This window comes from Leptosomus discolor, chromosome 25 (assembly GCF_034619465.1).
Source record: "Leptosomus discolor isolate bLepDis1 chromosome 25, bLepDis1.hap2, whole genome shotgun sequence".
Taxonomy (NCBI): Eukaryota; Metazoa; Chordata; class Aves; order Leptosomiformes; family Leptosomidae; genus Leptosomus; species Leptosomus discolor.
In genome coordinates, this window is record NC_141415.1 from 5,517,242 (window position 1) to 5,578,189 (window position 60,948).

The following is a 60,948-nucleotide window of genomic DNA, read 5'->3' on the forward strand; positions in this document are numbered from 1 at the left end:
AAGAGCTGAACAGGTACCAGCTTCGGCTGAAACGTAAAGCCACCGAACTTCCCCGCTCAGACCAGTTGGTAGGTCAGAGCGGGTGACGGTGGCTGACAAGCACACAGGTCCTTTGACCTCCCACACGGTCTCCTCCTACACTTGTTGCCATGGCTGTTGTTGTGTTAAAGGCTGATCTCAGTTATAAGCCCTGACTCAGACTCCTCATTAATCTCCACCTAAAAACACTACCTATCACCTACCCGAGCACCAGGGGAATCGAACACAAAGAAAACGAAAGTCATTGTCGTTTCCCTCTGTTCAGACAACTCCCTTTTAACCACCCCCACTGAACTGAGCAGTGCTAAAGCATATCTGCTTCTAAAGGTTGCCAGTTGTGTGGTGCCTTATATAGCTCAGCATGTTCATTCTTTTACGGATTACTTTCTACAAATAACAGAACAGCTCCTCTAGCTCCTGAAGCCTGTCTTTTTTTTACTTCCTACTACTAATAGACGATGTAGGATTGTTGTAATTTGTGGATCGTGCAGATACGTGTACAAAGTAGGCACAGATGAAGTACTTTACCCCTGTTCAGCACATGAGTTAATTGTGGCACTGGAGAAACAAGTCCCGTTGAACAGCTCTCTTTGAATTTGAAATCTTTTACTGCAGAAAACTCGCAAGAGCCTCTCAGAGCCATTCGCTTCCTGGGGATGTTTTCTTTTCCTTTTGTTTTCTCCCTTTTTGCGACACCTCTGCTGTCATCCCAGACTCAGGTCTGGGTGTTTTCTTGTGGTGTGTGGGCAGGAGCCCAGGGGAGGGGGGAAAAAGCAGCCCTAATTACAGGGGATGCTCTCAAAAATAGAGTTGCTTTTCCCCTTGTCTGTGAGCTGGTGTGAGAGGTAGGTGTTCTAGTTCTTTCCATAGTTTTGGAACAACAGGAGGGCGGAGTTACTGGCAGATGGACTGTCTTACATGGGTTTAAACTAAGCTGAAGAGTTACACAGCCATCACAATAGAAACAACTGAAGTAATTTTACATATTTAGCTTCCTTTCCTTCCTGCTTCCCTGCTGTTTCTTTCCCTCTAGTGTTCTTTATAGGAATATCAACCACCTATTCCTTCCCTGCAGATCCTCGGTGTGGCCACAACATGACCACATCCTGCCCCAAACAATTACATCAAAAAGGAAAAGCCAGCAGAACTGCCAGCGCTCAGCCGGGGAAAAGGAACAGCAGCGACAGACCCGTTCCTGGAGATGCCTGCACAAGAGCTGCTCGGCAAAGAAAAAGCAGCACCAGCTTGCCTCGTCGCGGCGAAAACTCTTATTGTACCAATATTGCAGGATTCTGGCAAAAAAACCAAAACCTGTGAGAAGGAGGGGCCTTGTGGTTTGCCAAGTGAAATGGTCCAGGGGCAGAACGAGTGAAAGACGGAGGGTTTGGAGCACGTCAGAGCCTCGGTTCAGCGCGGCCCCCGAGCACACCGGAGTGGTACAACGGAGGGCAGCGCGAGGAAGCGCGGGACTAAGACTAAGCAGCTGGTGGCGAGCGAATCCCTGTGCCCGTTGCGTTTGTCTCAGTTTTCCACACTGCAAAACGCAAGTTCACGCAACAGCAGGCCCCGAAGGACCCGGAGAGCTCGCCGGCTCAGTGCCAAAAACTGGATCTTCAAAGCCCAAAGAGGGCGATGGGTAAATGAGACCGTTGCCCCTACAAGGCCGTACGCATGTCCTAGGTTGTCATACCCATCTGAAATTTGCATTTGGGGGGTTTAACTGTAAAAACCTGCCTTGCCCTGGGCAGAAGTTCAACTCGGAAAGCTTCCACGCTAGAAGCTTTACCTTCCCTCTATTGAAGAAATTCAGAGGAAAAAATAATTTAGCCACATCCAAGGTGAAAAGAGCATTTTCCAGTGGCAGATTCTGAGAAAGTCCCGGCCTCGCTCACGCTTGGCTGGAGCAGCAGTTGAAGTGTGTGTGACTGGTCCTGGGGAAGCCCTTTGCAGGGCTTGTTCTCTGTTAGGGTCAGCACATCCGAGGTCTCCATATCCATTGTGCTTCCAGTCTGAATCCAAGGATGAGGCTGGGGAGAGGCTGAGGTATTGTGTGTTTTAACTGTTCTCTGTTTCCCAAGGCTGATGGAAGTTTTGGGACAGCACAGTATTAATGCAGCCCCGAGGCTGCTCTGATATACACTGGGGTGAGCAGAGGACAGAGCAGGGCCCTGGATGGCTTCAGAATGCACCGGTAAACCATAATTGAACACTTGAGGAGGACACATAATTTATAGAGATGCGTTTCTTTAAATAGGTACGGACATATAATTAATGATGACATACATTGCTGAGGCAGTCATTAACCTTGAACATTAACCTCTGACTCCTGTCAGAGACATTATTGGGTTCAACTGATCTTAGATTTGATCAGACAAGCAGTTCCTACACTAGTTGGCACAAGAGCTAAGAATCCCTCTTGCTATGAAATCTTAAAGTACTTGGAGAAACTTGGAGTGGTTTTGGTGGCTTCTTAACTACACAAGTTGTTCACTCACTCTATTAATTAACCTCTCTTCAGTTCAGCTTCGTAAAGCTGAAACAACTGTGAGCCCAGCTCAAGAGCCGATGGTACATCCATGCTGGTTGGCCACGTCCAGCCTGAAATGCAGTAACTGTGTGTCCTGAACAGCAGGGCATGATGCAAAGCAGAGGAGCGTGGGTGAAATCCTCTGGAAAGCACATGGCCACGTTAGACTTGTCTGCAGTTTGTGCTATCACACCTGTATTTTAATACAGAGACTAAAATAGAAAGTGAAGTTGTTTTAACGGTGACATCCGGAAAGCCAGAAACAGCAAAATAAACAGGGAAAAAGATGCAGACTGGGGGGACAGTCAGTGAAACGGCTACGGGGTAGCTAGAGTTTAAGCAAAGGGGCAGAAGTCACGGAAAGTTCTCTGGGAAACAGAACTGTTACAGGAGTAGGTGCACGGGCTACTGCTGCGCCCGTAAAGCCTTCAGAGGGCTGCTGCTCACCTGCTGACAGCAGAGACACAAGGGGTTTGGGCTCTGCTGAATTACAATCTTTTTCGAAAATATTTATGAGAAGTGCGCGAGGCGACACCCAAACCAAACAAACTTCATTGTTGGCGCACGGAAAGAAGGATGAGTTTGACGCTAAAGCACCGGGACTGAGCATTGGAAGGCCTGGTTTTGCCTCGTTCTTTGGTAGGGTACCTCTGACGTGGGGAACAGCCTGGGGCTTCCGAAAAGAGCCAGTTCCTTACGAGGGTGCATCTGCTCCAACTGTTCACCTTTACTGGCATTTCAAATCTTATCAGATTTACGTGACTTTCAGTTCCACAGTCAGTTCTGGGAGGCAGAGGGGAGGTGGTTGGGCTCTCAACTTCTCATCCAGTCTTGCACTGAATTTGTGTTTCTTTGGGTCTCTCACAGCGAACTCTGCAGGGTTACCAGTGGGCTTAGAACCACATACACTATCTATTCCTATGTTAGGTCAAGGCTAAATGCAAATGGGTTTTGGGTTGGTTTTTTTTATTATAAAAGAGCTAAGAAGGGGGCAAGAAAGCATCAATCTAGGAAAACTTACTGAAAGCACCGGCTGCTTTTTGGTAGCATCGTCATTTTTAGGTGGGCTTCAAACTGCCCGTACAGAACATCTGCGAGTTGGCAGCTGCTATGAATAAACTGTGGGTGAAACTGTGAGCATGTCTCATCCTTCGGTTACCCAGAGACGTTTATGGCTATCTGGATGAGTCATTACTTAATTAGTGTTTGCATTACCAAAGCACCCAGAGGTCTCAGCCAGGCGTGGGACCCCATCGCGTGAAGAACCTTACACATACAGAGAGGCAGTCGCTGCCTCAGAGAAGTCACAACATAAACAGACTTGACAGAATAAGGACTGGAGGGAAACAAAAGCTTAGAGAGGGGCTGGCTGGCACACCACAGAGCAGTGTGGGGGATAAACCCCTTATCCTCTTGTCTCTCTGTCCAGTTATCTACAAAGGAAATCACACTGCATCTCTCTGCACTTGTAAGAAAAACAAAACAAGGCAAAAAAAGGCAAGTGCTATTGTACAAAACTGTGCTCAAACAAGTAAAAGCAACACTCCCAAATCAAATGCTTAAAAAACTGTCTTATTAAGGAAAAGTAAACAGAATTAGGAAGAGCAAACCAGCAGCATTGTTCAGGAAAGCGTCCTGATTTTCACCTTAATCAGAACAAGACTATCGGGGTATTCCACCTCCGTTAAGTCTGCTCTCTTTCTTCGTAAGCTGAGCATCCCCAGTCCCAGGCCACCGCCACCACCACGTCAGCCTGACTCTTCACAGCACCCTGGCCTCTCTGCAGCTTAGAGCTCTGAGTCCAACAACACTCCCTGCTCTTTTTTAGCTCCCATTGAGTTACACAGAAAAGCAGAATCTCTGGAAGGAGCTGGAGCAGCTATGTTTAATTAATCATTTTATATTAGAGATTATATCAAAGACTCAAATGTTTGAGACGTGCTGAACTTCACTGGTTTTTGAAGGTCAGAGACTTCACTGCCCCAAGTCCTCCCACAGTACAAGAAGGTCTGGTCACAGAAGCCCAGAAGGAAAGGCTAAAAATCTAGGGGCATCACTTTTAGGATAATTCCTTCCTTCTTCAGTGAACTTCGGGTTGACAGATGCTATCCCAGTTATGCATGAGGTACTGGAGTCACCAGTATCTGGCAACATCCACACATTCCTCTCGGTAGCCTCCCGTGCACAGTAAGCTCTAGAGGGAACACCCAGTCCAGGCTATTTCCAAAAGGTTCAACCTAAAGGCCGCTCTCCTCACAAGCCTTAGCAGACGAGGCACAAGGACGGGTTCAGAATTAGTCCCCTGCAACACAAAGCAGCAGCTTCAGGTAACTGGAGATACAAACCAGCACCTGACTTAAAAAAAAAAAAAAAAATAAAAAGAAGGCACAAACTTGAGCAGAGAACATGCTTTATTGAGAAGTAGATACAAGAATAGCACATTCTACCACATCATGGGAACAGGGTTTAGCTTCTGCACAAGAATGGCCTTCTTCCCTACTCCACAAGAGATCTACTTGGTTGGATAGTTTCATGAGTATCTGTAGTTAGTTACAATACAGGAGCAAAGGGCGTGAGACAGCAAAACTCAGTAATGCCCACAAGGTACACACCATGTACTGATGATCTTGTTTCTTTTTTTAAGGAGGCAGAGAAAGGCAGACAACCATCAGAAGAGCAGCAGAGAACTTTTCCACATTAGGATGGGTCAGTGGTTAACAAGAAACGGCTCCTACCTACTGGTACGTTGCAAGTGCTTCATTTCAGACACCATTCCATGAGGAAGCATTGGAAGGTTTAAGTGAAATCAGCACTATATGATGCTGCCATCGTCTACCCCAAGATTGTCCCCCCTTTTAATTACACTGGAGCCATGTAGGAAACTTGTGGCACAAGGACAGTGGTTATACTTGAAAGCCATTGTACGATAGTTTCTTCCGGTGGTGCTGATGGGAGAGAGGAAGTAAAAGCTGGTTTGTTTTACAAAGACAAACAAGAATGCACTGTCAGAGAAGCAAACCATCCACACAGCTACCTGGAGCTGCCGCTGATGCACAGAACGTACACTGTAGGCAATCCAACACCTGACGATATTTGCATTGTAGAGTTTCTGTGGCTGTTTGGACAAGGCTAGCAAAAATCTGTCTAAAGTTTTTATTTCTTCAGTCTCAAGGGAAAAAATCCTCTCCAATACAGAGAGACCTACAATTCAAGGAAGACTGCTCTGGGAAAAACATCTCCAGCGAAATACACCGAACAGGCTGCTTCTGTGTAAAGGAACCCACTAACTCCAAGAGATAAACCAGGAAAAACCAGTAACTTATAATCAAAGAGGTCTCTCCAGCAGATGTGGTACTGTAGCAGCGCCAGGAGCGCAGACCAAGAGCAACTCTACGGAACATCTCAGACCATGATGTTCTCGCCTTGACTCCTCCAGGGTCACCCTGACGATCACACCCCACAGCTACGAGACAGGCAAGCTCCTGACTGCACAGCCCCAGCTACGTGAAGAGCTGCTATATCCTGCCGAAACCACCGCTGAAAGAGGCGGCGTGTTATCTTACTAAAACTATTGGAGACACGGAACAGTCCTTCAGGCAGGACTAGTTAAAAATGCTGAAGTCAGTGTAACTGCAGCTTGCTGGAAAACCAGACTTTCCCCAAACAAGCATTATTAGACCTTGTTCAAAAGCCACAGAAGTTATCTCCATTACTTCGAACGCAAGGAACCTGAAGGAAGAAACAACCAGATTATAGGACACAACACAACCTCATCGGAATAAGAACATGAGGGTAAGACCAGTGACTGGACAGGTACAGTACCAGATATCAGAACTCCTTGGGCCAGCGCTGCTAGGAGCTTCGTTTGGGTCCTATACAGATCCAATCCTTGCAACCTCATTGAGGCCGAAACATAAAGTTCCTCAGAACTAGCGTCTGTGGTGTGCACAAAAGATCTGGGCCAGAACAGTACCAAGGGGAACTGATCTTTCGGGAGGGTACTGTACCAGCCAATCACAACAGCAACAGATACGACAGAGATCCCTAGGGTACTTCCTACTGCTGGGGTTCACTGGCTTCAGGAGTGATAGACAGTTAAGTTCCCTTAGGAGGGGTCCATTTCAAACAGCTGGGATCCATTATCTTATTGCTGTTGGATCTTTTTGCCTCTTTGGCTATCCATTCATCAATCAGATCCTAAGGAAAAGAGCATGAAAGGGCAGGTTAAAACAAACAATCCACGGTGGAGAATCATCCATGGTACACCACCACACATCTAAGACCACAAATCTGAAGACGACCAGCCTTAGCACGACAAAAGTAACATTTCCTTCAGGGCGCTGTCTAGAAGCCCTTCCAACCACACTGATAAGGCTGCTTTTAGCTACAAAGTGAAGTCTCGGGGAGGGAAAAACAACAGAGAGAAGCTGTCACATTTGGGGATTTATAAACCACTGCTCTTATATCTAACGAGGGCACAAACAAGACTCATCGGTTCACCTCTGTGTCATCCATTTGCCCAATAAAGGGCAGGCAGGACGAGGATCATGATGGGAACGTCGAGCCACTGCTCCCCTAAAAAAGCCACTTACAATGAGCAATGTTATTCCACACATCAGAAAAGGAAGGTCCATACAGCACGCTTCTACCCGACTGAAGAATCACGTTGGGTGCCCACGTCGTATTTTATCAGTTACTGCCTTTGAAAATCACAGTGCCCCCCTACTAGAATGAAAAGGCTGGAAAACCCAACACAGTGCAAAGGAAATGCTGATTTCAGCAAGTTTATATAAATCTAACAGCTAAATACGACGAAATAAAAACACAGAAATAGCCATCACGAATCTTACCTGTCTTTTTAGGACCAGGTGTTTTCCCTTCCAGTACTTGAGCATCTGAAGCGCCTGCAACGTGCTAACAATGTCGACAGGATTTACTGCGGTCTCCTGGCTGATTTCTGCAAACCAGTATCATCTTCTATTAGAATGGGAACAAATCCCTCCGCAACAGCCTATAACTATAAAGTTTTCAACTCCCGAGTTTTATGCAACTCCTTTTGAAGCAACACACACAAAACGCCCCACCCATACTAAGGAGGTACACGCAGTATTAGTGTTGCTGCTGGACCTGTACCCGCTGACCACCCGGGTTACCTGTAGCACTGCTACACAACGCGCCTCAGCTTACTGGGGACCGACTGAGCGCAGAAAGGCTGAAGAATCATTGAACCATTTAGGCTGGAAAACACCTCTAAGATCATCCAGTCCAACCATTAACCTAACACTGCCAAGCCCACCACTAGACCATGTCACTAAGCGCCTCATCTGCACGTCTTTTAAATCCCTCCAGGGATGGGGACTCCACCACTGCCCTGGGCAGCCTGTTCCAGTGCTGGACAACCCTGTCAGTTAAGAAATTTTTCCTAATGTCCAACCTAAACCTGCCCTGGTGCAAGCGAAGGCCGTTTCCTCTCCTCCTCCTACTCGATACTTGGGAGAAGCACCACCGGCTACGGACACAAGCCATGGACAGAACCAGCCCTGCTCACACCTGAACTGAAAGCCAGCCCAGACATCACAATGATTTAGCGATACTAGTTTTAGGATCCAAGTTAGTAAGGTGTAATCCTCTGAAAGAAGACGCAGGCACTTCTTCAGAACTACCTTGATACCTCTACGAAATGCCACAGACTCCAAGGTGCCGTAAAGATCAAATTGCTATTAAAAGAAGTCCAAATAGTTTAAGTATTTTTCCAAAACCTCTCAGTGGAGCCATTTTTTTTTTTAAATTAACATTCCCATCTACTGATGGATAAAACCCCTTGCTGGATCCTTTTAAGCAAATGTATTTTTTCAAAGCAGCAGCCAGTACATACTGTCAAAACCCTGCAAGGGGGCTTAGCTCCAACGGCGGCAGGACGGGAAAGGAGCCATACCCAAGCACAGGAATATTTCACGAACTGTGCTGCTGCACAAACACCTGTATTAATGAGTCACGCGTGACCTGCCTCGTTTTTGAGGAAAACGAGTGAGATGCACAGGTATGTTCCTGAACCAATTCACTACAAGCTTATTCAGCTTCAAAACACACCTTTTATAGAGATCTCCTTTCCTTGGAAATTATGCAGGTAACGAAGGAGAACTTCCTTCCAGTAACTACGGTAGCTGATGAGACCTAAATCAGACAGAGGGCGTTCCGGAGAGCCAACTTTTTCTTCTACTTTAGAAAGCAAATAGCCTGTAAAGGAAAGAAAACCTATTTGTGACTGTTACCCACTTTAGCACACGCAGCAATCAGCTGTAATGAAAACTGCTCAACCACCACCATAGACACGTTAGATTTCTTGGTGAAACCATCATGTTGGAGCGAATATGTTCCCCGTATTTCTCTCTCTACTTACTGAAGTCAATGAGCATCTTGCCGTAACCCTGCCTCATATACTGAGGCATTGTCAGGATACAAGAAACATTGTAGTTGAGAAAAGAATTCTTCTCCTAAAAACAGGAACACAGAGAGGACAGATTAACAAGTCTAGATCTGTACAAACAATGGGTACATCATAATCCCAACAGAGTGAACAAGCCTGTGCAACTGATACAACACAAGGTGAAAGCAGCAACAGCAGAAAAACCTGCCTAACAACAAGTAACATGATCACCCTTCAGCTCCCAACCTGGCTTAGTGTTTGCCTTTATTAGCCATTAACTGGGTGTTTGGGGCATGATTTTAAGGCTGGGATGGGTGGCTGTGGAGTGGTACCCGAGAAGGAGCCAGGAACACTCTCACTGCCACCTCTGTCACCTACATCGAGGTTTACATGCAACAAGGCAGTGACACAACAGCAGCATTACAAGCACGTGGTGTATATTGAAACGTTCAAAGAAGAGACTCAGACACACTTATCCTTAGATCAATGCATATTTTTCTTTAGAGTATTTTTTTTTTTTAGATATTTATTCAGTTTGACTCGGGTGATTTAAGGAACAAATTCCCTGCACTTTATTTGGGAGAGTATTCTCCCACCGACAGAATTTCACTGACTGAAATAGCTACACCGATAACCGCACTGCATGACATCACCATGGCCGGAAGGATAAGCATTTTTTCTGTACTGAAGTAAGAACAACCAGGAAATGTATTTCACCAATGTGCAGCGCAGATTAAACAGACAGACTGGCTATTTTTTAGGTAGGCAACATGTCTGAGCAAACCGTTGAGAAAACTGGCTCCTACTCTAAGCCTGGCCAGTGACTGACTTGTGGGATCTGCTTCTTAAGTTACTTGAGTTATGTCTCAGCTTCTCCACCTAAGAATTTTTATTCCTTCAAGCACTTTATTAAAAAAAAAAAAATCACAGTGACTAACACTTTAATGTATTTCTCTCTACGTTTCTTTACATTTTCTTTATCCTTACTTTTATCTACGCTGAAGACACCACTACGCTTCCTAGCAACAATAGCTCATTGGAGCTGATTTGGTTTTTCGCTTGTAATGAGAAACAGCTACAGCAAAGCACCTGCAATCCCTGCAGCAAACAGCCAGAACAATTCGTGCAGATCAGGTTTGAAACTTTATCTATTCCTAAAGGCAACAAATCCTGAGACTGCAAAAACTTGGAGGGGAGATTCAGTACTGGTAACTGGTGTCCTAAATCCCATCCTAGTGAGGTAGTCACGCGTATGTGTTTTCAACTAACCTTGGAGAAATATCCTATCAGGTGACAGCCAGTGTTGTCAGCTTCTGTCATGACATAGAAGAGGAAGGGTTCAACATCGTAATACAGTGTTTTATGGTCCAAGAAAAGTTTTGCCAGCAGACACAGGTTTTGACAGTAGATCTAGAAGCAAAAAGAGAGTAGGATACACCTGTTTAGTACAGTGGAACATCCCAAGAGTGGACAAACAGAGGCATAGATGGGAAACGACAAGAAAATTCTGAATCATCTGAGAAATGACGTACAGTCTATCCAACAGAGCAGCTGGGCCAGGAAACAATTCCATTTGTGATGACACTTGATAAGCACTTGACACTTAATTCCCTTCCTTCCTAAGGGTGGGAATTTGCGCTATCAATCTCGGAATGCCCAAAACATCACATCCTCGGTGAAGGGGAGCAGAAGGCTGGATCTATGCTTGCTTCCACTGTATTGTATTAAACCTGTGCTTCAAGGTTATCTCTGGTAACTCGCAAAGACTCCTGCCAACTTCCAGCAGCGCAGAATTTAGCTTTTAAATTTGTTTCTCTGTTCCTTCCTCCGGAGCCTTCAAGACCGGACACAACCAGAGACAGGGCACAGGCACCACGCTGTTACCTAGCACTGACTCTGCAGCCGCAGATTCGCGTTCTGCCCTTCAATTCAGGGTTAAGGACGTCACCCTCAATAACATCAGCTGCCTCTAACCCAAATTTGACCGAGCATTTACTGCAAACGGGAGATGGACAGCAGCAACCTACTGAGGCCAAGCACAGAAACCTCCCGACTTTCAGAAAGGGACCTTGACACACATCTCCAAGCACGGCGCGAGACAACCAGTGGAACTGCTGGAGCACAGCAGGGCTGAGGAACAGCCTCAAAGAAAACGCAGACCAAACTGCTGCCAGAATTGCCAGAACGGACAGATCAGACTCCAGGAGCCTTTCTGCAGCTAAGGGGAGATGGGGCCCTTTGCATCCCGTTTCCCCACAGGAAAAGCCACGCCCGGCCCACGTTCAGGACTGGCCTCGTGATGGCAGGTCGTTACCTTGTTCTTTTTCCCATCCACTTCAAACACCGAAATGGAGCCTTTGCGGTAGATTTCATCACCTGGTGGATGTTTCCAAACACATTTTGCCTATGACAGGAAAACAAAGTTAGGGTGATGCTACAGTTTTAAGGGCATAAAAGGTTACAACAGCTACTGGATATACCAGGAAACGTGCAGTCTTCTCACCTCCTAAAGCAAGCAAACTGAGCTAACAACAGTGATGTTTTAACACCTTTACATGCTGACATCAGATTTAAAACTCAGGAACCAGTTCTGCCCTGGCCCTTACCATGTGCCTGCGCAGTATGGTCTGGCTCTTCATATATTTGAGACAGAACTCACACATGTAGAGACGTCCCAGACGAGCATACTCCTCTGGGTAGGGAGAATGATACCAGGTATCCAGCTCGTAACGGCCAAAAGCGATTGTTTTAATCATATTGCTGCCTTCTGTGATCTGGCCCTGGAGCCGCAACTTTTCCTATGAATGAAAAAAAATAGATGATTATTTAAAAAAAAAAAAAAGATTAAAAAGTCGGTCAAGAGGAAGAGAGGCCTATTTATTTCCTTCAAGGCAAAAATTTACTTCAAGTCTCCTAAATTCATCTTCCAGTGCAGCCGTGTCTGGTGACCCCTCCCACAGACCTCTCCTCAGCCAAACGCAGGCCGAGCCCTGCCCACGAGCCGTACCGTTACTGACTGGTCCTTGCGAACCCGCACGTGGCTAACTCCAGGAACGCACTCAAGGTACCTCCTTGCCACTTCACGCTGCTTTCCCAACCTCCAGGGAGAGGACACAGCCTAATGCTCTGCCTTAGATATCCCAGCTGCAACTGTCACCGGTAAGCATCAAAGTCTCTTTCGGTTCATCTCTGGAGACGGGCGGCAGCTTTGGGAAGCACCTGCTGAAGCCTCAGCAATACGAGGTTTCAAACCCCATTCCGCAGCCCCCGGCTACCGTCAAGATGGCTTTTGGCTTTTGTTATCGTCACTCCTTAGCCACCCTTTCAGCAGGTGAACCTGGCCGTTCTTTCACTGAAAACAAACACCTATTAAACGGGACTGTCGCTAATTATTCCTCTTGCAGGCACTGCAGCGTTCATGGCTGCAAAGGCTCAGCTCCAGCTGTACTTTCAGCCAACCCTCTGACTGACCAGCACTTAAATGTCAACCCTAGTGTAACGCCGCTGACCCGGCTGGGCTGTGGCTGCTCTTACAGACTCTGATTCTGTCTGCACAAGTCCCACAAAACCCAAAAGCCTTCACGTTTCTAACAAAGGCATCTGCTATGAGACAGGAGTTCGAAGTCTCACCAGGTCCTCAGACGCCCGTGCTTGTGCTCTTCGGAAGAGCTCGAGGTCGTACTCACTCGTCAGGTTTTCAAGTAGAGGTTCCCTAGTATTGCCATAGGTTTGTCTGTGCTCCTAAAACAATAAAACAATAGGAGGTTTCGCTGCCACGCTGCTACTAAGCTGTTGAATTTGGCAGCTTTTTTAGCTGAGAGTGTTGCAGGATGACTGGGAAAGCCAAACTCCTGCTTAGTGGTCTCGTTCCAGACAGGAGGGAATGAAAAAATAAGGTTAATCCTTTTACCATATACTTTTCTTTTTGCTCCTTGCTTAGTCCTGAGTTCCTCTTCTTCCTGAGCTCAGCTACTTTCTCTTTGTATCGCAGCTGCCTCTCTGTTGGTGCCTGAAAGAAACCAGAAGTGGAAACCTTCACCCACTTCAAACATTTTTCCTCACCTTCCCACCCTAAAGGACCTCTGTCCTGGCTTTCATTTTATGCAGTTTGTTGCCTCTGAACCCAATCCTGCGCTAATAAGAGGGCACGGCAGGTACAACACAGGTACGTAAAAGAGGAAATTTCTCTTCCTTTGCCAAGGTACCTCGGACCCACAAGCCAGGGTGCACTCCTTACACACCGCTTAATCATGGGGAAAAGCTCAGAGCTGACTCATTAAGTCATCTTGACTCACGTCCAAAACTCACGAGCTGAAAAATGTTAATTCCCCTGGTTTTATTCTTTTCTATTTAGTCAGAGCAAAATTGTAGTTTACGGTTCTGCAGGAATTCTCTTGTCCTACACATCAAAGCACACAGAAAAGCTCATCCAGAGAACAGCTCCAGCCTCCTTTGCAGTATTTACTGGGCAACGCCACCTCGCTGCTCTCACTGGCTGCTCCAGTCTCTCACTTAGGGATACAACCAATTGCCCTGGCTGAAACAAGCTGGAAGTGACAAACGGGGAGTGTCAGGACTCGGCACAATAGTTTATCTGAGAAGCGAAGAAGGGAAATCAAGTTAAGAGTCACTGTCGCTGGAAACCACAAGCTGAGGGTTTTTCTCACCTTGGAGCCGCGCGGCCACCCCGTCACGGGCAGGTTGCCTACCTGGTGCCTGGTGGCATGCCTGTTGTTGTCATCCTGCCGGTGGGCCAGCATCCTCTCCTCAATCTGCTTATCCCGGCTCTGCGCTCGCACCTGGAAGCCAAAACTCATCCGTCAATGCTGCGGCAAACTCCTACCAAAGGCTTCACCTTTTCCTTTCCTCGTTTAGGTGAATTTTCTGAACAATTCACAGACGGTTTGACACACGAATGCTGCTGTCTTACAGCTAAAGGCATCAGCTGAAACATCTTAACTCTAATTTCTGTTCACAAATGACAGGTCTTCGCATTCTGTTCCAAAAAAACCCATAAAGATGATAAACCAGGAGATTCATTTACCTTGCACTCGTCTGCTGAGAGGTTATGATACAGCGGGCACCCCGATATGGAGAAGTGTCGCTCGTGTTTTCCAGTCAGGTGTCCTGCAAAGAATCAGAAAGAAAAAACCCACCTTTTAACGTATGCTCATAGAGAGGTTTAAGAAGTATCCCAGATGGGCAGATCCCTCACACAACTTCTCAAGGAGCATGCTCGGCTTATTACCAGCGTGAGAGAAGGAGCACACTTCACAGTTCACGGCACGAGCTTTAAGAACAAAGAAGGAAAAATCTTTTTGATGCTAACTCAAAAGCTGCACTCCATGCAAGCAGCCAGGTCTGCAATAAAGTGTCCCTGACAATCTGCCTCTGGAAGAGACCAGTCCCCTACCTGTAGGCCCTGCATTTTCCTCCCACCCCTCTGCTCATACTCCTAACCTGTGCTTTACCCTATCATCCCCCAAACACTCCTAGCCAGAACACATCTCCAGGAAGAAGACACCTGGAGATCTGCTTCATATCCCTTCTCTACACCCACTTCTCAGCAACACTTCTGATCTTAATTAAGTGCGTGTTGTTAGGAGGTATAACTCGACTGAGCAGGACTTTGATTATCACAGCAGGAAGGCAAAACCCAACAGATATAATCCTGGAGCTGAAATTACCTAAAGAGTTACAACCAGGAGTGGGACATTTCATGTTGAAATTGTAGCTTTCATGGAAGCGGCGGCGCTTAGGGCGGTGAGACAGGTCACTTCCAGAATCCTTCATGGACATGTCCTTGGCAATGCTCTCATCATGGGATACATTTGGACTGGAGATATCAATATCAGACTCTGAGGAAGGGGCATTCCCGGTGGGGGTACGAGGTGGAGACTCATCGTGATCCGCTGCATTTTTAGTGTCTGAATAAGGATCAAGATGTTACAAATTTGCCTGAAAGAAAGCTTTCAAAAAAATACGTAAAGCAACTCCAGACAGCCGTCTCAAACCCTCTGTCCTCAGGGTATTATACTGTGCCCTCAGAGAATGGAACGGCATACTCTTTCCAAGAGCATTTTGCAAACTCTCAGCACCTCGCTGCACCCGACGTACCTCTATCAGAAAAGTCAACCACTTGCTCAGTCTCTGACCCAGATGAGCGAGTCTGCCGGAGCGGGTACTTCTTTGGAGTCACGGGAGCGGGCTGCTGCTGGCTGCGGGTCACCCTCCTCGTGGAATAGACAGGCTCTTCTGCTCCGAACGACGGTGGATTACGAACTGGGCTGGAATCTGATGCCACAGAAACACCGTAATTACACCCACAACCACCACTGTAAGTCAGAGACTGGCCCCACGCGTGCTCCGAAGTCCGGAATCCCAACATCTGACGACTGGGGATCAGCAGAGCGCCATCCGACCGCTCGCTGCTGCACGTCGGCACAAAGATACGGGCTGTTCTTCCGAGCTTAAATCTTTGGATGCTTTCACCAACACTGAGAAATCTGTGATTTCTCCGGACTTAATTAAGTAACAAGTAATTACAAACCAGCTCCCATCTGGAAAGCTAAAGAACCATGAGTTTAGATAAGAACTATCAGTGTTTAGATAAACCTTGGGAATAGCAAGACTGCTTCTGGTGTGGAGAGGTATTTGGGACCCTGTGTATGGTTTTGTGATCTTATACTGCTCATAAGGCTATAAAATTATTATTTTGCATGAAAATAGTGCTTTCAGAACCTAGGAATATCACAGGCATCCTATAGGCATCCAAGCCAGATTTCCTCGTTTTTTTAAGACCTAATTACCAGATGATCATGGATGTATGTTTCTTACCTGCAATAAAATTTGTCACAAAACAGATTCTTTGATTCTTTACCAAAACATATACGTGGAGCAACAGAAAGAAGTTGTCATCTACTGTCATTTCCTCCCCTTGATGCCAGATGGCAGCTTATTAGCTACCAGCCAAGAAATTACTACACTAACACTAAAAATGTGGAGGTGGACGCATTCAACGTTTCCTTTTACAGTCTGGATGCCAAAGTAGAAGCACACAAAATAACCAGCAATATGTTGATTACATTTACTGCGGAGCAGGGTCAGCGGCAGCACGAAAATACAACTCCCCTTGCAGTACAGAAAACCCCAAACAAACGAACAAAGAAAACAAAAACAACTTTCACCTCCAAACACCCTCTCTCTAGCTTGGCCCCAGTCCCCATATAACTGTCTAGATGTAGAGCAGATTTTTAAGAGTTCTCAGAAAAATCAGGCAAAGCTGGCAGCAGAATCACGGTGTTGGATTCCTACTTCCCTTAACAAGGAGACAGCTTTACTGTTTGAACAGAGGATACTTGAGTTTCGACTGCCACACCACTGTAATCTTTAGATTGGGTCACCTCATTTGTGCGATACACGCGAATAAAGACTGCTTTCTGCTGTGGTGCATCAACAGCCAAAAAAGCGAAACCCTTTTTTATTTAGGTATAAACTCCACGCCTTTAAGTTCAAAAGGTTAGGAATATGGAGCACATTGAGCCTCTTGTTGCTTAAGAGGCTGCTTTTCTCTTTGTTGTTTAAAAAAAATTTACCTTGAGAGCTTTGACTGAGTCTGGCTGAGGATCGGGTCACACGGGCGGATCGCCGTGACGTGCCATCGCTTTCAGAGCTGTCTGTATGCTCAGGGTCAGTAGAGAAATCAGAGTCTTCTGTTCCATCTGAGCTACTGCCTGCATTCCTCTGCAACACCACAGACCCAGAAATTAGCACAGGAGCACTTAAACTTGCATAGTGTATTTATACTTTTTACAAAAAAAAAAAAAAAAAAAAAAAAGCACAAAATAACAAAATATTTTGTGCTAGACAGATAAATTGAAGCTGACACAATGACATATGCAAGCATCACGTGTATTACTGTGGAAAAAATATTTTAGTTTAATAAATATGCAGTGTCAGTACCTTCAAGAATAAAAAGTTTCTGCAAACTGATCCACCGAGAAAGATCACAGTAGCACCCGATTTTATTTAAAGCAAAAGGCAAATGAAGTTCCCAGGCTGGACAGGACACGCTCCGAGCTGCCGGCTCCCGGCTCACCCTGCCGAGCCACCAACGCTCCCACACCATCTGCCTCCTCAAAACAGCAGCGGCAGCCCCAGCAGAGCACAAGGCACCGCAGGAGCAGGCGGCGGAGAGGACAGATGGGCTCCAGCAACCGCCGAACCAACTCTTCATCGCTCGGCAGCGCAGGGCGGCGTCGGGGCTCCCCGGTGGAGACAAGGAGGGAAAACGAAGGCTCTCAGCGAAAAGCCTGAGCCACAAGAGGCTGCGAATGCAGCTGCATTCACCTCGTCCTGGGCCACCGGAGCGGCCCCCCCGCACCGCACCGGGCAGGGTCTCTGAGGGAAGCAGGGCCTTAGGAGTCGGCAGGCACCCACCAGGCCTCCCAAACTCCCTCCCCTGACCGGCAACCCTGACCGGGAACAGCCAGGGCGTTGTGGGGGAGTCGGTAGGTGCGGGTCAGGGCGGCGGGAGCCGCGGAGCGCGGGGGGAGGCCGCCCCGAGCGGCCGCTGCCCCTCAGGAGATGGCGGCGGGGCCGAGGCAGGTGCCGGCTCCCGCCTGACGGGAGGGGCGGGGGCGGCTGCTGAGGCCCCGCGCGCACGGTGGCGCGAGCGCTGCCCCCGCGCCGCTTTGTTTTGCACCCAGAGGAGACTCGCCGGTTCCGGCCAATCACAACGCGCGTGGGAGGAGCCGAAAGGGAGAACCCGCCAATGTCAGCTTGGAGAGTAAGGGGGCGTGGCCGCCGGGCGTGACTGACGGCAGCCGCCAACCTATCAGCGCAAGCCTCGCTCCCACAGAAACATCAACCCGCGGGGGGGGCGGAGTGGGATGGGGGAAGGGAGAAAGGGAGAAACAAGGCACGCGCGGGGAGGTGGCCGTTGGGGGCGTAGACGGGCAGCCCTGGAAGCCAATCAGCGGCCAGCCCGGCAAGGCGGTCCGACCAATACGTAACCAGCTCTCCAACTGCCTGCCCAATCGGAAAAGGCAAGAGGCAGACCGCGCTGCAGGCGCGGGGGAGGGGAAACGGTAACCGTTGGGGGCGATGAGTGACGAGCAAGCTGGCCAATCAGCGCCCAGCGTGCCCGTGCGGGAGCCACTCAGGCAGCGAGCGGGGCGGGCGCTGGGGGCTGAAGGCCGCTATTTTCCCCCCGGTTTTGTGCCCGTGAGAGATACCGGAGGGGGTGGGGAAGGGGAAAAAGTTGCGGCCCGAGCTCGTCGGTTCCCCCACCGGCCGCCCCCTCAGTTCCCCGGCCGCGCTCACCTTCCTGCGCGGCATCCTCGGCGGGGGCGGGGGCAGCGAGGTCTGTTGGTCCCCGGCGCCCCCGGCCCGCGAAGCGGCTGTCGCCGCCGTGTTGGCGCTGGCGGGCTCCGTGGTGACAGCCGTGTCTCCCGTCCTGCGGCACGTCTGCTCCGGCGGCGCCAGCCCGCTCCCGCCGCCGCCAGTCCCTGTTCCCTGCTCGGTCCCTCACGCTTCCGCCGGGACACGGTCCACACCCCCCCCCCCATACGTCACGTGACCCCGAGCCAGCCTCACGCCAGCGGGGGCTGCCATCTTGGATTCGGACCGGTATCCCAGCGGCGCCCCTGTGAGTGAAGCTACCGGCGGCCATCTTAGGTTCGGGCCGTGGGCTCTAGGCGGCGGGAGGGGGGCTGAGGCGGCGGCCATCTTGGGTCCGGGTGTGAAGTCAGCGGGCTCCCGGCGACACCCGGGGACGGGAGCGTGGTGTTTCCCCCCCCCCGGGAGCCATGTTGGGTTCGGGCAGCCTGAGCCCTCCCGCTGGGGCCATCTTGGGGCCGGGCAGAGGCGCGCCGCCGGGTGTCCACGGAGTGATTGGGTGGAGGAAGGCGGTGAGTTCCCCGTTGCTCTTGAGGCGGAGGCGGGGAGCGCCGCGCCTCCAGCTCCCGGCCCCCCTCCTACCGAGGGGGGTGCCGCCGCCTGCCCTGTGTGCGGCCTGCTGGAGGGAGAGGCCTTCCCCGGGCCCTGGCTCCGCGCTGGGGCGGGCCGTCGCAGAGGCCTAACGGGCCTGGGCGGGCCTCGCCGGGCTGCGCTGCTTTGGGCTCTCGTTCGGAAAGGCCGTTGGTGTTCAATTAACTTTCCGCTCTCAAAATCTCGGCGGGGGGGGAGAGGGATTTTTTTGGTGAAGCTTTGCCAGGGTGGTTCTCTCCCGGGCGAATGTGAGCTGGTCGTTTGTGCCCTGAGCTGATGAGGCGCCTTGTGCCGCCGAGGCGGCTGTCGGTACCTCGGGCCTCTGGCTGGCCTGGAGCAGAGAGGCAGCGAGGTCGCCCCTCTGCGGTCCCCTGCACAGGCCCAGCGCTCTGCAGGGTGTTTCCCTGGTTGTGATTAGGCCGAGAGCTGGTTAAATGTAATATGTTAATAACGTTAATGCGATAACGCTGGCTGTGAGCGACGGTGTATTGCTTTAGGTAAAGACCTGGGGAAAAATCAGGGTATTTAGTCAAACACATGATTTCTTTCCAACTATGGTTATCTCTAGGGATTATGAAATTCTCAGGGCCTAATCCTATAATCCTTGTCATCCTTAGTCATGCAAGTAACACCATTTCTCTCGTTCCAAATTGTTATTGCTTCTAGGTGTATCCAATCTCCTGCGAAATGTTGAAAGGCAAACCTGAAGGAGTCAAGATGAAATGGCTCTGCTTTTGTCCAAGCAGAGAGGAGTGGGAAGCAGTAGGTGTGGTATGTGAAGTGGGAGTGTGTGTATTGGTTGCAAATAAGCATATGTTTGGTCTAAAAATTGTACACATCAAGCTCAGGATAACTGTGGGTGAACAACTCAGTAGTAAGTCTGGTTATTTCAGTGAGCAAATTTGCAAACCTACTGAGAGGTGGCTATGGGAAAAAACACTGCTGCACAAATGCATTAATTCTTCCTACTTTTTAAGACAAGGAAAAAAAAAGACTCTCTGGAATTTAATAGAATTCCCAACTGCACTTGAGACAGAATCTAGTGCTAGGCTAACGAATGTTACGCTCTCAAGTTGCTAGGCTGACTTGAAATGTTTAAGATAAATTTGGGATGACCTAAGGCATCACCTCAAAGGGCAAGAGGAATGGGAACAAAGAAAAGTTATGCACTGTTCCTTAAGGGAAGGAAAAGGGAAGCGTTAGTCTGAGCACGTTGTAGTTGCTCACCCCTCTTGTATTTTCTATGAGACAGAGCTCAGGCCTCAGAACAGTGGACGTGTCTGACGCTGCAAGCTGATGAAGGGCTCTAATAGAAATGTGGAGCAGTTAGGAGCAATAAAAACGATTTCAAAGAGCTCGTAGGCTGCAACTTCTTCATCTTTTATCTCTTCTTGTGTTAAATGGTATCTGCCTGTGGTAGGAAAAAAATGACAATTAGCTTAAAGACTCGTTCCAGCGTAACATATTTGGACCTTGCAAACAGCCAAATTCAATTGCAGATTTGCTTGAATGAAAAACTAAAGGATGGTGATGACCATGTGAAAAGTTGGACATTACGCTGGCCTGTTGAAATAGCTGCTGGTTGATGATAGCGACAGGATTCCTCTCAAAACCTCTGCATTGTATGAGCGCTGCAGTGCTTAATTGTATCAGATAAACAGAAAAAAAATATATTAGAGCTTCTAGGTGTTACTGAAGCTTATGTCTGAAATAAGTTGTTTGTGTGAATGCATGTTAGCAGGATGTATCACCGCTGACAGGGTGTTATGGGAAAACAAAGCAAACCCAAGTGGGTGGTTTAATAATTTTCCTAGAGGTGGCAGTGCTTGAATAGAAGCCAGGAATCCAGTTCCCCATGCTATCTCATTGTCTCCTGATAATTAAAATGGTAATTCAAACTGTAAACTTGAACGCTGACTTAACTCTAGAGTATCCACGGTGTAGAGGAGGGGGGCAATGAGAAGGGGAGATGGCCTTACGCTGGCTAAGCTGCCCCTTGCTCCCACAAGAGCAACAATCAGATCATGTTAACACCACAGCAGAGCTTGCAAGAATCTTCTGTGTCTGTTAGAACAGGCTCTTGAGGATTTAACTTACTGCTCCTACGCTTCGGTTCAAAATCCAGCCTAAACTTAAGAGGCTTATTGCAGAAATAAAAATCTATTGTTTTAATTGATTTGTATGTGAAGGATGTGTACGGTGGTCGGTACTGAAGAAGTTCCAGCCCGGAGCTGAAACTGCAGGTCTGTTCTAGGGAAAAACACAAAGGGATGTGAAACCTGAGAGGCTGCGTGTGCGGGCAGGTGCCTTCCATATGGGCGTCACCACTAGATGTCAGTGCATGAAACCACTTCCTCACCCTCACCAGGCTTCCCAAACTGGGAATCGGCTTGGGAAGAGAGGGGGCAATTTCTTCGGGGTGCAGGACTGGTGTAGCTTCTGCTTACGAGGTTCTCCACTGGGGTTGAGCTGCCTTTAGTAAGGTTCTTAAGGCGGACTTGCAGTCTCTTAAAACTGTCAGAATTTTACAAGAAGGAAACGAGTTTCCTGATGCTACACCAGAAGAAAGTTTAGCCAGTGCTCCGTGAATTGAAATTTCAGGTATAAATCGCGCAAAAGGGATTTTTGGTGTTTAAATCCTTGGGTTTTGAGTACATGTAGGTGCCAGGCTGCCACTGATGTCAGCAGAGTTGGCTGCCTGAAATCTCTTGGCCCTGAAGATCTCACTGAATCTGTTGAAATCTCTCTAGGTCTTTAGCCTCACTAAAACTCTTTGGAAATTAGGCTGAGAGATGTTCACTGTCATATTAAAAAAAAAGAAAAGTATCTCTTGCTGAATCTTGGAAAATACAGGCAATGAAAAGGGCACTTTCACCCAAACCAATCTCCATAAACAGGGACAAGCATCAATAGGTTGAAATTAGGTTTAAAACTTTATGCTCCTGCCCTGGTTCCCACGTGCTCTGGCATTGAGCGACCTCCTGCAGGACCTCAACAGAGCCAGCGCTTACATTAGCAGTAACATCAAGTGATACTTATGTAGGAATTGCTACGAAGCAGAACAAGTGCTTGTAAAGTACTTCAGGTTTTTCAGTTGCTGAGTGCTTTCTGAATGTTAAAGCGTTCCCTTGAATTGCTTGGTGTGTTCTTTGCTCCGATACGTTCCTGCAGGGCTCCTTTACCTACTTAAGCGTGTTTTAAAGCAAGTGAGAAATGCTTTATAATGACAATACACCATAAAACCATCTAAAGTGCTATCCTTGAATAAATCTTACTTGCTTTTAGGTATCATCTCAGTCCAGCTCTGGGAGCTAGAGTTACAGCCAGACTGGGATAATGATCAAGTGCTGCAAATATCCTGAGCGCTGTTATGCAGATAGGAAGATCTGGGACAGCTGCTGCTTCTTGCACATCTTCAGAAGGTGAGTAGAGGTGGCTTCCCTCTGGTTTGGGTTCCAGCTTAATATTTTTTTGAAGGTTGGGGTTTAGATGTGGTAGGTCTAGGCGATACAGCAGCACCACAGAACCTCTTGACCTGAGCATGTAAAGCTTGAGGAATTCCTGATCCAGTTTGATGTGTCTTGAAGACCCACATGGGAGTGGGTCACCCTCACAAGGGAGCTTTTACTGTAGAGTAACAGAGGGCTCACTGCTGGCTGTGGTTTTGGACAAGGCTTGAGCAACCTGATCTACACCCTGGCTCTGACTGGGGGTTGGAGCCCAAATTATTCGGTCTGTCACTAGCTCAGCAGCTTGAACTTGGATCTTGACAAAGTACAGTCGGTGTGCAGACAGGTTAAATGCAGGTTTGTGTGTGTGTGCAGGTGGTAGAAGGTGCAGGGCACGGAATGGAATGTGGTCGAAAATCTGCTGTGGAACCTGGGCTAGCAACGAGCTTAGCCCTGTGTGGTTTTGAGTCTACTTGTGCTCGCAGCCGAAGAGGCCAGCTCTCCAGTGGGCCTTGGTACACTTCAGAAGCAAACCCAACTGCAACCAACGGATTTAATTCAGACAATCATAGTGCTGAAGCTAGTCTAGCCTGTGGGATTTATTTGCAGATTGGCATAGTGTTTTTTACTTTCCCATTTGAAAAAAAAAAAAAAAAATACTCATCCGCTGTTGCACATCAGGAGGACTCCAGTTTGGAGAGGGTGTGTTTGCAGACGGTTCAGCAAACAGCTGGGGGTGGTGTGTGTGCGTTGGGGTTTTTTTAAAAGCCTGAAGCTGCTTTAGGTTTGAATGGATACTGACTTCTCTAAATAGTCACAGAAACCCCTGTGAGGGGAATCGTGGCCACGTACCCTGCGTTGAGCTGAAAGTCTTGCAGAATGCAACGGGCTGTAGACTGATAGGGGTGTTTCAGTAGACTTGAACAGAATCCATGCACTCGCTCTTTCCCTGGGGCCCTGGCACGCAGACATCTGAGGGGAGCCTGTGTTTTCTGGCATCAGGAGCAAGGTCAGTCCAGTTTGGCCTATGTCCTTTTTTTTTTTTTTTTTGTAATGGAAAAAAGATCCAACCTGAGTTTTGCTGAAAGCAGTTTTTCACTAGTTACAGCTGAATATAGCCACGCTTCCTGGTTCCCTCCCTCTCTCCCCTGGGTCTCATAGTATAATCTAATTATTAAATAGTTGCAATGAAAGTACATTTTGCCCTGGCAGGACTAAAGCCTATTGATAGGCCAGATATTTTTATGCCATCCTCGTCCTGTTCCTGCCAAAATGGGTTGTTTTTTGGATTCTCTTGTCTGCTTTTGGATTTGTGATCTGCTCCTTTAATACATTCCTTCCAGTCTAGGCAGTGCTCTCCGACTGCCTGGCACTGATGTTAATGCTTTGCTTCCTAATCAATCAAGTCCACCGCATGCCTCCTTAAAGGAAAACTGTGTTATTCAGCCCAATGACACAAACTTTCACAGGTGTAAGAAACATTTGTCACCAAAGATGACACTGATGTGGGAAGTGAAGGCGAAACTTTATCCTGTTTGGCATTTCTGAGCCCATCCTGTGGGCAGTCCTTTTTCATAAAGCTGTCTGTGGTGCTGTGGGCAGCTAGCCACGGGCTTTGTAGCTCTCTTGCCAGCTGACAGGAGTATCCTGACTGTAGCAGGAACTTTGGGGACATTAAGAGCAAGTCATATTGTGAGTAGGGACAGAATTTGTCTTTGCTTGCTCCGCCAATTAAAGAGTGCTCCCGAATCACCATATTCTGTGCCTCAGGTAGTTGCCTGCGGTAGTGGAGGTAGAGGGATAATTCAGCGTGTGCTGACTGTTTAGATCCAAAGTGGAAACAAGAGGCAGGTAACGGAGCAACCGAACGGCACCGCAGACTGAGGGGTGACGTGTCCTCGGGGGCTCGGCCAAAGGCCGAGAAAATAAGCAGCCTTAAGGAGTAAGAGAGAATTGTGGTAAGACAAGGTGGAAGTAAGAACCAGAGCCAGGCAAAACGGTTCTGAGAACAACAGGCTACTGCCAGTCTGCCCCATTGAGCGACACCATTGCTGGGATGGTCTGATTTGCTCTGATCCCAGCTATGCATCGGTTTGGCGGCTTCTCTGTTTGGGCAGGTTTAGCTTCCCCTCAGTTGCCTAGGAGACTGATGAGCTCTGTGCCCTAACACTGAAGGAGCCCAAGAAACACCAAACCGAGTCCAAATTGATGATACCGAATGGATGGAGGATGGGAGGATATGTCTGGAGGAAGCGCATCGCCAGATGGGAGCAGTGGCTTTTATACCAGTTTGTATTATGCAATACGATCGCTGTCCTTTATACCTCTCATTAAAAACCATATTGTCTTACTTGGAGAAATTTGTCAGATAAGTAAAGATCGGGGTGAGCAACATTACTGCTTTCTGAGGGCTTGTGTCCCATTAGAAGTCCGCTGCTGCAAAATGGCTGTTCCTAGGATAAGGTTTATGTGCCAGCTGGAACTGCTGATTTCCTTTGAAACTCCTGTTTTTGTAGTTATTCATGGCAAAAAAAAAAAAAACACCCAAGAAACCAAACAGTTTCTTCCCATATGAACTTCTGGCTTGCTGAGCTCTGAGGTGAGCCAAGTAGGTTATTTTCTTCAGTGTCTGCATTTTTTCCTAATTACATTGTGCCAGTTGTTACCACACAGTTTTATTTACCTGTGCTTCCAAATTCATTAAGTTCCATGTTCTGGAAAAGTTCAGCAGCGCTTCTTGGGGAGCTTGTCTTGGGACTGCCTTGTATCTATGAGGGAATAATATTTTGGTGCCAAATAACAGCCCTTTGTGTAAACTTTCTTTCGATGTTGCATTTTTAATACTTTCTAATCTAATTTGGTTTCAGGAGATGGAAGGGTCGTGCTGTGTGGCTGAGCTGCTGTGCTTTGCCGGGCGGTAGCTGATGGGTGAACTAGAGCTCTAATTGTTGATGCTCTTCTGTGCAAACTGGGAAACCATGGGTTTGCCTGTCCTAAAAACACAAAGCTTCCTTTAACACACATCCTCCTGAGCAAGCTGTCATTCCGTCATGGTCAATGTTTTACGTCCACTGCAGCCCATATTATTCTGGGAAATCTTACCAAGTCACTGGTGTCTAACTCCTGAATCCATGTCGTTGGGCATGGGAGGAGAAGCAAGATCATCTCTTGGGATAAGTGGGATCTACCAACACAGATCACGAGTCCTGGTGTCCCCTAGATGTGTTGGTCTGTGACAGACAACCTTTGTGTGTCGCTTTGAACAGCCAAATGCCAGCTCCTGCGTACGTGCACGGCCTGGCACAAAGCAGGGGATGCCCTGAGGGCCATCAGCACTAATGATGGTGTAAAAGAAAACTGGCAATCCTATACCCAAAGTTTTGGTGAAGGGATCCCAAAGAAGATAACAAACTTGAGCCCTGCGCTGTCTCTTTTTCCAGCAGAAGCAGCTGCAGCAGCGTTACAGCAGTGGCTCACCGGATGGCTCTTGGAGCGGGTAGCACGAGCCCAGGCAGCAGCGGAGGGTGTTGCAGCAGCAGGTAGGAGACACCCGGTGCTGTAGCTGTAGTTCTCAGTCCCTTGCCTGTTTTGAGTCCATTTGTTGGTACTTGACTGACTTGCTCTCCTTGTAGGCGTTTACGTGCTCCGTTACGGTGTTGGCAGCGGTGGATGCTGGTGATTACTGTTAAGTGCCCTCTCGTTCTGGTGTATTGATGATTCACGCTGTCAGGAGAGGCTTCCTGCCTTTCCATGGCTTAGTGCAAACGATCTATTTCATAATGTCTCCTTACTCTTAGCAGGGCTTGTGCTCTGTTCCCAAAACTCCCACTGTTTTCACTGCAAGCATGACCAGACTGTGAAATAGCTTGGCTGGTCTGGTGAATAATCTGTTCGCCTCTTTTAATAAACGGCAGTTTTATTTATCTTGCTGCTCTTTAGAGCTTTTCATCTCAAAACATTTGAGGGCAGAAACTGTCCCGTAGTGCAGCCATCTCTCTTGGGGATAGAGTGGGAGGCAGACAGGCAGGCATTTTACTCCACAGTTTAGAGTGAGAGGAATTTTGTTCAAGGACAATGAGGAAAAGCTTAGCTTGTATGCTGAATGACCCTTTGATCTTCCACGTTCATGCTCAGCTGATCAGGACTTTAAATCTAAGCTCTGTCTCCCTCCTACCCGTAGCAAACAGCCAGAAATATAATCTCATTTAGGACTTGAGCGCTGGACCAGAATGGCAGGGCTGCAGTGGCAACTGTTCAGCCTGACATGTTTCCTTTTTGCCTGTCACTTCCTCGGGTGACGCTGACATAAAACTAAAGGGCGGTGGGTGGCCCTTCTGGGCTGTGCAGTAGGGTGTACTCCGGGGGGGTCCAGCGGGGCAGGGAAGGCCAGGCCTGTTCCACGGATACCCTCCTGCGTGCCTGTAAATCCCGAGGGACTGGCAGCGCTGTGGTGTTCAAAGGTGACTGTCTGGAGTAGCTCGATCCGCAGCTCTGAGATGCGTTTGATCATTCTGAAGCTTGACAGCGTTTGCTAATCGCCGTGAAAGGGCTGGTTTTTCTGAGGCTCCGAAAACTGCGGGTCGTTAACTGGTGGCGGGGTGGGTCAGCTCTGCTCCTGGGCGAGGAGAGGCAGCTCCAGAACCCGCTGGGGCAGAAGCGGTGGAAACGAGCAGGCAGAGCCCGATAAGAAGTCGGATCCTTGACCCGCAGCCCTTGAGCAGTCGTAAAAGATTGTGTTACTTCGGCTACTCCGCAGCCCTTCGCTGGGAACCTTCATTCCGGGGAGATGACTGCGTGGCGTGGGCTGGAGTGGAGGAACTTGAGTTTTGTATCGCTTGCTCTGTGGTGCGTGTGGCTGTTGGGGAAGGATACAGAAAGGCCTGTTCTTGTTGTAAATAACCTTGGCTGCCTGATAGTGTGCAGCTCCTCTGAGCTAGGGTGGCTGTAGCCCATTTGGTAGGTAACAGCTGGTGCTTTCTTGTCTCTTCCTACACATTACAGCAAAATGTGGGGTTTTAAACCTTGAGGGAAGCACTTGGTGAAAGCAAAACCTGGGCTTGAGACGGTGGCGTGTAGCTTAGCTGTGTCGAACGCTTCATTATTATTTTTTTTTTTTCAGTATTCCTTGCTGTATTTATAGCACGAGATATGGTGAGAACAGAGGCACAGCTGTGTGACCTCCTGCCTGCTGAAACAAAACAGCGCAGAGGAGTGAATATTTTTAGTTTGTTCCAGCTGTGGGTATTGGGTTGAAATCGTGGTGCCTTAAAAAGACAGTGTGGCAGAGAAACTGAAAGGTGAATTTGAATTTCTGGGTTGGAAGGACTGACTCTGGAGGGTTCCTAGAAGAGTTGAGCTACCATCAGTGAAAAGAGGATATGGTCAAAACTCCTTTATTTGGCATTTACAACTATTTTTCATTGCAGTTTGATGCTCTTTTGAACCACTTGTACTTTGGTCGGTCTCTCTTTGCTTCTTTTTCTTACATTTAATTTCCTGCTTCTTTGCTAATAGCTGCTATGGACCTTGGGAAGGAACTGTTTCCAGGAAGAGTATCTTTGGCTTGAAGAGCTGTCTGTGCAGAGCGGCAGCAAGGTTTCCAAGATCAGCTAGGTGTGGGGTTAGCTTCCTGCTGCAGTGGAAGCTGGGACAGGAGAACTGTCAGACACTTCAGGACCTTGGTTTAGTTTAAAACTCAATTTGAGGTTGTAAAATGAAATGAACAGAGAAATACTTGAACTGTCGTTTGATGAATGCTGTTAATTGTCAGAAATGCCTCTGACCACTGCTGCTCTTCTGGAATGTTCCCCCACCCTTAGGGCAGCCCTGAGCAGAGATCATTGTGCCTCCTGGTGTGACTGGGGTTCCACCTTATCGGAGATCTCACAGCGCTCCTTCCTGGAAGAGATAGGGAGGATGAGTTTGATGGGTGGCATTTTGTTTGTTTGCTGAGCTCGAGAGCTGTGGTTTCTGTCTTATCTCTGCTTCCATCAGGAGGGACGTTCGGTCCCTTCCTTCAGGAGCTGCAGTATTGCAATACGCCACCTCTTCCTCCCCCCCCCCAAGGGTTTCCCTAAAGCCAGACGGGCACTATCTGGTCTCCCCTCTGTTGCCTGATCGCAGGCACATAGAAACAGCGGCCTTGGGAGCAGGGAGATAGAGGAAGAAGATGGGGAGTGCTGCTCCGCCGCGATAGCCGCTGGGGGAGACCAACTGTCTGCTGCTGTCACCACCTCTCCTCTCCAGAGGGGCTGGCACCAAGCCCAGGCTACTTTGCCACCTCATGCTTTTCCCCCCCGCTCCTTATCTCGCTGTGCCACGGCTTCCCAGGCTCCTGGGTGAGACAGATCAGCCCCACCCTCTGGCTCGGACAGATGCTGCCTTTCCTTGGAACCCCCCGAGCTGGAGGCAGAACGTAGGGTTGGACCTGCAGCAGGTAGAGGCTGCTTGTGGGTTTGGTGGAGGTCTGGTGAGGGGAAAGGGTGAAACCCAGCGACCTTTGTTCGAGGACTAAAAATAGGTCGTTAAAGGACTAGGACATGGGGAAAAAGCCCGCATGGCGTGATGTCTTTTAAAAAAAAAAAAACCAACCCAACGGCATGGTGTGATGATAAGGTTTAAATGGAGGGTGTGAGCAGAAATGATACTGGAGGAACAGAAGGTCAGAGGATGGTGAATGATCAGCTGCTGAGAGCCCTGGGCAGGTGGAAGGAGCTTTTCCTCTGCACCTGCCAGCTCTGAGTCTGCAGGGACAGATGGGGGCGAGGCACCTTGGAGGAACCTAATCTTGAAAAAGGCTGTGGGGGCAGATTCCCAAATGCTTAGCTCTTGGGAAAACCCCATATCTTTAGTACTTTGGGTTTCAGCTTCTCCTCCACGAGAGTCTTTGGCACCCCAAATCCTGAGCATCCCATTTTTTCCTCTGGCCTTACCCAAAGCTTTGACTTTGTCGTTCCTGAGGCCGTATTCCCCCGCAGCCACCCTGCTGGGTCTGTGCTCTCAGGTTTTTATCCCGCAGGTGACAATGACATGGCAGGTGGTGGAAGGAGCAGAAGTTTTTCTGAAAGCAGGAGCTCAGCAAAGCTCACTTGAGTCAAAGGCGTGTGGTGGGGGGGAAGGAGAAGGGTCCTCATCCAACTCCCGTCGAAGCTGGTGTGGACAAGGGTCAGATCCTCTGAGCAGTCCAGGAAGCGACTTGTGTACAAAACGCAGGCCAGGAGCGAGGCAGTGTGCCTGATCCCACCCCACCCCTGCCGGGGACTGCACCCGCCCAGCTCCACAAGGACATCAGCCTGGGCCTGACAGAACCGGCCGTGCTCTGTGACTGGCGCCAAAAAAAACAACTTCAACACTGATTTCTGTTCTCCTTTTCCCAGCTATATATTTTTTTAAAACTCTTAATTCATCCTGGGAAGGGTAGCGGTGAGATCTCCTGAATTTCTGATTAGGGGGGGAAGCACACGAAATCGGAAGTTCACTCGGCGGTAAAACCAGGGTTAGAATTTTCCACATCGGGTTTTCCTAGTTTAAAGGCAAACGAGGACCGGGCTGTTCCCGGTGCTTGGGGCAGAGCTTGGGTAATGGCGGGGGAGGGGGGGGAACCAGGCTAAAGGCCGGTGAAAGCCTCGGCTCCTTTCAGACAGCGGGAGGGGGGGTGGATGGGGGGCACCCCCGAGTTCGGGGCTGGAAGATTCTTGACTTTTTGAGCTTTTTGCCTCTTTCTGCTTTTCTCCTTCCTCCCTGCGTCCAGCGTAGCCCCCGCCGCGGGGGGCAGGGACCCGGCTCGCCTCCTCCCCGGGGGTTGCAAAGGCCTGGCCGGGCCTGGTGCTTCCCGCTGCCGCCGGGTCCCGGGGTGAGGCGGGGGGCGGGAAGTGGCGGGGCCTGGGCCGGGTCCCCCCCCCCCGGTGCCTCCCTGCCAAGGTGAAAGAGAAACCGGGCCCGCCCACGTGACACGGCCGGGCGTCTCTGATTAGTCTTCGCGGGGAAGGGGCGGGGCGGTAGAGGAAGCTGGCGATTGGTTCCCCTGCAGTAGAGTGGGCGTTTCTTGGCTTTCCCGTGTGGTAATTGGTTCTGCAGCAGCTAGGGGGGAGGGAGAGAGGGCAGGGCCTGAGCGTCTCTTCCCTCTGTGATTGGCTCTGGCGCGAGGGTTGACGTCTGTTAAGGGTGGACGCAGTTCTGATTGGGCACGGGCACAGCGCGTGCGGGGGAGGAGCTTGCAGAGAGCTCTCATTGGCTTCCGTGAAGGAAGGCGGGTCGTTTCGCTGTGGGTACCCAATGGCGGCCGGGCTCCTCCCGTGGGCCCCGCCCCCGCCGCGCTGATAAGCGGCGGCGGCGGCGCCGTGGGCTCAGTGCGGCGGCGGCGCGGGCGGGCCGGGCATGGCGGGGGCGGGCGGCGCCTCCTGCTGCCGCGGCGGGGCGGGGGGGCTCCAGCCGCTCCGCGCCACCGTCCCCTTCCAACTCCAGCAGCGCCGCGGAGACGGGGGCCGGGCAGGTAACGGCAGGAGGAGGCGGGTACCCCCGGTGCCGGGGGAACCCGCGTGTCCCCCGCACCCGGCCGGGGCACCGGGGGCGGCGGGAGGGCTCGGGGTGGGGTTCCGAACCGGCACCAAGAGCCGCTCCGCCGGTTCCCAGTGGCCGGTCCTGATGCGAACCGCTCCGCAGCGTGCCCCCGCCGGGGAGCGCCACTTCGCCCGGGGGCCCCGACAGCTGGGATGGGGCCGAGCGCGGCTCCGCCTCGGCCCCTGCAGCGGGAGGTCCCGGTGCTGTGCTCGCCGACACCTCCCCCGTCCCGCCCGGGGGCTGCGGAGGCAGTGCCGGGATTAGCGAAAACTACCGTGTGCTCGGGAGGCTTCACCTAATTGATGCTGCGTGGGTGGAAGCGAAAGAGAAATGAGAGAACCGAGGGCAGAGGAGGGGGGAAAACGAAACGGGGGGGGCGGGAGGAGGGGGCACGACACCAAATACAACGAGCGAAGGGAAACTTCCAACCACGGGACGCGGCCCCGGAACAGCCGAGCCGTGTCAAATGCTGCCCGTGGGCCGTGGTCACACACGCGAGGGGTGAGCTTTGATCTCTGGCCCCGTGGGGTCAACCGAGCTCCCTTGGGCGCTGGCCTCCTTGCGGGTAGGACGTGTCGCTGCTTGCGGTCTCCCGTGGCAAGGAGTTGCCAATTTGGAGGTGGTTTCATGAAAAAAAAAAAAAAATCTGAACCCTGTGTTTTATGCAGCTGATCTGGCCTGATAAAGGAGCAATAGTTTGATTGGCGCTAATGGCAGTTTGTCCCTAATTGCATTACTGAGGTTTTTCTGCCCGCTTCAGGAATGCTTATTTAAATATAACTTTTTGGCGACCTAATAATAGTTTCTGGCTTTTCTTTACGTACGTGTTACTTTTGGCTGTTCGTGGGACTGCTCTTGGATGTTGGGTTTTTGCTTGGCTGTTCGTTATCTCAAGAAGTATTAAAAGAGCAATGAAACACTTTTTTGGGTTAAATGTAAGATTAAATGGACAGAGAGGAGTATTTGTCAAGCTCTGGGCCAGCTGATCTTGGTGGCATCTGTTCAGGGGGCTGCTCCTCTCTCGTTGAATGCAGCGGCTACTTAATCTGCTTTGCAGAGGGCAGTGCCGCAGCCCGCCCTACAGTGAGAATTAATGGCCCTTCCTCAAGTGTCCTGCGTTTCACTACTTGAGACTTACAGTCGTTTCTGCCACTGGCAGGGTTGATATTGATCAGAGAAGCTATTAAAAAGCTTTTTGCTCGATTTCCACTTGAAACAAGTTAATGAAATAAATTCTTTTGAGTGCTAGTCTCTCCTTCCCTCTCAGCAGTATGCCGAAATCGAGGTGAAGTCGCTGTTAATAGGGCAATTACTCAGTAGCTTCAGATGTTAGAAAGAAAATAAAGCACATCTCAAAGAAAGGAGAGCCAGGCTGCCTGCGAGCTCGTGGTTGGGTTAGAGCTCTGTACGGTACCTGCTCCAAAGTGTGGTGAATACCACGTGGCTTTCTGAGGGCAAAACAGCTGGAGCTTCGCTGAGATGAACCAGAATTGCTGGTCTTCATTTCTTCCTGGCTCTGTGCCTCACTGTTCAGGCTTTAGGAACTTGAATGTTCCTCTTGATCATAGTAATTTCATCTACAGTTTTGGAAGTGTTGAAATTTCCATTGCTCTCTGCCTCACTGCTCTCTGTGAGCTCCAGTTTGCTCCCTGCGTGTGTGGGAGCTGTGGAGGCAAACTGGCAGGGCTGAACCAAAACCGGGTACCCTGGTAATTCATAATCTGACATTTTTTGCTTCGGCCTTTTGGGAGCTCAGCGTGGAAATGTGTTGCTTTTATCGCACCTTTCCTCGTTTGACTCTGCTGGCGTTCTGAATTGCGTGGCCGCTGGGGATCTCTGTGGTTCTGGCTTGGGGTTTGAGGAGAAGAGGTGCAGAGTGATCCGGGGTCTGATCCTGCAGCTGCTCTGATAATAGAGGATCCCATTGAGCTGAGGAGCAGCTGCTGAGTCTCTCAAAGGGCTTCTGTTAAAAGGAAGAGCCAGAGCTGGTGGATGCCAGGAAGGAGGTCTAAGAATATTTTAAAAGGACTTGACTTGCTGCTTAGAAATCCAAGATGTCGGGACTTTAGCGATGAATCTGATGTGTGTCATTTGGATCAATGATTTATTTTTTTTAACAGAAAATTCCTTATCTCTTCAGTGATGTGGTGAGGCAGGTAACCTGTTAGTGTTTGATCCTCTTCAGGTGCGGGCCGGAGCCATCCCTCTTGCATCCCTTTACGCTGGGTTAGCTGCTGCTGGGGCAGCCAGAGCTCCGCAGGTGCTCAAAGTGAGGTTACACGTCCTCTGGGGTGGGATGAGCTTTGTGGAGACTTTGAAGTCGGTTACCGGCAACGCTCGTGCTGTTTGTGGCCTCAGTTGTTCCTCCAAAGCCCACAGGGAAGCACGTGCTGGTTGGAAGGTTTCCATGCTTGGATCCAGCCTTCGGCCTCCCCGAGACCGCTGCCTTCGAGTGTCTAACCCCAGTCCTCGTCAGGCATTGCAGGTCTGAAACCTGATTTTCTCAAGCAAGACACCAAGAAGCCTTTATGCCTTTTTTTTCAGTAGGGTGCTAGGAAAAAATGGGGTTATTTAAACTGCAGCTCAAATTTTAATTTGCAGACCCGTTGGTGAATTGTAGCAGTTTGTGAACACGAGTGGGTAAGTGGTCATCTGGATGGCTTCGTGCCCAGAGAGGGAGAAGATGGAATACGGTGGAAAAGCAAAGTCGTGTGCTGTGTCCCTGGTTGAGCAGACTCCTTCGGTGCACTCCTCGCTAAAGGTGCAGGGGGCAAGATGGGAGGAACAGCTGCACCTCCAGGGAGTTACCCACCGCCCAACTGCTGTTGCGAATGGTGTTGGAGTAGGTTTCTTGGGAGGAGAAGGGGTAAGTGCCTGTCTGCCTTCCAATGCCGCCTGTATATCAGTGAGAGCGTGGCACGGGGGGGCGACAACAGTGAGGTGCAGAGATGGAAATCTTCCCCTGGGCACCTGTGGGGTGGATTTGGGGGTTTCATGAATGGCTTTGACAAGACCTGTGTCTTGCACTTCACGTGTTTCACGTTAACCCACATGAAACCAAAGCTCTGGTGACAGTCTTTCTTCACCAGGATTCAGAGAAATTGGCCAGTTTTCCCACCACCACCCCTACAACCCCAGAACTCTGTGGTGCCTTTTAGCTTTTCAGGAAGTTACTGTTGGCTGAGCTGACTCATCTCGATGGGATTTTGTTGCTTGCCTGCTGAACTTGCCTGGTTTTGAGATGTCCAGTTGTTTTTGCTGTGTGGATCCTGCTAGAGAGACTAAGTGAGCAGACTGCCAAATACCTTTATTTGGTATCTGAATTAAACCCGTGCCTGCTGTATGTTGTAGAGGCAGACGAGTGGGGCACTATTCATAGGCAATACTGTCTGAGGGCTTGTTTAGCAAAATGCAAATGTTTCTTTAGGAATAAAAATGCCTGTTTACCACTCGGAAGTGCTGTGGGATCGCTGCCTGCGTGGTAGTGACACAGCAGAGCTGTTCAGTGTCTTTCTCTGCTTCTTTCCTTTGCTACAAGTGTGGGGGTCTCCTCCTCCCCCCCTCAGTCTTACAAGCTGAATATCTTAAGTGCTTCAGGCCTTACTGTTTGCTTTAGCAGTTGGTATCTGGTGGGGGGTTTGTGTCCTGAGGGATGGGACATAGTGGTCCAGACGTTTGTGGTGTCTGCTCTTGAGTTTTCTTTTACACATTTTAACACCTGTAGTTTTTCAGGGGGTGCTTAAGCAAATGAACAAAGACACCCAGGGTCGTGCTGTTTGGGTCCTGTACCCAGCTTGAAGGTGGAAAAGCCCGTCTTAGAGAAGGGTTATCGCAGGAGAAGGAGCAGCTCGGCTGGGACAAACTCTCCAAAAGAGGAATGAAAACCCTCAAGCAGGGGCGCAGAGTACTGTCATGGGAAAACTGTGCTGCTGCACAGCAGCTGCTTCGACAAGCTTTGCATTTCCAAATTTCAGGATTCATCACTACTAAGTAATTCTGCCTTTGCCTTTAGGGTTTTGCTGTGGGTAAGCAGGCTGCTGGAATGAAAGGGTTAAGCACAGGTAGGGAGCTGTAATGGGGAAAAATAGTCATGTAGGGACTGGTTGAGGGATGGGAAAAATCGTGAAGGTGTCCTGCTGTTGGACTAGCCAGGAAGAATCCTGCCTCTGTCCTGTGGAATCAAGTCGGTCTTTGTGCGAGGCGCAGCTGAATACAATGCGTGGCTCAGGTTTGGAGGCAAAGCCTTGCAGGTGGCTTTGTTTAATGTAGAACGAGTTTCTGGCACAGTAATTGGAGCCCATTCATGGTATTGCAGTCCTCAGCTGATGCAGATCATGCCTCCAATCTAAACTTGCTGCTCCCAGTTTGTTAGCCTCTGGATACGGGTGTGGGAAAGGCGAAACAAAGGACACATCTATAACTAATCTTGACTTGTGTTGACATTCTGTGGGTGAGACAAGTTTTTCCCTGCTTTAAAACACTGGAGATGACATTTAAAAACAAGTTTGCAGGGGGAAGGGATGGGACTGAGCGGTTTGAGCTGTCCCTTCCAGAGCAGAATGCTCCAGAGGAACTAGGGAGCTCTCAGGTCCGTTTGCCCTGAATGGATTTTTCGTTCGTGAATCTTTCTTTCAGCTGGGGTTTGTCTAACGCAATTGCATGGACCGTAGCAGAGTTTTCAACGTTTATTGGGCGAGTAGAGAACTGAAGGAGCCTGGGCACCTGGTTGTGCAGAGAAGCAGCAGTTCTGTTCCAGGTGGGGTAAACATTTGACTGTCTGACAAAAAACAAGTAACTTGGCCTGACCCTGTGAGAGAAACAATGTCGAGCACCGGAGTGCAGCGAGTTCTCTTTATGCAAAGCCTGGGTGTTGAAATACTGCGCAAATGGCAGCGTGGACTACGCCGAGCTGATCTTGGCACTTCCCTCACGGCTCCTGCGGTTGAAGACGACCGTGCTGATTCACTGGGGCTCCCAGTTGTAGAGGAAAGAGCTCCAAGAAAGACCAACAGCGTTGAGCCCGTAAAAATCCTCCCGCTTGGAATCTATACTAAACAGGCCTTTTTGCATTAAAAATTAAGCTTGTGGCGCTGCTGTTCAAACCACCTGGGCTGACTGCGCAGGAAACGAGGACAATATCGAAGCCGGTTGTGGGGTTGGCCCGTTCTTTGAAAATAACGGGAGATAATTGTTTCCGTGCTTGCCTGGAGCCGGCCGCGTGACTCTGGGCGAGCTGCTTCTCCTCCCCGTGCCTCAGTTTCTCCCAGCTTGTGTGCCGGCCTCGCAGGCTGGAAGCGTTCGGGAACAGGAGTGACCGAGTGTGAATGGTTCCTGGCGCGCTTGAGCCTGAGGCTGCTGCGCGTAATGCCGTAACGCTGAGCTGCCGCTGGCTTTGGTATCCTGCTTCCCGGCTAGAAACGGCACCAGGAGGATAATCACAAGGTATATCAGATGATGGGATGGTTTTCTTTTTTAAATGACTTTTTTTCCTTGCTGAGAAGTTGTTTCAGTAGCTTCATGTCGGGCCCTCCAGGCAGATGGCTTGACTGCACCGAGCCGTAAAGATGGCTGTGAGAATGGGAGGGTGGCTTGTCATGGAGCCTTGATGTGATTTTCGTAGGTATATGTGTATAAAGAACAGGAAACCTTCTTTCCTTGTTTTCCCCCTTGTCTGTAGCTGTAGCAGTATCAAAGATGTCTCACTCTGTTTTCATTTTGCTGTTTTATCTGTACTGGAAGACTTCCAAGGGCTTGAGAATTGAAGGTTTCTCCTCTTGAGAGTGAGCACCCTGCCTTTTGCAGGGATCTTGATTCCTGGATGCTTATCAGGAGTTGATTTAAGTAGGGTTAACAAAAAAGGGGAAAAAAAAAAATCCCAAACCCACAGCTCTGTCTTCGTTGTTTGGGTTTCACTCTTCTGATATGGATGACATGGGTGATCTTGGTAGCTCCTTAGTCATCCGTATTCTCCAGGATCGGAGTGAACAAGTCCTAAAGATCTAATGTTTGAACAAGTTTTTGCTTGTTTCTTAACCACTCTTAGTGTTCCTGAGAGGCTGCCTGCCCATCTGTTTTTTTTCCTAGTTCTTACTTAAATTTCAGAGTGTAAAGCCAGTCCAGAAGCACTCCCAGCCTGTCCCAGTGGGTCAGGGATGGGCTCGCTTGAAGATCCCACCAAAGTGGTGCCATGCATCAGGCTCGATTTAGGAAATGTGCCCTTCAAACAGAGACTTTGAGGATGTTGAAATTCTTGTTTTATCACTTGGAAAACGAACTTTGAAAGAATTAAGTTAAAGGTGAAGAGTTCAGCTCTTTTCCTCCCGTCAGCTGGGTGTTCAGCTTCAGGCCTTGAGCTGTGTTGGAGGGAGTTGCTGTTTAACAGTGTCTGCATCCAAAAAAAAGGACAGCTTGAACTGCTGGTGTCCCCTGTTAATTTCCTTCAATGATCTCTGCAGATGCTGCATCCTTTGGGCAGCTCTCTCCAGCTGCACTCTGAACGCAGCTCGTAACCAGGGGAGCGATGACAAAGCCTGGAATTTCTTCCCTTGTGCTCCCCGGGCCGGTTGTGAAGCCCTCGGGGCCGGTTCAGCGAAGCCTGTGGGACGAGTCATGGCTGGGGTGTATCGGGTGGGAATCCAGCTCCCCAGCCTGGTGCTGTATCCTCTTTGCTCTTGGGTTTTTGGCTTTCCTGATGGCCCCTCTCTCGGTGGGTTGTTCCTTTCTGTGCCGGGCCAGCGCTGAAGCGGAGGAAGGTTCTTGTGGGGTTTCGCAGAGGGCTGCGCTTTGGGAACAGCGGGTACTTTTTGGGGTGCCGTGGGCTGGGTGCGTACAGTTTGAGCAAGAGTCAGGAGGGGCAGTGTGGTTGAACCACAGCTTCTGCCTCTTCACCGGAAGGTGCAGCGGATTTCAGCGCTCTGGGGGTTTTGCATTTCTGTATGAATGTTTACTGAAACGAGCAAAGAGCTGTGAGATCCCATCCTGGCATGGCTGTGAATTTCCCTTCCGTTGTAAATCTTCTTTAAAGGCAAAGACATGATAATTTATATACTGAGAGAGATGTAGATTGCTTCCTTTGCAGAGGCTTGGTGTGAAAAGACCTGGTGCCACAAGTTACTGCTGTGGACGCGGTAACTCTGCAGGAGCAGCTGAGGGTTCCGTAGGTCACGGCTGCTTGTTCTGCTATAAATTCCACATTCATTCTCCTCTTTGAAGCCCCTTGATGTCCAAATGGCTCTTTTTCTCTACCTGTAGTATCAATTGCAACTGGTTGTCTTTACTGCATTCTCCTGCCCTGTTGCATTACTACTGAACATAACTTTCCTTTCCCGCTTTTGGGATAAAGCGAGGTTTTTCTTTTCCTAGAAACTGCAGCCCGGCTCCAGCCTGCGAAGGTTGCTTGTAGCCATCCCGCTGCCTGGCTTGGACTGGAGATCTCTGCGTCCCTGCTCGGCTCCCTTTTCTGGTGGGGTTTTGGTGGAGGCCCTGCAGACGGCGCGGGGTTATAGCCTTGCCTGTCTTGTGGTGCCTTGGGTAAGCGCGTTCTGCCAGACTTCTCTGGATCTCCTGCTCCATTTCTCCTTAAAGCTTGAGATCTTCCCCTTGTCTCCTCCACAAAGGCAGCTACAGACCAGTCTTTTTAAGTGACGAGGATATCCTTTTTCTCTCCAGCTTCTGTGAACTTCCATCCCAGCTCCTCTCCAGCTCTTGGTCTTGCCTTCGTTCCTGTCTTGGTAGCTGGCTCCGACCGTGCTGTGAATTCCTGTGAAATGCTTCTCTTCTCTAGCACGCTTGCAGACCTCTGTAGCGTACTAAGATGGCATTTTAAATTTCATTACGAACAAGTAAAACTGCCTGTTCATCTCCTTTTAGGCTTTCTGGGATTGCCAGAGCAAAAGCATTTACTCCTTGCCTAATCCTGCCTTCCTTTCAGATTGTGTGCTAGATTAAGATCCTCTCCGGGAGCGCTTTTGCAGAAGCAGCACGCAATAGCAGCGCTTTGGTGTGCCACGAGGAAGCGCCTGGGCTGACTGCGATGGTTGCAAGCGTGGTTTCTTAAATCTTCACGTCTCTTCTGAGCGCAGAGAGGCTGCAGGGAAGGCAGGATGCTGGGAAAAAGCAGTTCTTTCCCTGGAAAGGTTTTTAGCCTTTGCTGTGTTAAAGATTGGGACTGTTCAAAACCAACCGATCCCGTTGGGTTTCCTCAGTGCAGCAGTCAGGACTTTACCTGCTCCATCTGGAAAAAATAAGGAAGTTCAAAACGGAGGATGTATTTCTGAAGCTTGCTTGCTGCTGAGGATTTTTTTTTGTCCTTGGTGACGACCTGTTGAGTAACTTGATTCGCCATGATGAAACTGCAGAGAAATCGAAATGAGATTTAAATGGGTCGTCATGGTGAAGCTTCAGGTTTTGATTTTTATCTCACTAACACTTCTGCTCCTCGGCACTGCACTGGAAATGCCCGGTTCAAGTGGTTTTTGACCTCGGAGGAGACACATCTTCTGCTCAAGTACCATCTTGCAGAGTGAGGTTAGGTGGAGTGTGATTCCCTGACGTGGTTTGTGGATGGCTGCTCTTGCAAGTCCCGCCCGTGTCTCTTGTCCAGTTACATTTTGAAAGCGAGAAGAGAAGGGACAGCTGGCTTTGCTGCTGTGCACCAGCCTCGGATGGGAGCCAGCGAGCTCAGGGCGATGCTGTGGCCGAGGCCTGCTCTGCCCCAACGCCGTCGGTCAGGGCTGGAGCTCCCTAGGCAGCAGCGCAGCCCTCGAGAGGATCGTACGGTGCTCGGGTGGTGCCCGGCAGCACAGCTTTGCTTTCTGCCGTAGGAGCTCCTGCCCTGGGAGCCCCGCAGCAATGCCAGCGTGGCGTCCCTTCTGCTTGGGCTGTGTCCGAGTGGCTGCTGTGCAAAAACCCAAGGGTTTTGTATCGAGATCTCGCAGCTGGGTTGCCTAGGAAGGTGGGAAAGATGAAGGAAGCGGTGCTGGGGTGCAGCAGGGGACGCTGATAGGCATCCAGCAGCCTGGTTTGGTGAGAATATTTTGTCTGAAGGAGATGTTTCTGTGTCACAAGGTCCCGCTGTGGTTGGAGAGGCCCATGAGAAATTCAACTCGGGCGTTTATGTTTTCTTACTGCCCCCGTCGCCCAAATCAGGAGCATCGTCTGAATGAGATGGTGTGTTGTAAAGAGCGCTGCAGGGTATGGATGGGGGAAGCTGATACAGAACTTAAATGATCAGCGGTAATTTCGGTTGGACTGGGGTGGAAGACACTTGCATAAATTGGTTACTGACAGAGTCACCAAAGTTCCATCTCAGCTAAACTCTCCCCGACAAATTCTCTCGGGAAAGCTTTCAACTCCTGCTGGAGCCAAGGAAGTGAAAAGCCCATCCGAACCCGCTGGGTGTGCCGGGATGTTACGGGATGCAGGGGAAGCTTCCCTGCGCGGTGAAACCTCGGCCCGTCGTGCCGTGGTTAACCCGAAAGCTGATGGCACTTAAACACGGACTGTTATTTCGTGCTGCTTTAAGACAGACCCTTGCAGGGGCACACTTCCAAAAATGTCAGGGTCTGAACAGCATGTCCCTACATTTCTAAACGTTCTTCTGATAATAAAGGGTCGGTTTCCCCAGGGTGAAATCAGGAGAGGGAAGGAAGAAAATTGTACAACTCTGAAGCAAGCAGTAATGGGAACTTTGGGTTTGCTTGCCATTGGTTTTCTGACTCGGCTGTAAGTATGCTTTGTGGAAAAATGACCCTGGAAAGTTTGAAGAGTTTACTGAAGACTCATTTTCTCTTTTTAGAGGCAGAGATTGGCTGGCCTAGAGAGACAGTTTAGGAAGCTCTGAGCTCCCTGATGTTGTTGTGGTTGGGAAAGGCTGGGGACCCGGCAAATCTAGAGCTCCCGTACTGAAAACTTCCTACTCTTAACCACATGCGTTGCACCAGTCTCTGACTCGTGGCTGCGTGAAAGTCTCGGGCAGCAACTGGAGGCAGCCAAATGGCTCCTGGAGATACGGCAACGGTTCTGTTATCTGCAGCAGCTTTACTGTCACATGGAAAAGTAAAAGTGCCACAACCTGACTCTTCTCAGCTGCGGAGCGGGCTTGGACCAGCTCCAGAGCTCGTGGCCAGGTGGCAGCTGTGCAGGCTCGGTGTGAGGGATGATAATAGCACGGAGCTGTAAACAGGACGCTCCACCCTGCCCCGGTGCCTCTCCCACACCCTCCTCCGTGTGCCCGAAACGCTACGCTGCGCACGCAGCCTTTGCACCGTGAGGAGGGGCGCCCCTCCTGGCAGCACCCCGGCCCCTCCTGGCAGCACCCCGGCCCCTCCTGGCAGCACCCCGGCCCCTCCTGGCAGCACCCCGGCCCCTCCTGGCAGCACCCCGGCCCCTCCTGGCCGCCCCCGGCCCTCGGAGCTTCTCAAAAACCAACTGAATTGTTCGGTAGCCGGGTTGTACTTGGTGAAAAGGAACAACAGTTCTGGCTGTTGGTACATGAAGAGCTTTGGGTGTGTGTCCGCCATACACAGCTGATGCGCCTGTCACCGTCGGAGACCACGTCTCCTGCTCTGGGTCATGTCTGTCCTCGAGGTCCTTTCAGGCCGGTTCTGTGTTGCCCTGTCGAAGGTTTGGAGTACGAAGGTGACCCCAGTCCCTCTGGATGCGGTGCTTAGATCGAAGGGGGCCTCTTGAGAGCTCGGAAAGGGGGCCGTGTGCTCTCGAAGCAGCGTGGGAGAGGGGCTGCCCTGTTGCAGCAGCGTTCGGGGCTCGTGCCAGCAGCCCGCTGGGGGAGAGCAGCGCGGGAGGAAGAGGCGGCTGAAGTCCTGCGTGATGGAGATGCGAGTACCATGGCCTGTGGGGGCAATGAGGCGCTGAAGAGGAAGCTGCAAATACTAATGAGTTTCTAAATTAGAGTTAGTGGGAGCTGCCTTACGGCTAACTGTCGGGAGCGGGGAGTGTGCCTCGAAATGCCAGCTGGACCCGACACAATCAGCCTTTGATCCAGTGTGGACCGTGCGAGGTGTGGCTGTCGTGCAAGGACTAATGCTTCTCTTGCCCTCCCGTGTGGCTTTTTGTTCCTACCCTTTTCTCACCTACAACTCGAATTCTCCTGCTCAAATGGTATTTTAGCTGGTAGAAACAGAAGTATTTAACCGGCCACATCCCTGGAACGGTCTCAGCCCGCGGTGGGCGCCGCAGCGCCCGTGCGTACGGAGGTATTTGGCAAGCACACCGTAGTGGTAACAGTTTAACGCTGGTTTTAGTGTGGTTAACTCACTACCTGCCTGCCGTGCCCTCGTTTTGGGGAGGAAGAAGAGAATGTCTGTACACAAAGCACCTGGAGCGCAGAGCTGTGCGTGGCCTTCATAGCTTGCCAGGAGGCCACGGGGCTGGTTCTAATGTGCGTGGTAATTTGCATGTCTAATCAAGATGAAATGCCAACTTCCCTGCTGGCTTCAACTTGCCTTTTTCTTGCTCCCTTCTCGGTTTTGGCCGTAACACCTTTTTTCAGCTGCGAGGGTGACGACAGGGCTGCAGAAGAGGGCAGCTGCGCTGCCTGCCCACGGGCCGTGCGTTGATCCCATCGAGTTTGGAGCCGGCCGGGATGCGACGGAGGAATCGGAGAGGGCCCAGCAAAGCACGTGCTGTCCGTCTCCCCTTGCCGGAGCCCGCCAAGAGGGACTCCTGGCTCTCCGTCCTTGCCGTGGGGCTGCGCTGGTGCGCGCCCTTGCTGACACACAGTCTTCCTCACGAAGCGTTGCCGCCGCTGTTTGTGGCTACTGCTGCAAAAAGCAGTGGCTGAACGGGCAGCGCGGCCGTCTCACGGCTGCCAGCTTGGGCCCTGCCAGCCGTGGGTTACGACAGTGAACGTCCCTTTCTGGTCTTTGCTGAATGAATACACGCGCCTGCTGACCCCCCCACCCCCCCCCCGAGTGCTCACCTCGTCCCGCTGGAGGATCCCAAACTTTGCAGACGTTCTCTTGGCCTCCTTGAAGCTGGAAGTGAGCAATAACGTGCTTCCTTGGGGGAGGCTGAGCTGCTCTTACCCTGGGTCAGACCCTGGATTCTCCAACTAAGCGTCGTGCTCCAGCTAGTGAGAAACCCGGCCTGACCAGCAGCGTAGTGGTGGGGTTTTTCCTCCAGGGCTCGTGCAAAAGCGACGTGGACAGGCCGAGTATTTCGTTGTGTAGCAGCTCCCTCGACTTAGACTGGAATGTCTAATCAATGGCTTCAAGCAGCCACTTCAGGTCTGCAATAAAATCTCTGCTTCTCGAGGAGCGGTCTCGGGGAGATAAGCGTGACTGCGGCCCTGCAGAGGGGCGAGGAGGGAGGCGCAGGGGGCACTCCATCCCCCACTGGCCCACTGTTGAAGTGGGGTTTCTGTTTTCGATAGCAGCAAAACCTGCCTGCGCTGAGGCTGGGCAGCAGCGTGGCCTGGGCAGGGAAGAGCCGCCGCTGCTGGGAGAGCGGGAACTCGCTGGGCAATAGGACTCTGTTTCCGAAAAATAAATGGACTTCTCCGGGCAGCGTGTGCTGGGTCACTTGTGCTCTTTGCAAGGGATGCGGGCTGGTTAATTGTGAGATTTGTTGCTGAATCTTGGCTTTGGAAGTTGAATTTTCTTTCTTTCCCGCCCGTGTCTAGCTAGCGTGCCCTGTGCTGCTGCTGTTGAGAAGACCTGCCGGCCCCGGCAGCCCCGTGTGCGGCGCACCTCGTCGCTGGACACCATCGTGGGCTCGTACCTGTTGGGACAGTGGCCAAGGGACGCCGAAGGAGCTTCCACTTCGTGCATGAACGACAAAGCCACCCAGGTATGAATGCCAGCAGACTGCCCTGGAAGACTCTGGGCCGGGAGAGGGTTGCAGAACTGAAACGAGCTGTGTAAACTGGGGGTGAAAGGGAAGGCATTAAATTTCCATCCGCCCAGCTGCAACTTTCTAGGAAGGTTTTTGTTGGGGTTTTTTTTTTTTCCTCTTTTGCTTCAGCTTCAATTAATTCCACTTTGGTGCAGAGTTAGAATTTCCTTGGCCTTGTTTGGAGGCAGATGGCCTCTGGCTTTCTTCTCCAGAACTGGCTCAACGCTACCTTCTTTTTTTTTTTTCCTTTTTTCCCCTGGCTTGCAGTCGTGGGCCAAGCCCTTATATAACGCTGGCGGGCTGCATGCCACACGCCGCGAGGAGTCAGGGGTGCTCCTCGCTAGCACGAGCAGCGCAGCTCTACCGGAGAATGGAAAAGCTCCAGACCTCGAGGAACTCTTAGCAACCTGTAAATATTGCTGTATGGCGGCGAATAGCGCCTGCCTATCTGCAGAGGTGAAAGAATTCAGGAGGATAAGAGCATCCGGGTACTTAACAAGTCGTTTATGTAGCACGGTTCAGTCTCTGTTAACTCCCTGTTTGATCTTTGCTATTCAACAATTTATTACTGGGCTGTTTGCAGGAAATTCTCAATTGGCTTCCAACTTCCATTGTCCTTTTCTTGCCTGCTTTTGTTTCAGTCCCAGTGCCCAGGAGCGCTGCTGAGGGCAGAGGGCGTGCTGGAAAGGAAGGGAAAGAATTTGTCCAACTTTATTTCTGAGTCAGGGAAGCACACTCTTCCTTTCTGTCTTCAGCAGCAGCGGTGGGAGCGCTTGAACCCCAGTGGTTTGGGGCTAATTAGCTTTTCTTGCACGTGGCCCTTTTGGGGAAAGGCTTGGAGAAGAGGGGGTGCCTCCTCCTTCCTGGAATGGGAGATACCACTCTGTTAATTCAGACTCTGCTGAGCGTGGAGTTGCTCGCTCCTCTCTGCAGCGAATAGGCCAGGTGGGCTGCAGTCTGTCAGCCTTCGAGTGTCTTGCAAACGCTAATTTTACCTGGCAACGTGCCTGTGGCACAGGGGTGGTCTCTGCTGTTTGGCACACCAGCCTCTCTGTGTGTCAAACGACTTGGCTGTCAAAAGCCGGGAATAAAGTCCTCGATTCTAGACCGCCCCGTGTGTTAACAAAACGTTCCTCGTCGTAACCTCCAGGACGCTGCAGCTCCTTCCATGTTTTCAGGATTAATAGTTCTCAAACTCGGGACCTCCTCTGCCAGCCAGGACATGTTTTCTTCCCTCCTCCTTCAGGTGCTGATCAGCTGTTCTGCAGAGCTCGCTAGATCTGCTATCGCGGGGTGGTTGAGGGAGAGATAGAACTGCAGGTGCTCGGTGTGGGGGTGAGGACGGCAGCGCTGTACACGATTGGAGCTGGTGGCTTTATCTCGCTGCGCAAAGTGGGTTTTTTTTTTTCTCTCTTTTTTTTTTTTCTCTGAGGAAGCGGTTTTGCCACAGTGGGTACAAAAGGTTCTGTAACTTCCTTCTGCCTTGACAGTCCGCCTGCGAGAGCTGGGACGCCCGTGTGCTTTTCGTTTTCAGGCCTTCCTCTCGCAAACAGCCTCTTTTCTTCCTTTTTAGGCCCTAGTTTTTTGTGAGCGCCGGTGCCGCAGCAAGAGGCTGCAGTAAGTGACTTCCCAGGCAGGGCTCGGGAGGCTTCCAGTGACTTTGAGGAGCGTTTCCCTCGTGTCCTGCAAAGCAGGGCTGTTGTAGCAGCTGGAGTTCAGCTTCTTGCGGTGCTGTGGGACGGGGCTGCGGTCTGGCCTCTTAGACCTTTGCCTCTTCTCCTCAGCTTCCTTACGTACGTGATCTGCTGGGATAGAAAATGACACAATGTTTTGGGCTAACGGCCAAATAATGATGTTTGAGTTGTTCAGGAGAGACCATTTGAGGTAGGAAGCGAGATCAGACGTGCCGTGTGCCGCGGCCGCGAGGTCGCTCTTTGCTGTAGAATTTCCTGGCGCGTTGGTCTGTTCCTCGGCTCCGGCGTGGGGCGGGGGTAGGACGGGGACGGCTGCCCCCCGCCGCTCTGAGCTTAGCGGGACAGCAGAGCAGTGGGTCAGGCTGAACAGATTTCTTCTCTCAAACCCCCTGGACGCTGTAAATCGGGTAGGAAACTTGGTGCCTCGATGCCTGCCGCTTACAGGCGTGGCGGAACGGAGACCTGGACACCAAATGGCTTTAGCTGTAGGGAACGGAGTGTGCTCTGCTTACAGTGGTGTGTGTAAGGAGGGGGTTCCTTTTTTCATTCAGAGCCTCTTCAGTCAGGAGAGGGTTGGATTTCTGCCCGGGAATCGCCTGTATGCCTTTACAGAAGGGAAACCTGGTCCCTCTCTAGGTAACTTGCCTTGTTCCTTTGGTTTAAATAAATGTAAAAACCTGTTTTGAGAGAAGAGGCTTCTCTCATCCCAGTGACTCAACAGGGTTGCTGAAAACAGCTGCTGTTCTTGCAGTAGCCTCTGGGGAGATCAGTTAAGCTGCTTGGAGGGGAACCGTTCTCAGGCCCTTGCACCTTCTGGCAGCCTGTGGCTGAGGATGGAGGAGGGAAGTATCGTCCAAAGCCTCCCACAGAAATGGCAGGCAGCAGCGACACAGGGTGAGCCTTTGGAGAGGCACCGAAATGTGATGTTGGGGGGAAAAAATGATGGCCGGTCTCGAAAACGATGTGCCTTGGGACCGTTCCGATCCCGGAGTCTCTGCCGAGAGGGCTGAGTTCAGTGGAAGGAAGTTCACACCCTTTGCTGATCAGATTAACAGCCCTCTCTGATGGCCATTGATACTCCAAATGTGGCTGTTGCTTGGAAAGCAGCTGAGTAACGTGGTGCTGAGGCTGGTTTTCTGCCTGAAGAGAGTCAGCTGAGAACCGCCAGCCCTGCAGGCGGAGGGACGTGAGCTGGAGAGGCAGCTGGGTTCTGCCAGCGGCTCCGGCAGCCGCCGCCGCTCTGCAAGGCCAAGCTCTGCTTTGGGTTACGCCTTTGAACTCCGATACGGGAGCCTGAGGTCTCAGCAGCGAGTTGTGTGTTCTCACAGTTGGGTGAGGCTTTTCCTCTCGGTAACGCTGCTTTGTACAACGAGTGCCTGAAACCCTGCGTCACCGTTCGGCGGCCGGGAGCCCGGGCGAGCAGCGCAGGGGGCGGTTGCGGTTGTTTCTCCGGAGTAAATGGTTTGGTGCCCTTTATCTTGCCAGGTACTCGTGGTGATTAAGCCACTGACTTCTGGGCAGGGCTCTGGCCGTGTGGGTCTGTGAGGTCCGGTTTCCTGATAGGCACGAATCTGGCCAAAATGACGTTGTTTTGGCAAATATAAATAGGCGGCTCCGCGTTAGCGCGCGTTGCTGAGCGTTGTGTTAACGGGGGGAGACTGGAACAGGACTGCGAAGGGGCAGCGCTTGATCACTTGCTCTCGGGACTCGACCACCAGTCTCTAAACCCGAAAAATGTTGTGATGATTCTCAGCCGTGTTTCTCATCACTTCAGACTCCGGTGTCCTGGCATGACGCGGAAGCGGGGAAAGCCAGCTCCAGTGCTCACAAGCGTTCTGCTTCTTGGGGTAGCACAGATCACCGCCGAGAGGTAAACCAGACCGCTCCCACTGCTTGAGCAAGATCTGTGTGCGTTGCTAATGTCCAGGAGGCTCCTGCTTGCGTGGGAGGGGAGCGGGAGGACAGGATGCTGTGGAAGATGAGACCGTAGCCCTTGTTCTCATCCCTGCCGCTCTGTGGTTCAACCGAAGGCTGATCTCGTTGGCTTCCTCTAGCGGGCGGCTGCTGGAAAGTCGGGGCGCTGAGAGGCGGCGCGTTGCTCGTCGGTGTTGCGGCGTACGCGGGTTCTGCGGGGCCTGGCTCCTAACGCTCCGCAGGCGGAGGAGAACCCGGACCCGCTGGAGGAGGGGCACCGGCCGCCTCGCAGCGGGGCAGTTGGTGACGAGGCCTCGCGAGTCCCTTCGGGTCCATCCTTTGAGAGGCGGCCGGAGCTGCTGCTTGTGCGATGGAAACCGTCTCTCTTTCGGCGCTTCCTTGTGGGTTGGAAGAGAGGGGGAGGAGGGAGACGAGGCACGATCCGTTTTGGTGGAGGTGCGTTGGCTTGTCTGGTTCTGTAGCCGAAGCTTTGTTTGCCAGATTGCCAAACTGAAGCAGCAGCTCCAGCGAACGAAGCTAAATGGCAGAAGTGGCAAAGAGAAGGAGAAGAGCTCCCCGCTCCAGGGAGACCACGCTGTCCTTGGATCGCTCAGGGTACGTTCGCATCTCGCCCCGCTCTGCTGTCGCCGTGCGTCCCGGGGAGGTGGAGAGCAGGCTCCTTTGGGCGGGTGTCCAAGCTGTTCTCGGACTTCTGCTCTCGTGCCTGAGAAGGGAGAATTTTCTTTTTTTTTTCCTCCTCTTCTCCCACCTCTTCACCGCGCCCCTGTGCTTTGCTCTGCACTTGGTGAGTTGACGGGACTCTGCTGTCCGTCTTCTCCTGCCAGCCTCCGGGAAGGCTCTGCCTGAGCCCTGGAGAGCTCCGGGAACGGGCTGGAACTGCCGAGTTGGTGCAGATGTGACTCTCAACTTCCCGGATTCTCCATTGTTACAGGACTCTCCTTCAGGCTTCATTTCGCCATCTCCCATTTTGAGGCTCAGCCCCTGCTTGCACAGGAGCCTGGAAGGGCTAAACCAGGAACTGGAGGAGGCGTTTGTGAGGGAGCCGGGAGATGAAGAGCTTTTGCGGGTAAGCGGCGGTCACGAGATTGCTCTGAATCTTCTGGGTGGTCTTGGAAATCCTTTCCTCTAAAGACACTGCCCGTAGCTGTTTCTTGGCCGGGGGGACGTCTCTGTGTCTAGTTTTAGTTCGTTCTAGGCATGTAACTGTCTAAATGGGGTCCAGTGGCTGCTGGCTTCCCTCCTGAAAACTTGCTGGTGCTGCGAGAGATCAGCCAGTGGTAATGTCAGGGGAGGTGACACCTCGCTGATGGCTTTGAGACACTCAGACTGGCATCCAGAGGCTGCTTTGTGCTGGGCAGGTGTAGAAGTGACCCCAGACGGCTCAGGAACTGAAGTGCCTTGCAGGATACGGAAGGGCCGATGTCCTTCTGGTCGCAGAACGTTCCCTCAAGTGGAGGCTCTGCCTGTTCCTGATCCAGCACCCCAAGCAGCTGCTCTCTGTAGATGGCCGCTGTTAAACCCCTTTCACTGGTGACAGGGGTTTCTCGCTCCCTCCCTAGATACTGGATGTCCCAGATGGCCACAGGGCACCAGCGCCTGCCCAGAGGGGCTCGGGAGATGCGTCCCTGACTCTGGAGCCCAGCAGCGGCAGCTGCAGCAGCCTCTCTCTTTCTCCTTCCCCTTCCGTGCCTCTCCGCCTTTCCCCGCACACCCCGGTGAGACTGGCAGCAGACGAGCCCTCCTCTGCGGCAGACGAGGGGCAGCCGGACCCGAAGGAGAAAGGTAAAGGCCGAAAAAGGGGCTGGGAGGGCGGGGGAGACAAAGGGGGCCAGCGCTACGAACACCTCGGTGCGGCGGCTCCCCCCCGTCTGCCTGCTGGGTTGGAAGCTGCAGCTGAGATGGGAGAGAGGGTCCCAGTCAGTTTGGCGAAACTGTACTGGACTTTTAAAGCTCCAGTAACTACCCTCCAGGTGGTTGGTTTCCAGTACAAGATGGAGGGCGCAAGCTGGGAACTACACAGATAAAGTGCCGCAGCTTTGGGGTGTTGTAGCCTGCAGCCCCGGGGTCTAAAAGAACGTTGGGTTAGGGCTGTTGGATTCTTCTAAAAATTTCTCAAAATCTTTTCTTCCTTACTAGAGGATGGCAGCCCTTCACCAGTCCTGGCCTTTGCTTCTTCTCCTCGACCCAACCACAGCTACATGTTCAAACGGGAACCTCCCGAGGGGTGTGAGAAGGTCCGGGCCTTCGAAGAAGCTTCGTAAGTCTGAGGAGTTGGTGGTGGTGGGAGGGAACTCGTGGGAGGTTGGCCCTGTGGGAGGATGCCGGGGTGGGGGCAGCTGAGGGGTCTGTTGCTGCCGTTGCCACCCCTCCCGTGCTAAGGGGGAGGAGCAGCCTCTAGGAAAAGCTCCCAACAAAACGTGGCTGCTGAGGCCCTGGTGAGAGGAGCCGAAAGCTGCGTTGTTGACCCTCAGCCACGCTCGGAAGGTTCTCGTGAGTCCCAGGCAGTAGGTTTTTCTCAGCCAGCAGAGCCTCTTGAGGAGAAGAGGTGGTTCTCCTCCAAATAAGGGCGCTTCCAAACCAAACCAGGCTCTTCCTGCCCCTCTGAAGAGTGCTCCTGCTCGCAGAGGCAGTTCAGCTTTTGGTCAGGCTCGTCGACGAGCGCGCGACTCCGGGTGTTTTCCCTTGTGGCTGCCCTTGGGAGTGTCCGTTCCTCACGGTGTCCGCTCTGTCTCTCTCCTTCAGCTCCCCCGGCCCTGACCAGCCATTTCAGCCTTCCTGCCCCGATAAGAACAAAGTGCACTTCAACCCCACCGGTTCTGCCTTCTGCCCCGTCAGCCTGGTGAAGCCGCTCTTCCCAAACGTCGGTTTCCTCTTCAGGGGCTTCCCAGCTTCTTCCAACCCTGGCACGGGCACGTTTGCCTCCTGCCAGCCCCCAGCCCCCACCCCGTTCCTCGGGGTGCGGAAGGACGCTGCGGTCGATGGCTTCAGCGAGGTGTCCAAGTCTCCTTCGCTGAATTACGAACACTGGAAGCGCGGCCAACCGGAGGAGAGCGTTGTCTTCCACAGCTCTCTCGTGGTGTGAAGCCTTTGGGAAAGCAAGCCAGCCGCAGCAGCTCTGGCTCCTCCGTGTGTCTCTGCCAGCCTGGGGAGAGATTAGTGCCTTGAAGGTGGGATGTGACAGCCTTGGGATTGGGAACCGCTGCAGGCTTCCTCCGAGGATGATAGAAACTGTGAAGTACAGCGTGCCACGGGACTCCCCGCTGCTGGAGAGGGTTGTTTCTCCGAGCCTCCCCCATTCAAAGCACTTTCCTGTGTTGAATTGTCTTTGTTTCCTGTGTGATTGTTTCCCTGGGGGAAGAGCGGCCGGGGAGCTGAGGCAAACTCGTGCTCCAGGGCTCTGTGAATGAGGCTGAGCTGGGAGAATTCGGGTTAGGGCTTCCTTCGCACCCCTCGCCCCTGCGGCTGTCGGGGATCGCTGAACCCCTGGGGAGCGGGAAGGGGGCAGAGGGGGCTGTGGGACGGCTGCCCTTGCTGTACTGGAGCAGACGATGCTGCGTACCTGCACTGTTAAGACGGAGCCCAGAGAGGGCTGGAGAGCGGCGGATCCCTGCCCCTGCCTCCCCTGGACCCCTTCCCCCCCCCCTTGAAACAAGCCTGGAGCTTTGAGAAGGCCGTGCTACACGGGGAGAGGGGGCAGGGGATGGGACACCGGCTTCCAGGGCCCTACGCTCTGCAGAGCTCGTGGGAGTGAGGGCGAAGGCGGCGCTTGAGGCAGCAGCGGCCTCTCTGGTTTCCCCGTGCGTGGGCAGAGGGTTTGGGGGCGTCACACTGTGCTGCCGGGGGGGGGGGGATGGAAGCGAAAACCGGCACGGAGGTCCCTGCTCGACGTGGGGCTGGGGGGAGGTTGCTGCTGTAGAGAAACTGCCGCTGCTCCCCACCCTGTCTGGGGCTGGCTCCCCGGGGGGGGGGGGTTTGGGACCCCGCTGCGGGCTGGGCTGGGTGTGCAGAGCCTCCCCCCCCCCCGCCGCTGTCCCAGCGTGATGCCTTGAGTGAAGCGGTAACGGGGGGACGCGGATTGTAAAGCCTCTCGACCCCAGAAGCGTTTGACTTTGTGTTCTGTCGCAAAGGCTCTGGGTTGTACTGAAGAAGCCTGTTTTCTCGTATCTGATGTAGAAACTCTATTTTCTTCCAAAGACACTATTTTTGCAGCTGTTTGAAGTTTGTATTTTATGTATGTATTGCAAAGCTTAAAGGAGGAACGTTAGCTTTGGAGTTCTTGTCTTGTGTTTAGAGGGGGTATTTTTTTGCAGATGCTGGTGTTGCCAGTGAAAAGGAAATAAAATAAATATTTCAGGCATCTGAAGCGCTTCTGGGGCTTTTAATACACGGAAGAACCGGGGGAGAACGTAGCAGACGGCGGTAGAGGCCAGACGAGCACCCGCAGCTTGAGGCTGGGCCCGGGCCGGTGGCCGGGCAGGGGTGTCGCCGCCGCCGGGGTGTCACCCTGCCCCGCTGGGGCTCGGGTGGCCCCGCAGAGCAGCCGCGGCCGCCGGCGGTGAACGGCTCTCGGGCGGCGGAGGGGAAACGCCCGCGTACGTGACCTGGGGGGGGCGCAGAGCCCGCGGGTGCGGCAGCTCCCGGGGCCGCAAACGCGGGGCCTGGCGCCGGCCGGGGCAGGGGCTGGGGGCGGGCGGCGGGACCTGCGCGGAGTCTGGGCGTCAGCCCCGCCCTTTACGCATGCGCGCAGCTGCCCGAGTCGCTCAGGCGACGGCGGGAACGCCAACCAGGTACCGCCCGTTAGCTCCGCCTCTGGTCGCGCAGCCAATCTTCTTTCTCCACATAAGGTTGCGTCACCGCAAGGGCCGCGCTCAGCGAAGGGCCCCACTCTGGGGCTGTCCCGAGCGCTGCCTGTCCCGGAGGGAGCCCCGTGGCCGTGACCGCGGCCGAGCCGCGGCGGGGACGGCGCCGGGGTGTCCCCGAAGGGTCTTAACGCGCCCCTCCCGGCCGGTCCTGCCCGGCTCCCCGTTTTTCCCGCCCCCCTCCTCCCCATGGCGAGCCCGGCAGCGCGACGGGCGGGCGGGGCCGGGCCGGGCGGGCCCTGGACGGCGGGCGGGCGCAGGCCGGGCGTATGAGGCCGCCCGTTCCGCCGCCGCCGCCACCGGCCGCGCTGCGGGATGTGGTGCTGGACGTGGCCCCGGCGCTGAGCGGTCGCGCCGCCGCCATGGGAGCGAGCGCGAACGGCTTCGCGCTGCCCGAGCGCCTCCGCCTGCCTGTCTGCTTCCTGGGCGTCTTCGCCTGCTACTTCTACTATGGGATCCTGCAGGAGAGCATGTGAGCGGCGGGGGGCGGGAGCCCCGGGGAGGGGGGGAGCAGCCCCGGGGGCGGCCGTCCTCGCTGCGGGTCACGGCCCGGGGGAGCTTTCCCCGCGTTGGGACCCGCCCGGTGTCTCACCGTGCTCCGGGGGAAGGGGAGGGGAGGCTGCTCCGGGCCGAGTCCCGCCGCTGTCTGAGCGCGTCCCGCTTTTGCAGCACTCGGGGACGGTACGGGGAAGGCGCGAAGCAGGAGAAGTTCAAGTACGCCCTGACCCTGGTGTTCATCCAGTGCGTGATCAACGCCGCCTTCGCCAAGCTCCGTAAGTCGGGGCTGGGGAGCTGCCGGCTGGGCCCGGGGGCTCCGCTGCCCGGGAAGCTCGGCCGCCGGTCGCTCGCCACGGTCTGTACCCGTTGGGCGGGACGGTCGGCACCGCTCTGCCAGCCCAGCGTCGCCGTCGCTTGTCCCTCGCCTTTCTGGAGCCGTTCGTAAGGTGCTGCGCGGTGGTGGCGGCGGCGGCGGCTGTTCGCGCCTCTCCTGACTTTTCTTCTTCTTTGTCTTCCTTCCAGTGATCCGTTTTTTCGACGCCGTCAAGGCGGACCGCACGCGGAGCTGGCTCTACGCCGCCTGCTCGCTCTCCTATCTGGGCGCGATGGTTTCCAGCAACTCGGCCCTGCAGTTCGTCAGTTACCCGACTCAGGTGGAGCCAGGGGGGGCGAGGGGGAGGCGGCGTCAACGTAGAGCTTAGCACCCTGCTCCCCCCCCCCCCCCGCCAACGCGCGGGGTACCCCAGAAACGGGCGCTGTGCTGGGGGAGCTACCAGGTGTAAACGACGTGGAGGGAAACTGATTTTGACGCTTATTTTTCCGTAGCTGCGTTTTTGCGGGGCTGCGTCAGTGTGTTTGAGTCAGCGCTGGGGGCGAAGAGAGCTCGGACCGTTCCAGAAAGGGATTGGCAATCCCCAGAAATGATGGGAATTGGTGCTAATGTTGGAGAGCTGGAGAGGGGTTGCGAAACCTTCGCTGTTAATGCAGCCCTTGCCCTGTGGTGGGGTTTTTGTCTGCTTTTGTTTTTTGGTTTTTTTTTTTTTTGAAGCATCTTGTGGTTTTTATTGGAGGGGCGCGTCGGGGCGGACTGACCCAGTAGGGTCACGCTCATATAGCCGCCGTCTCTCCCGCAGCAGGCAGGGGATGGTAGGCAGGGAGTTAATACGGTCTTTTTTTTTTTTTATAGGTCCTCGGCAAATCTTGTAAGCCCATTCCAGGTAAGCAAATTTCACGGTTTTTCTGTGTTTGTGTGGATTTCTCGTGCCCTCCACCGGGACCTCAGTTGTCGAAGGAGCCCGCTCTGCCGCGGGACGTGCAAGCGGCGTTTTGCCTGCGCGTTGTTCAGTTGGGCCGAGTTAAAATCCCACGAGAGGGTTTTGGGAGCGGTTTGTGATGTTGCTTCTTTACAGTCATGCTTTTAGGAGTGACTTTGCTGCGGAAGAAGTATCCCCCGGCCAAGTACCTCTGCGTCCTCTTGATAGTCGCAGGAGTGGCCCTCTTCCTGTACAAACCCAAAAAGGGGGCTGGGAGCGATGACCACGTCTTTGGCTACGGAGAACTCCTTCTGGTGAGCACCGCCGAGGCACAAATAACCCTGGCGGGGGTGAGGAGGAACGAGCAGTGACATCACAGATAAGGCTGCGTCCTTTGTACCTCAAGTGTACCCTAAAGCTGGCGTGGAAACGCTTCCGCAGGAGGACACCTGGGTTTGAGGGTGCCCTCTTACGCTGTGGTATGAGATCAGCGCGTGAGTCCGGGCCCAGCCCTCTTAGATAGGTTTTGAGGCCACAAAATTGCCATTTGGTGGGCGATGGGGATGTGAAAAAAAGGGGAGACTGCTCAAGATCTTCCCCATAGAGAAGCAGTAAAGAGCGAAGGGTTTTTCTTTGCTGTCTCTTATCTCTTTCCTCAGCTGCTGTCGCTGACCTTGGACGGGCTGACTGGTGTATCTCAGGACCACATGAGAGCTCACTACCAGACGGGTTCCAACCACATGATGCTGAACGTTAATCTCTGGTCCACCTTGTTCCTGGGGGCGGGTAAGGAGCACCCTGCGAAACCCACAGCCCTCCCCGGCTGCTATGGGATGCCCTGTGGGAGGCGATACGGTGTCCTGCTCCTCAAACGGCCCTGGGACGCTTTTGGCAAATAACTTGGGGGTTTGTTTGGGGTTTTTTTATTCGTATATGAGGCCGGGGTGGTCGGTGCAGCTCTCCCCGTGCCCGCCAGAGGACACCGCTGCACGCAGAGCCCGGCTGCCCAAGGCTTGGTCGCGCCAGCCAAGACCCCCTGCGGGCCAGCTCCCCTCTCTCTGGGGCCGGCTCCCCTCTCTCTGGGGCCGGCTCCCCTCTCTCTGGGGCCGGCTCCCCTCTCTCTGGGGCCCTCTCTGCTCCAGCCCTGGCCGCCCGCGCTTCCACCCGAGGGCTCTCTTGCGCCGGCAGAGGAGCAAACCGCACCAGTGCAGCTTTCGCTCCCATTAGGGAGTTGAGCTTCTAATTGCTGGGGACTAGAATTAGATCTCAGTTAACGATTGCTTCTTCCGTGCATGAGGAAGGTGATCGCTTTTCCTCCTGTTCTCTTTGGTTTTCACCGTATGGAATTTACACCGTATGGAGCTCCTGTGGGGTTAAACTGAAATCACCCTGCGTAGGCGGCGGTGGCTCGGGCTGCCTCTGGGCTCGTAAGTCGTGCTTTTCACCTTGATCTTTTTTCCAGGGATACTGTTCACTGGAGAGCTCTGGGAATTCTTGAGTTTTACGGAACGCTACCCTAGCATCGTTTACAACATCCTGCTCTTCGGCCTGACGAGCGCGCTGGGGCAGGTAACCACGCTTCCCTCGTTCCGCAGTCTTCACGGGGGCGCGGTTGCCCGGCTGGGAGACGGCGGAGTGAGGCTGTCTCGCTTTCTGGTGCTTTGGGTGGTGCTTGCTTTCGGCTGCCTGCGGATAAAACTGGTTTAAGTTTGTAAGCAAATAACCTGAGTCTGAAATAAGATTCTTTCGGCCGTAGCTCGATCACGGTTCATCTGAAAACACTTTTGTGTTGTACTTTTTCCAGTCAGAGTGACAAAAGGCGTCTGTTTGGTGTTTACAGAGTTTTATTTTCATGACGGTGGTGTACTTCGGACCTCTGACTTGTTCCATCATCACCACAACCCGCAAGTTCTTCACCATTTTAGCGTCCGTCATCCTGTTTGCCAATCCCATCAGCACGATGCAGTGGGTGGGGACGGTCCTGGTGTTCTTGGGTAAGTCTGGGCAGCGAACGCCCGCGGCCTCTCCCCTGGTTGCTTGAGCAGAGAGGGTACGCAGCGAGGGGAGAGCTAACGGACGATGCTGGTCCGAAAGATCTGTATTGTATTGGGACGCTCTCGATGGGAGAGCGTGTTAGTGACCTCAGCAGCGCGGGAAGGGGGAACGTGACCTCTACCAGGTCTAGCAGGTCGCTGCCTCTGAGTGGCCGTCCGTAAATGGGTGCCGTTAAGCTGATTTTTCACCGAGTTCCTTGCGTTGTGTTTGAAGAATAGGACGAAATTTCCCGTGCACATGGATTATTTTGTCTCTTTGCAGGCCTTGGACTCGATGCCAAATTTGGAAAGGGAGTAAAGAAGACGTCGCATTGAGGAAATGGTTGATCTCTGCAGTTGGAATGAACTTTTAATTTATTGTCTTGTACCTCAAAATCTGTTTTGAAACTGGACTCAGGATAGGTAATCAGAAGGAGAGTGTTTGGATTTTTTTTTGTTGTTTTAGTTTTTTAATTCTAAATTGTCTTAAAAGTGTAATACTTTAGTTTTATCTGTAATTAAGTGCTTTTTTCTTTTTTTTTCTTTTTTCTGTAATCAAAGCTGCATTACTAGATCCTAGCAGCAGGATGATATTCTTGCCTTAACAAGAAAAAACAGTTCATATCTTTATTAAAGAAAAAGAGACAATGGCCACTCTTCCAGACCTTCAGTTTCAGTGTTGTTGGCTGATCTTGGGGAGAAACCGTGCTCTCCAAGGAGAGGGCTGGTCTTAGAATTCCTTTAGTTCTTTGGTGTGGCCTGGAAAAAAGATCCCAGGATTAAAGGCCCGTGCTGAAGACAGCCCCTTCTTCTGACTGATTGTATGATTTTTTCCATCACTGAGTTGATGGAGCAACCAGTTGGACGTTCTTCCCTTAGGGTAAGATGTCTAAACACCACGACGCATTGTATCCTTCATCCCAGCCCTTCTGAAGGAGAAGCAGCTCTTGGCGTATGTAAGAGTTTACAGGAGACCTGTTTAACCAGTGGGGCCCAAATTAATTCTTTTCATCCCCCCCCTGCTGATGGAGGAACAGGACCCTCTGCTGCTAAAACCGTGCCAAGGTTGTGCGACAGCAGCTTCGAAGTGTTGAAAGGGCCCTTGTTAATTAAGCACCATCACGGCGAGCTTGCGACCACCCGCTCCTGAGCGCAGGCTGGCTCCCCAGTGTTGTACGGGGAGGAGTTATTATCATAATGATGCCTTCAGAGTTGGAGAGCAAAAATTCTCCAAAGAGCAAACTTTACACATGAAAGCATGTTTCTACCAGCTGTCGCTTGGTCTCCATCTGTTCGGTGGCTTTGGCCTTTTGCCCCTCCAGATGGGATCTTGATCTCTTTCCTGAGCGGCTGTTGGAAGTCTCTCTCTCTCTCTCTCTCTCTCTCTCTCTCTCTCTCCATCCCCTGCTTCCCTCACCCCTCCAGTGTTTGTTACAACTTTTTTGGCCTCAAATTTGGTTTGCATTTAATCTGTCCTACTCTCCTATAGTTCTACTCAAACAACATGTTTCTTGCAGAATTAAGCCCGAGGCTATTAAAGGGGTTTTCCCTGTCGCCTTCACCTCTTGGCTGACTTGCATTGTCGTAAAGGTCAAGTGATAAGTAGCAAACAAACATGTTCCCAGTAGCAGAGAATCCCGAAGGAAAAGCCTCTGTGACTTAACGCCACGAATGCTGCCTGCTGAGCACCGTGTGCTGGCGTTTGGTACCGTGCGGAGGTGCTGCCTTTCCTGAAGACAGTTGTGCTTCCCAGCACCTCTTCGGTAACGAAGACTCGTTCCATTTCATAAAAGGGAGCAAGAGAAATTGCATGACTTGTTCATGAACTCTGTGGCAGAGAGAAGAATTAATTATCTTTTTTGTGTCTTAATCATCCAACTCCCTTTCCTCTGTGTCTATAGGACTTGTGCTCCTCTGTCTCTTAGGGCCATCTTGAATTTAACTGATTCTCAAACTCAGCAACCGAAAGATTCGAGGCGAGCTCTCAATCCTTTTAGTTTTGCAACTTGTTTTCCCTTCTATTAAATTAGTAATCGAACGTAGGAATAGACCCAGCTCCTGCGTCACTGCAAATATAAACACCCCAAAAACGCCTTAGAAACCACGTCCTCCCTCAACCATCCCCTTCCTCGTGATAAAGTTGGAATTTCTGTTCAAACCTGTTGCCTGTTAAGAATATTTGAGTTGTTGCTGTTACAAACCACTACTCTGCTGTAGAGCGTCACGACAAAGCAAAGGGAAATCACTGGTTTGATTCTACAGCAGCAGAATTGCTTATTAGCAATAATTCTGTACTGACTGAAGCTCTTGAGGGAAGTATATGGTGAGAAATTGAGGGAGTGGGATAGCAGCAGCCTTTCTGCGCTGTGCTGGCCGTCTGTTAGCGGCGATCTCCGTTTTAGTTACAGCATCTCCAGGCAAATTGCCTCTTCTGTGTTCAGGCGCTGCCTGAACTCTTCTCCCCGTCTTGTGCTGAGTCCAAGTGTGGTTCTAGGAGAGACTGTGTCTAAAAAAAACCCAACTCAAACCCCAATGACTTTGTTAATTCTTTTCTTAAGTATTGCAAAGAAGCCAACAGAGTTTCAAGTGAGCTCCTGCTCAGAGCTGCAGGTCTGTCCCCTTCCCCACACTGCAGCAGCCTAGGCGACTAGCAGAAAGAATGAAGCTGGGAGCTTCCTAGGGTTTATTCTCTAAGCCAAGATCTGTCTTTACCAATATCTTCAACTTGTCTGTATTCAGAGCACAGATTTAAAGATCAGTCTGCCAAGAAGAAAGAAAATAAAGGAGATTTTCTCTCTCCTGATTGCTGCAGGCTCCCTTGACCCACTTTAGCTCTAAAGCCTGTTCCTGGTATTGCTCCAGCTCGGTTCTTGCTGCACCTCTGACTCTTAGTCAATAAGGATTTCTTAAAACAGGCAGCTCTTGTACCTGCCTTGAGTTTGAATCCTTTGGATTTCCTTGGACAGTTTGCCGTCTGCTCTCCAGACCTCACGTACTGCGAGATCCCAGAGGAGGCTACAAAAGCAATTCAAGGAGCTATTTTCAAATCGGCACTGGCTTTGCTTCTTGGGCAGTTTTAACACCGCTGCCCCAAACAGGTCCCCGGCTCGGAGCTGCCAGGAGGACTGCTGTAATACCTCTCCTCGGTGACAGGCTGGTTACCACGTTTGGAGGAGCCTGGTGGCTTTTGGTGCATGTTCCTGCTTGAGTTTGGCCATCTCTTTATTTAAAGACGGGCAAACTCCAAAGGAACTGGGTTAAGATCCAGTGAAGTTTTCATCCTCCATGTTACTTTTTCCTGTTAGAAATGGTGGCTCCTCTTGGAGGCATCTCTTGCAGGGGGATTATTATGTTCACTAGTTTTTTGGCCGTGTTTTGTGTTTGTATAAACAGTGCGAGTGTCTTCAGAGGCAACGCTTGAATTTCTGGTGCAGCGTCAGGAAAGGCTTTCTGTTTTCAAGTAAGAGATTACTGAGGCACCAAGCGTTGACAGAACTTACTCCGGTTTGTCTAGACGCTGTATAACGCCTAGGGTATGGCTGTGCAAAGGAATCTTTAACTACTGCTGGCAAGTTACATTTTGCTTACTCAGAGAAGGCAGCGTTCTGTGGTGGCACATGCACCTATAAGCAGTTTAGAGGTTTCAAGGAATTAAAGCACAGTGCCCAGGCTCTCCACCAACAGTCTGGGCTTCACCAGTTCTGCTGTGACTCAGTTGGTCTCTGCTTTTTTTTAGACATTCTCCAGTTTATTAGAAGGGTGCAAATCTAGTCAAATAAAAAACCCCTACCTTGTTCTTTTTTAGTCCTGTGTGCTTGATCTGTCTGTCTTTCCGCAGCTGTAAGTTTTGTGGTAATGCTGTATTTTCCAGGATGAAACAGTTTGGGGAAGTGTCAAACATCCCCCTTTACAGCCAAGGTGGTAGGTGCTTTGGACGCTCCCTGGGTGAGTTTGAGTTTGGGCCGCCTGGCCAAGGAGTTGCCAGAGGGAACGCTTGTGGTTTGCTCCCTCCTCAGCAGATGTGACCGGTCTTTTTCTGAGTAGAGGAAGTGAAATCGGTTGAGGAGGAGCTTAGTTTATTAAGTGCCTCAGACAAAACCCTCCAAGTGCAAAACTTGAAGGTCAGACTGAGAAGTTACAAAGCAATTTCACCTTCTCTTCTACTTTTTGGTGGCTCCAGAGTCCCAGCCCTGAGTCCGTTTATGACTCAGCCGGTTGCCAGCAGGGGGAACTCTTATTTCAATCGTTTTCAAGAACGACAAGGAGAAAAACATCAAAAAAAGCAGTTCCTCCTTAATTAGCGATATAACTGGACTTCCAGAGTCTTTGTGCTTACAGTAAAAGCATAATGTGGAAATCAAGATGCTCCTCCATTTTGATTCTGCTTGATTCTTTTTGACCATCAGCAGAGACTACATTGAAGCTCAGTCATCAGAAGCTTTGAGACAATCACCATCTCCTCCGCAGCGTGGCCTTCGTTACAAATAGCGTGGGTACAAATGAGCACGTGCCCGCCCGCACGTCCTCACGTCGCGCAGGCTGCTGGCATCCTGCACAGCAGCAGCCGTTGGCATCGCAGCCGATGTTTTTGAAAACATTCCTGCCAGAATTCTCCTAGGAACCTTGTCAGGTCTTGGTGGTTCCAGGGAGATGAGAAGAGTCACGCACGGACTGAGAATAAACAACAGATTACGTCGCTGCTGTGTTGGTGCCTGTTGTCCCTCCAGGAGGAACTCGTTCATGTATCAGCTAAGAAAGGTGAAGTTTTATTTCGTGGCTAACTGAGACACGGCATCCACAGGGGGGGAAACTTAGCAGCTGCGTTCCTTTTCC

The 60,948-nt window shown here is 51.7% G+C and overlaps 3 protein-coding genes across 8 annotated transcripts; 2 read left to right on the forward strand and 1 right to left on the reverse strand.

Annotated features, from left to right (window-relative positions):
- Positions 1-4,959: 4,959 nt before the first annotated feature.
- KAT7 (lysine acetyltransferase 7) lies at positions 4,960-18,332 on the reverse strand. 6 transcript variants are annotated; one of them, XM_086477874.1, is made up of 15 exons: positions 18,318-18,332; positions 16,589-16,736; positions 15,111-15,287; positions 14,681-14,920; positions 14,038-14,120; positions 13,703-13,792; positions 12,904-13,002; positions 12,624-12,734; positions 11,600-11,791; positions 11,308-11,397; positions 10,263-10,403; positions 8,967-9,060; positions 8,657-8,803; positions 7,417-7,523; positions 4,960-6,763 (listed from the first exon to the last, which is right to left on the reverse strand). In XM_086477874.1, the coding sequence occupies exons 1-15, from the start codon at positions 18,330-18,332 to the stop codon at positions 6,662-6,664; spliced, it is 1,836 nt and encodes a 611-aa protein (XP_086334000.1). In that variant the 3' UTR covers positions 4,960-6,661. The 6 variants fall into 6 exon arrangements, with proteins under 6 accessions (XP_086334000.1, XP_086334002.1, XP_086334001.1 ...); XM_086477876.1 differs by lacking the exon at positions 14,681-14,920; XM_086477875.1 differs by lacking the exon at positions 13,703-13,792.
- Positions 18,333-30,808: 12,476 nt separating this feature from the next.
- FAM117A (family with sequence similarity 117 member A) lies at positions 30,809-51,835 on the forward strand. The gene is made up of 8 exons (XM_086478179.1): positions 30,809-30,923; positions 43,632-43,798; positions 47,312-47,407; positions 47,953-48,066; positions 48,404-48,538; positions 49,032-49,254; positions 49,609-49,729; positions 50,215-51,835. Exons 1-8 carry the CDS (start codon positions 30,809-30,811, stop codon positions 50,552-50,554), a joined length of 1,311 nt encoding a protein of 436 aa, XP_086334305.1. The 3' UTR covers positions 50,555-51,835.
- An 858-nt stretch (positions 51,836-52,693) lies between these two features.
- Positions 52,694-56,779, forward strand: SLC35B1 (solute carrier family 35 member B1). Its single transcript, XM_086477933.1, has 9 exons — positions 52,694-52,803; positions 53,001-53,104; positions 53,352-53,482; positions 54,016-54,046; positions 54,239-54,396; positions 54,742-54,868; positions 55,545-55,651; positions 55,923-56,076; positions 56,399-56,779. Exons 1-9 carry the CDS (start codon positions 52,694-52,696, stop codon positions 56,449-56,451), a joined length of 975 nt encoding a protein of 324 aa, XP_086334059.1. The 3' UTR covers positions 56,452-56,779.
- Positions 56,780-60,948: the final 4,169 nt, after the last annotated feature.

Coding starts and splice junctions, on each gene's coding strand:
- KAT7 (XM_086477874.1), bottom strand. Junction 14,121..14,680: donor TCCTGGTTGTAACTCTTTAG/GTAATTTCAGCT, acceptor GATTCTTTGCAG/GACACCTGACTGGAAAACAC. Junction 10,404..11,307: donor TGGATGGGAAAAAGAACAAG/GTAACGACCTGC, acceptor TTTTGCTTCTAG/ATCTACTGTCAAAACCTGTG.
- FAM117A (XM_086478179.1), top strand. CDS start 30,809: ATGGCGGGGGCGGGCGGCGCCTCCTGCTGCCGCGGCGGGGCGGGGGGG. Junction 43,799..47,311: donor TGAACGACAAAGCCACCCAG/GTATGAATGCCA, acceptor TCATCACTTCAG/ACTCCGGTGTCCTGGCATGA. Junction 49,255..49,608: donor GCCGGACCCGAAGGAGAAAG/GTAAAGGCCGAA, acceptor CTTCCTTACTAG/AGGATGGCAGCCCTTCACCA.
- SLC35B1 (XM_086477933.1), top strand. CDS start 52,694: ATGGGAGCGAGCGCGAACGGCTTCGCGCTGCCCGAGCGCCTCCGCCTG. Junction 54,047..54,238: donor ATCTTGTAAGCCCATTCCAG/GTAAGCAAATTT, acceptor GCTTCTTTACAG/TCATGCTTTTAGGAGTGACT. Junction 55,652..55,922: donor TGACGAGCGCGCTGGGGCAG/GTAACCACGCTT, acceptor TGGTGTTTACAG/AGTTTTATTTTCATGACGGT.